Source organism: Lytechinus pictus, chromosome 7, assembly GCF_037042905.1.
Source record: "Lytechinus pictus isolate F3 Inbred chromosome 7, Lp3.0, whole genome shotgun sequence".
NCBI classification, from domain to species: domain Eukaryota; kingdom Metazoa; phylum Echinodermata; class Echinoidea; order Temnopleuroida; family Toxopneustidae; genus Lytechinus; species Lytechinus pictus.
Window position 1 is genome coordinate 29152295 of NC_087251.1, and position 72089 is coordinate 29224383.

A 72089-nucleotide genomic window follows, 5' to 3' on the forward strand; every position below is an offset into this window, starting at 1 on the left:
GCAAAATAATTTTTTTCCAAAAAAGCCCCCCTAAACCCCCCCAAACCAGCCGTCTTCGCTCCGAGGGGTCTTCTGGCATCCGAATGGGTCAATATACAAAGAATAAAGAAGATCGATTTCGAAAAGATTTTCGGGTCTCTCGCCCCATCCGCGACCTGGCCAAATTGTCAGAAATTGAGCAAAATAATTTTTTTTCCAAAAAAGCCCCCCTAAACACCCCCAAACCAGCCGTCTTCGCTCCGAGGGGTCTTCTGGCATCCGAATGGGTCAATATACAAAGAATAAAGAAGATCGATTTCGAAAAGATTTTCGGGTCTCTCGCCCCACCCGCGACCTGGCCAAATTGTCAGAAATTGGGCAAAATAATTTTTTTCCAAAAAAGCCCCCCTAAACCCCTCCAAACCAGCCGTCTTCGCTCCGAGGGGTCTTCTGGCATCCGAATGGGTCAATATACAAAGAATAAAGAAGATCGATTTCGAAAAGATTTTCGGGTCTCTCGCCCCTCCCGCGACCTGGCCAAATTGTCAGAAATTGAGCAAAATAATTTTTTTCCAAAAAAGCCCCCCTAAACCCCCCCCAAACCAGCCGTCTTCGCTCCGAGGGGTCTTCTGGCATCCGAATGGGTCAATATGCAAAGAATAAAGAAGATTGATTTCGAAAAGATTTTCGGGTCTCTCGCACTTCCCGCGACCTGGTCAAATTGTCAGAAATTGAGCAAAATAATTTTTTTCCAAAAAGGCCCCCCTAACCCCCCCCCAAACCAGCCGTCTTCGCTCCGAGGGGTCTTCTGGCATCCGAATGGGTCAATATACAAAGAATAAAGAAGATCGATTTCGAAAAGATTTTCGGGTCTCTCGCCCCACCCGCGACCTGGCCAAATTGTCAGAAATTGAGCAAAATAATTTTTTTTCCAAAAAAGCCCCCCTAAACACCCCCAAACCAGCCGTCTTCGCTCCGAGGGGTCTTCTGGCATCCGAATGGGTCAATATACAAAGAATAAAGAAGATCGATTTCGAAAAGATTTTCGGGTCTCTCGCCCCACCCGCGACCTGGCCAAATTGTCAGAAATTGAGCAAAATAATTTTTTTTCCAAAAAAGCCCCCCTAAACACCCCCAAACCAGCCGTCTTCGCTCCGAGGGGTCTTCTGGCATCCGAATGGGTCAATATACAAAGAATAAAGAAGATCGATTTCGAAAAGATTTTCGGGTCTCTCGCCCCACCCGCGACCTGGCCAAATTGTCAAAAATTGAGCAAAATAATTTTTTTTCCAAAAAAGCCCCCCTAAACCCCCCAAAACCAGCCGTCTTCGCTCCGAGGGGTCTTCTGGCATCCGAATGGGTCAATATACAAAGAATAAAGAAGATCGATTTCGAAAAGATTTTCGGGTCTCTCGCCCCATGCGCGACCTGGCCAAATTGTCAGAAATTGAGCAAAATAATTTTTTTTCCAAAAAAGCCCCCCTAAACACCCCCAAACCAGCCGTCTTCGCTCCGAGGGGTCTTCTGGCATCCGAATGGGTCAATATACAAAGAATAAAGAAGATCGATTTCGAAAAGATTTTCGGGTCTCTCGCCCCACCCACGACCTGGCCAAATTGTCAGAAATTGAGCAAAATAATTTTTTTCCAAAAAAGCCCCCCAAAACCCCCCCAAACCAGCCGTCTTCGCTCCGAGGGGTCTTCTGGCATCCGAATGGGTCAATATACAAAGAATAAAGAAGATCGATTTCGAAAAGATTTTCGGGTCTCTCGCCCCATCCGCGACCTGGCCAAATTGTCAGAAATTGAGCAAAATAATTTTTTTTCCAAAAAAGCCCCCCTAAACACCCCCAAACCAGCCGTCTTCGCTCCGAGGGGTCTTCTGGCATCCGAATGGGTCAATATACAAAGAATAAAGAAGATCGATTTCGAAAAGATTTTCGGGTCTCTCGCCCCACCCGCGACCTGGCCAAATTGTCAGAAATTGGGCAAAATAATTTTTTTCCAAAAAAGCCCCCCTAAACCCCTCCAAACCAGCCGTCTTCGCTCCGAGGGGTCTTCTGGCATCCGAATGGGTCAATATACAAAGAATAAAGAAGATCGATTTCGAAAAGATTTTCGGGTCTCTCGCCCCTCCCGCGACCTGGCCAAATTGTCAGAAATTGAGCAAAATAATTTTTTTCCAAAAAAGCCCCCCTAAACCCCCCCCAAACCAGCCGTCTTCGCTCCGAGGGGTCTTCTGGCATCCGAATGGGTCAATATGCAAAGAATAAAGAAGATTGATTTCGAAAAGATTTTCGGGTCTCTCGCACTTCCCGCGACCTGGTCAAATTGTCAGAAATTGAGCAAAATAATTTTTTTCCAAAAAGGCCCCCCTAACCCCCCCCCAAACCAGCCGTCTTCGCTCCGAGGGGTCTTCTGGCATCCGAATGGGTCAATATACAAAGAATAAAGAAGATCGATTTCGAAAAGATTTTCGGGTCTCTCGCCCCACCCGCGACCTGGCCAAATTGTCAGAAATTGAGCAAAATAATTTTTTTTCCAAAAAAGCCCCCCTAAACACCCCCAAACCAGCCGTCTTCGCTCCGAGGGGTCTTCTGGCATCCGAATGGGTCAATATACAAAGAATAAAGAAGATCGATTTCGAAAAGATTTTCGGGTCTCTCGCCCCACCCGCGACCTGGCCAAATTGTCAGAAATTGAGCAAAATAATTTTTTTTCCAAAAAAGCCCCCCTAAACACCCCCAAACCAGCCGTCTTCGCTCCGAGGGGTCTTCTGGCATCCGAATGGGTCAATATACAAAGAATAAAGAAGATCGATTTCGAAAAGATTTTCGGGTCTCTCGCCCCACCCGCGACCTGGCCAAATTGTCAAAAATTGAGCAAAATAATTTTTTTTCCAAAAAAGCCCCCCTAAACCCCCCAAAACCAGCCGTCTTCGCTCCGAGGGGTCTTCTGGCATCCGAATGGGTCAATATACAAAGAATAAAGAAGATCGATTTCGAAAAGATTTTCGGGTCTCTCGCCCCATGCGCGACCTGGCCAAATTGTCAGAAATTGAGCAAAATAATTTTTTTTCCAAAAAAGCCCCCCTAAACACCCCCAAACCAGCCGTCTTCGCTCCGAGGGGTCTTCTGGCATCCGAATGGGTCAATATACAAAGAATAAAGAAGATCGATTTCGAAAAGATTTTCGGGTCTCTCGCCCCACCCACGACCTGGCCAAATTGTCAGAAATTGAGCAAAATAATTTTTTTCCAAAAAAGCCCCCCAAAACCCCCCCAAACCAGCCGTCTTCGCTCCGAGGGGTCTTCTGGCATCCGAATGGGTCAATATACAAAGAATAAAGAAGATCGATTTCGAAAAGATTTTCGGGTCTCTCGCCCCATCCGCGACCTGGCCAAATTGTCAGAAATTGAGCAAAATAATTTTTTTTCCAAAAAAGCCCCCCTAAACACCCCCAAACCAGCCGTCTTCGCTCCGAGGGGTCTTCTGGCATCCGAATGGGTCAATATACAAAGAATAAAGAAGATCGATTTCGAAAAGATTTTCGGGTCTCTCGCCCCACCCGCGACCTGGCCAAATTGTCAGAAATTGGGCAAAATAATTTTTTTCCAAAAAAGCCCCCCTAAACCCCTCCAAACCAGCCGTCTTCGCTCCGAGGGGTCTTCTGGCATCCGAATGGGTCAATATACAAAGAATAAAGAAGATCGATTTCGAAAAGATTTTCGGGTCTCTCGCCCCTCCCGCGACCTGGCCAAATTGTCAGAAATTGAGCAAAATAATTTTTTTCCAAAAAAGCCCCCCTAAACCCCCCCCAAACCAGCCGTCTTCGCTCCGAGGGGTCTTCTGGCATCCGAATGGGTCAATATGCAAAGAATAAAGAAGATTGATTTCGAAAAGATTTTCGGGTCTCTCGCACTTCCCGCGACCTGGTCAAATTGTCAGAAATTGAGCAAAATAATTTTTTTCCAAAAAGGCCCCCCTAACCCCCCCCCAAACCAGCCGTCTTCGCTCCGAGGGGTCTTCTGGCATCCGAATGGGTCAATATACAAAGAATAAAGAAGATCGATTTCGAAAAGATTTTCGGGTCTCTCGCCCCACCCGCGACCTGGCCAAATTGTCAGAAATTGAGCAAAATAATTTTTTTTCCAAAAAAGCCCCCCTAAACACCCCCAAACCAGCCGTCTTCGCTCCGAGGGGTCTTCTGGCATCCGAATGGGTCAATATACAAAGAATAAAGAAGATCGATTTCGAAAAGATTTTCGGGTCTCTCGCCCCACCCGCGACCTGGCCAAATTGTCAGAAATTGAGCAAAATAATTTTTTTTCCAAAAAAGCCCCCCTAAACACCCCCAAACCAGCCGTCTTCGCTCCGAGGGGTCTTCTGGCATCCGAATGGGTCAATATACAAAGAATAAAGAAGATCGATTTCGAAAAGATTTTCGGGTCTCTCGCCCCACCCGCGACCTGGCCAAATTGTCAAAAATTGAGCAAAATAATTTTTTTTCCAAAAAAGCCCCCCTAAACCCCCCAAAACCAGCCGTCTTCGCTCCGAGGGGTCTTCTGGCATCCGAATGGGTCAATATACAAAGAATAAAGAAGATCGATTTCGAAAAGATTTTCGGGTCTCTCGCCCCATGCGCGACCTGGCCAAATTGTCAGAAATTGAGCAAAATAATTTTTTTTCCAAAAAAGCCCCCCTAAACACCCCCAAACCAGCCGTCTTCGCTCCGAGGGGTCTTCTGGCATCCGAATGGGTCAATATACAAAGAATAAAGAAGATCGATTTCGAAAAGATTTTCGGGTCTCTCGCCCCACCCACGACCTGGCCAAATTGTCAGAAATTGAGCAAAATAATTTTTTTCCAAAAAAGCCCCCCAAAACCCCCCCAAACCAGCCGTCTTCGCTCCGAGGGGTCTTCTGGCATCCGAATGGGTCAATATACAAAGAATAAAGAAGATCGATTTCGAAAAGATTTTCGGGTCTCTCGCCCCATCCGCGACCTGGCCAAATTGTCAGAAATTGAGCAAAATAATTTTTTTTCCAAAAAAGCCCCCCTAAACACCCCCAAACCAGCCGTCTTCGCTCCGAGGGGTCTTCTGGCATCCGAATGGGTCAATATACAAAGAATAAAGAAGATCGATTTCGAAAAGATTTTCGGGTCTCTCGCCCCACCCGCGACCTGGCCAAATTGTCAGAAATTGGGCAAAATAATTTTTTTCCAAAAAAGCCCCCCTAAACCCCTCCAAACCAGCCGTCTTCGCTCCGAGGGGTCTTCTGGCATCCGAATGGGTCAATATACAAAGAATAAAGAAGATCGATTTCGAAAAGATTTTCGGGTCTCTCGCCCCTCCCGCGACCTGGCCAAATTGTCAGAAATTGAGCAAAATAATTTTTTTCCAAAAAAGCCCCCCTAAACCCCCCCCAAACCAGCCGTCTTCGCTCCGAGGGGTCTTCTGGCATCCGAATGGGTCAATATGCAAAGAATAAAGAAGATTGATTTCGAAAAGATTTTCGGGTCTCTCGCACTTCCCGCGACCTGGTCAAATTGTCAGAAATTGAGCAAAATAATTTTTTTCCAAAAAGGCCCCCCTAACCCCCCCCCAAACCAGCCGTCTTCGCTCCGAGGGGTCTTCTGGCATCCGAATGGGTCAATATACAAAGAATAAAGAAGATCGATTTCGAAAAGATTTTCGGGTCTCTCGCCCCACCCGCGACCTGGCCAAATTGTCAGAAATTGAGCAAAATAATTTTTTTTCCAAAAAAGCCCCCCTAAACACCCCCAAACCAGCCGTCTTCGCTCCGAGGGGTCTTCTGGCATCCGAATGGGTCAATATACAAAGAATAAAGAAGATCGATTTCGAAAAGATTTTCGGGTCTCTCGCCCCACCCGCGACCTGGCCAAATTGTCAGAAATTGAGCAAAATAATTTTTTTTCCAAAAAAGCCCCCCTAAACACCCCCAAACCAGCCGTCTTCGCTCCGAGGGGTCTTCTGGCATCCGAATGGGTCAATATACAAAGAATAAAGAAGATCGATTTCGAAAAGATTTTCGGGTCTCTCGCCCCACCCGCGACCTGGCCAAATTGCATGGCAAATGATCCTGATCACCGCCCAAGGCTTGATACCATCCAAACTCAAATCGACAAACTCCAACGGCCAAGTAAATGGAGGCGTGTCAAGCGATGGTTCGCAAGGAAACTGCATCTAGGTGTCACGCGCGTAAAACATTCCCCATAGACTTGCGTGTTAACATGGCACTTAAGAAAAATTCATAAAAAATAAATGTGAAATTAGAGGGTCGAATGTTTTCTACCTTTGGATAGGATATATATCTGACATTCCATATCTGACCAGAGAAGGGTATCGTAGCCAGCTTATTTTAAAAATAAATCGCTATTTATGAAGATAACTATGATGGGATCAAATTCATCAACTGAAACAGTAAAATAGCCCCAATTCTTCCGCCAGTCAAAAAATAGTTCCAAATCATTGATATATCTTCTCAATTTGGGCAAAGGAAGTTCAGTTGTTACAATTTCTAGAATCAGTGTTAGATTTTGAATCATATTCATACACTTTTGTCAATCAGCAATATCAAATTGAAAAAATTCGAATGGGTTGGATCGAACGAATATCTTTAGCCCTCCTGATGTAATTAGGCTTATGGCACCTCTACGCAGAAAGTAGTCCCACTATGACTCATATTTTGGCACCATTTGATAATAAAATCACCATGAAAACATTCATTGTTCCTCATTGTTTTCTTTCGCTTACATTCTAGAAGAAAATGTTATCAAAGTTAAGATTTTCCATCTTCTAGATGTTTCTCTGGATAACCCTATCCACTTCATGAGATTTTATTCCATATTGAGGTTTACTGGTATTATTTTCAACTAGAAAACAAAATGAGCTCCAAATAAGCAATAACAGCAGCCGATGTAACGATGACGATGACGATTGTGAGGAAGAGGGGGAGTCGATCATAATATCAATGATATTAAGAATAATGACAAAATGATAAGGAGGATGTCTATTATCCTCACAAATATCACTCAAAACAATAGCAGAGATAGTATAAGAAGAGGGAGAGAGATAAAAAGAGACATCGAGGGAAAGCGGGTTTGCATTTTTGCGGAAGTGAGAGTAGAATAAAAGATAGAAAGAGAGAGGGAGGGGATAGGGTTGTGGTAGCTATGTTTGAAGATACATAATAGAACGTGACCTTGAGAGGGACACATTTAAGTTTTAAAGTGGTATCGTTATACCATGCTCTGTCTGCTGTCACTTCCTAGCAATTTACCATACTAATTTGTAGAAGTGATATTTGGCTGATAAGATTGTAATACAACTTCCTCTTCATTTACGCTTGAAATTGAAATTGTCAAAAATTAAAAGGAAATAATGATTTATTTACCAAGGGTAGCCACTTTAGTTATAAAACTGCTCTACCAGCAGTCCCTTCAAAACATAATACATTATTATTACCCTTCTCGCCTTGCAAAAAGGCAGAATGTCCCATTTATACATGTAAGTCTTTGGTATGACTCGTCCCGGGATCGAACCCACGACCTCCTGTTCATGAGGCAGGCGCTCTACCACTGAGCCACTATCAGTGGCGTAACAGGCGTGGGGGGGGGGCAAGCTGCCCCCCTCCCTGGCGGAGCTCACCCGGGAGAATAAAAAAAACGGGAAAAAGAAAAAAAAGGAGGAGGGAAGGGAAAGGGAAGAGAAAGGGAAAGGAAAACTAAGAAAAAACATAAAAAGGGAAAACGGAAAGATAACGGGAAAAGGAAAGAAAAAAGAACAAGTGAGAAAGAACAATTCGCCCCGATATACAAATACATTAGCATGATTAGTAAGACAGGGAAATAAATTAAAGATGACAAAAAGGCAAACAAAAGCGGGAAATAAAGGCAGAATGGAATTAGCCAAAATCTAAATTGGAAAATAAAAATAGGGACAAGATAACGTACACTACCGGGCTGCCGAGGATTGAGATAACGAGCGGGAAGAAAAATTGATGGTATATAGCATAATGTCGTATGAAAGTCTATCATAAACTTGCTAAATCTCCAAAGGCTCTGTCCAAGAGTCAAGACCCCGTGCAGTGGGGGCTCTTCATCTGTAACCTTTAATGGGTTCTATAACGGGCCCCTATATGGACCCTTCCTGCATTAAGCTTTACGTTGAAGCACTGGCGTACCGGGGGGGGGGTGGTTCCACAGCCAAGGGGAAATGAAAGAAAATAAAGGAGGCAGCGAAATGAGATGAATGAAAACAAATATATGACATGATATTTGCTATAATGATGTAAAAATCTATCACATAATTAGAATTTCATTTTAACATGCCATTTATTTTTCTGGCTCGCTTCGCTCGCTCGGGACCTATATTAAGCTACTTCTTGCCAGAAGCGCCATAGTCGGCCCCCTCGAGCATATAGAGCTTCGCCCTGATGCTCACAATCATAACAAAAATCCTGTTCACCGTGGCGTACAAAAAAAGAGAGAAAAAAGGAAAGAGAGGAGGGTGAAATATGATATCATATAACATTATGTCAAAATCTATCACAAAATTGGATTTTTGCAATAAAAATGTCAAAATTTTTTGTCGGATAAAACGTCCGACAAAACGCCCCCCCCCCCCGGTTTACTGTCCTTTTTTAGGACTACACTCAGTTCCGAAAAAGATCTACTAAATCTCCATTTTCTCGTCTGTCCATTTCACTTCTTTTTCTATCCACTTTCTCTTCGTCCTTTTCCAGGACTTTACACATGGTGTACCGTAAACCATTTTCGCGATTGTACGTACAAACTTTCAAACATCATGTAACATTTGCATTTCTTCCCCATCACATACCACATTTGCACCCAGCTTCTTCCAAACCAGGTTCTGGGGAGCGTTTCATGAAAGAACTTGTGAGACTTTTTATCCGAGTCCTGATTTATCCGATAATTACCATAGCAACAGTGCTTCTGAGCCAATCAAAATCAAAGAAAGTTGTCAGATCGGGGGACTGTTTCATAAAAGTTGTCAGCACTGACAAGATGTCTTTCTCCGACAGTTACCATAGTAACAGTCAGAGGCCATAGCTTTTCAGCCAATCAAAAGCAAGGAATTCACTGAAATAGTCAGCACTGACAATTTAGTCAGTGCTGGCAACTTTCATGAAACACAGCTGGTAACTTCTCGGACAAAAACGTTGATGAAAAGCTCCCTTGAAGTCTTCTCCCTCTGTCCATCAACTTCACAAGACTCACCCTCTCTCTCTGTCCTCCTCCAAGTCCCCATCTCACTTTCACTCAAAGACCATGTTTCACTCCCATACAGCATCCCTGATCGTAATACATACATATCTCATATTGCAATTTATTTGTGCCCTTTCTTAGGTACTGTTATTGCAGGTAACTGCTTAATTCAAAATTCTGGGAACACAGAAATTTGTTCGATCATATTCTGGTCTGAAATAATATTTCAAGTTTGCCGATAATTCATCTTATGCAGAGTCTTACTCTGCTCTTTTTTCTCTGTAGGGCCTGTTACTATGGTTTGCAAGTATTTATAAAAGTACACACACGAAGAAAATTCACGAAAGTGATGATTATAGACAAATTATGAAAATACTTACGTTTATTTTCTTATTTACGAGATAACTGGATATACTCATTTGATTTGCTTGTTCATTACGATGAACCAGCACGCCGAATATACAGTACACAATTTTCCTGCGCGCGCACTACATCTCCCTATGAACGCACTATCCCAAGATCATCGCGCAATTTGGCGTCCATTTCCTCTCATGAGCCTGCACGCAAGACATGTTGCCACGCAAGGCGAGGGGTAGGTGGGAGGGTTCAAATGAGTATATCCAGTTATCTCGTAAATAAGAAAATAAACGTAGGTATTTTCATAATTTACTATCAATAACTGGGATATACTCATTTGATTTGCTAGACCAACACGGATTCAACGTGAAGGGAGGCATGTCTAGACTAAGAAAGTGCGTACAAAAATAGGGAGATGAAGACACCAAAGGCCGCTGCCTTAAGGACAGAGGAGGCAAATAAGGCCTCATGTGAAGGTCCTTAAGAACAAGGAATTAGAAGAGCGCCAAAAAGGCGGTCCTCAAGATGTCGTATACGACGATTCCATAGAAAGAGCCCAAGAAGAAAGATACTATAGTATCATGGGCCCTCGGCCTAGTGTCAGAAGGAGAACATCATCACCAACTGACTTGATCGTTTCAACAATCCAGCGTGAAAGATGTCTCGAGAAGCTGCCGCACACGGCTTGCGCGACAAAACAACCAACTTCACAGAGTTGGGAATTGTCTGAAGAATGGAAAACAAAGACGAGGATTAGAAGTCACACCTAATCTAAGCCAATCCCGGCAACGGTCCGGGAGCGATGCATAAGTATGCAAAGCTTAGTACTGTAAATGGTTATAAATAAACAGATACGGGAGGGATCTCGACTGATAGACAGACAAAGGATACCCTGAATACCGATCCAAGAGGGAGTTAGTCAAGCGTCAAGAACGACCGACAGGTGCCATTACGGACTAAGCCATACAAGCTCAACGTTTGAGAAGAACTTAAGAGGTTGTAAGATTCGGATTGAAGGTATTAATCATCCGTAACCGGAGGGATGATAATTGCCGATGATCAAAAAACGATCCGATTTTGTTGAAAATTTCGACAAGAATCGTGATCGGAAGACTGAAACTTGTACGGTTCAGTAAGTGATCAATCAATCAAACTGAGAAGGCGACAGCAGGGCTAATAAAAGCCACGGTCAAGTCACCGGCTTAATAATTTAAGCCAAGCCGCAACCATGCAAACGTAAGGAATGCAAGATATCTCAGAAGCCCCCGCGTGGGAGAAGGCGCCCAGAATTCGATATCTGTCTCAAATGCGTGAGGGCAGAACATCTGCAGAATTCTGATAGAGAGCTGTGGCAGGACGTTTCCAGCGGTCCGATAAGGACATGGAACGACAGAGAGTAAGGTTGAAGTAAACCACTCGTAAGGCAGTCAATGTGTCGAGAAAAGCGACTGAGTGCCATCCTGTTAATAAGAAATTGCCACGGACCTGCTGTCTATGTAGGATAGAACAGTCTGGTCAAAGCAGCTCAAATGGGCGTGTCGGAGCAAAACGCTGCACGCATCACGACATAATAAGTGTGATAAGACAGCGGATCCCTTTTCTCCCGTACTAAATAAAACACCCGCCCGAGGGTGCAGTGCCCGCGGCGGGAGAGGTGGGCGGTGGTTTGGCTGAAGCCACCATCGCCGAGAGGGCCCGTAAGACTAGGCTACGATGGATGTCCGCTGAGCGGAGTAATCCCTAGTCGCAACAAGCGTACGCCAGAGACGAGCTGGCGAACAATGTCTCTGTCATGATCTTACGTGTAAACGATGATCAAGAGATGTCGGTCAAGATGTTCTGAACCAACAGACAACGCCAGACATGATACCTCAACAGTTACGTTCCCGACAGAATCGAGTGAGGCAACAACGGCCCTGTCCTATCAAGGCTAGGGACGGAAACTGGCTAAGAGTGTCTAAGTCCTCGCTTGACGAAACAAGTGGAGGAGAAAGGCGACTTGAGGAAAATAATCGCCAATATTTCCCTCAGTCTGCGATGAGAACCAGTTGTTTACGAAAACAGCCACAAGGCCTGGTTTCTCTGGTGATCGCAAGGGCAAGCACCGCCGGCGCCGGTTGCAACAGCATGGAACAGTCCGATATCGGTAAGATAAGGAGTTCCGAGAAGCTGCGGGGGGCGGCAAAAATTACGCCCTAAGCAGCGGGGGATGAGAATCTAAGCTTCTAAAAAGAAGAACTCCAGTGAAGAAAATCACTTTCATGGAGGGACTCATCCACAGTCGGCCCGAGAGAAAGCGGGTCGTGGTGATCGTGGTTAGACAGGCATAAGTATGCATACACACACGTATACATTTTATACATAAATGTATATCCACCACGATTACATCATCCTCGGTCACACAGTGACCATGGTCACATACATAGCATGGAAGGAGGATGAAAGCAGCCTGCGAGGCGACTCAAGTGTGCCGAATGAAAAAGCTTCTAAAAAGAAGACAACTCGACACACGGGCACGGTAAATGCATCGACCGATGGCCTGGTGGTGGACAGTTAGGTGTGAACTCGCCGACCCGGCACGGTGGGTGCGCCCAGGGAGTAGGCATAGAAATGCCGACAGAAAAAACCTGGGGCTTGAAACAAGCCTGAACGCACGCACACAGCCGACAATCTAAAGAGATATATGGCTGTTTCTTTCCACCGAGACGATGCTTACCCGACTGGGAAAGACTCGGGGAACAAGTTGTGAATGTCAACAGGACGGGTATCTGGCATATAAATAGCCGATTCCCTCCGGGCGTTCGGTGCGGGTGCTGCCGGCGGGGTCCGGGGGGACGACCGATGATGGCAGCTCGGGCAGGGCTCGCACGAGCCGCCTGAATACGAGACAAATAGGTTACAAAATAACCATGATGCACCGGGTGGTGAAGGCATAGCGATTATTAAGTATAGGAGAACTATTAATCGCCGTGACATTCAGATCCGATATTTATGCTCATAAGCTCGGCAGAGCTACGAGATAGTGAGACATACCGCTGAGCGGTGATGGTGCTAATATCGGAGTCGCCCTCACTACAGCGGCGATCGCTGGAGGACGGGTGTCTGTACTAGCCCTGACTCTAACCTTACAAGGAAGAGAAGGAGTTAAAAGTAAAGACAGGGCACCCTTACTTTCGTATAGAAAGTGAGGTTCAAGCCAAAAGCTGACGGTCCCGTCGCCTGGGCGGACGGTCCGCGGGCGTGATAGGTTTCCCTCTAAAAAACAGCCAAACATTCTCATGAGAGAAGGAAGGCATGTTAGAAATTCTTACCTCCAATCTAAAGGCCCGCCTAGGGGGTAGAATGGAGAGAGTTACCGCTAAAAGAGCCGTTGCAGTAAGCGATGCCCGGTCAAACTGTGAGGCTTGACGTAGAGGGCGAATTCGGGAGTACCTGCATATTAATGGGGGACACCCATGCAGGTGAACTCGCCGACGGCTCCCCGGAGTGCGGGCTGGCGGGAGAAACTCAATCCGCTCAATGCCCGTCACCGGCAATAAGACCGACAGAAAACAGCCAAGCGGCTACAGCGTCCAACCAGCGACATACGGGGGCTTGCCGACTTGCTGGGCGAGACCCATACGTCAGCAGCACCTGTGCAAATCATGAAAACACCAGTGCGGGTGAAAGGGCCGGTGCGTGGCTGTTGATAAGCCCGGCCGTCGCGTAGCGGCGGTCTGTAATGACGGAGAACACGAGGGTAAGAACCCGTAATGCTCGGGACGTGTTGATGCAACCTGTAAGGATGCAACGTCCAGCCGTCGGTCATCGAGAGCTTGCCGACATGTTGGCTTGAAAGCCGTATGTTGGAAGCACCTGCATGGAAACGGGGTCACCGTGTAGGTGAACAGCGTTTCAATAAAAGCCCGGCGTGAGAGGGCAGGTGACTGCTTGAACCGCACAGTGCTTAGCATGGCGGCTGAAGCTGACATGAAGCGGGAGTCTGGTGACATAATGGGGGGCGATGCCCGTATGTCGATAACACCTGTGTATTAGCGGGAATTTCCCTTGCAGGTGCGTGAGCCGGCGAATCATGAAATTGCCGGTGACTCTGCGAGGTGTGAGATGGCGAATGTCTGCTTGACCTGCCCGGTGCTTGACACGGCGGCTGAAGCTGACATGAAGCGTGGGGGAATTTACCCGCACTGCTCGTGGGCGTGTGAAGCAACATGAGAGCTGCGACGCGTGAACCACAATTATCGGGAGTCTGGTGACATAATGGGGGACGATGCCCGTATGTCGATAACACCTGTGTATTAGCGGGAATTTCCCTTGCAGGTGCGTGTGCCGGCGAATCATGAAATTGCCGGTGACTCTCCGAGGTGTGAGATGGCGAATGTCTGCTTGACCTGCCTGGTGTTTGACACGGCGGTTTTAGCTGACAGAGAGCATGAGGATAAAAATCCGTGATGCTCGAGGGCGTTCTGTTGTAACATGAAGTTACGACGCCTGACCATCGGCACAAGAATCAGAAAGAAAGGGTCTGCCCGCGAAGCGGGGTTAGCAACCTAGAATTTCTTCTTCTTCCTCTTCTATGCGGCCCCCGCCGGGGGGCAGAAGAGGGCACAAGAGACAGGGGGAACGTGATGTCTCGCGTGAGAAAAATCACCCAAATCTGATCAAGCCGTTTAGGCACATGAACGCTAATTCCACGGTTCCACCTTTAAGGGCACGTGGACGCGATTCCACGGTTCCACCCTGATCAGATAATCGTGAGATTGACGGAGTCGAGCTAACGTGTCTCTAGCGACTAGGGGCTGGTAGCCCTTTGCTAATGCTCCCTGAAGGAGACTGACAAAGCATCGAGCCTAGTCTGTGCCGGGAAAAGAGTCCCATGCTCTTAACCCGGACTTGTTGGACCCGATAGCCGGTGGGTAAAGCAGCCCTGGAGGAGTGAAGTTTTCTATACTAGTACAACACTCCCCAAAATAGGTTCAGGTCCCGTCGAGGGAGCCTTGGCTATCACCTTTCAGGCACGTGGCCGCTGCGCCACGGTTCCACCCTAAAACGCTCGGGCACGTGGGCGCGGTTCCACCCTCTTGGGCACGTGGACGCAACTCCACGGTTCCACCCTCCTTTTTCCAAGGCACGTGGACGCAACTCCACGGTTCCACCCTTTATAGAGCCCATCGCAAAGGGTCTCACTCTCTTGCCCTCATACTCACCGCCGCTGATCACGGGAACAATAATACCAGGTCTGGTTCTCTCCCAGCGGCAGGTTTGGAGTCATCAGGAGATGAGTCAAAAGAGCTCATCTACCTGGTAAGTTCTTAGCTGAAAGAACAAAAGGAGGGTCAAAAACAGAGAGGGGGCGGAGGGGTGGGTGGACAAGAAAGGTGACAAAGCAAGATCCTTATCAGAAATATTAATAATAAAATTAATAACTTCGGAAAGAACAGGACCGACTTCTTAAACATGAGATCAAACAAAGTTTTTTTTTTTTTTTTTTTTTTAAATCAATTACACGTATACATGACGTTAATTAATTAAAAACAGAACGTCTAAGTCCAAGGACGAAGAGCAGGATCAGCTAAGAAAAAAAAAAACAAGGTTTTTTTTTTTTTTTGACAATTAAGGGTCAAAAGAAATAAGGAGCTGATCTGAAAGGAAGAAGTAAAAACTTACTTCCCTTAAACTGGAAAGCCGAAAACTCATTAGCGAAAACTTTTTTAAAGGACGCTAAGAGATAAAGGGGGGCTTCCCAAAAATTTTAAGAGAAATTTTTTTTTAAAGACAATAAGTCTAAAAAAAAATTTTCAATACAAAAATAATTATTGCAATTCATTAATTAATCAATCAATCAATTAATCAAACAAAAACAAAAGATTTATTGAGACAATCAACCGACTCACAAAGGAACAAGTTGAAAACAAGTTTGAGAACAAACTGTCCCATAGTCTAAGCTGTGGGGAGGAAATAAAATCAATTTAATTCAAGACGAGGCAAAGGTGCAAGTCAAGAATAATAAAGAATTAAAAAGGATTTGGCGTCGTATCAATGCCTGCGACACGCAGGAAGAGTGCGCGGAGCTACGGGTAAGGGAAGCGGAAGCAACCCGTCTGTGAGAAAACGAAACTGACGGTTCGGAACTCACAAGTTTATTTAAAGAAAAACGTGAATAATAACACGAATGCTCCATGCACTATGATATAAATGAAATCAATCTAAAGCCGAAAGGCAAAGGATTGAAATAGGCTGTAAATACATAGATAAATATGTAAACAACGGACACTTTTATAGTAAAGTGGGAGTGTACTTAGCTAACGTCTGATCACGGCGGCAGGCGAAAGTAAAAGAGGAAATGGACGCCAAATTGCGCGATGATCTCTTGGGATAGTGCGTTCATAGGGAGATGTAGCGCGCGCGCAGGAAAATTGTGTATACCCAGTTGTTGTGTGTCCGGACAGGTTGTGTGTCCGGACGATCAATTTTAGAAAGTCATTTGGAAAATTTTACAAGCGAAGTTTCATCAATTTTTCGTACAAAATGTAAGGAAATATTATAGAGAACAAAATGGAAGATGATTACAACTATTGAAATCATATTTTTAGTGTAATCCATAGACAAAAAAGAAGGCTTCAAAAATATAAAGTGTCCGGACACCCGACCCCCCATCCTACTGTATATTCGCCGTGCTGGTTCATCGTAATGAACAAGCAAATCAAATGAGTATATCCCAGTTATTGATAGTAAATTATATATGGATGGAAAGGTCTTGTCTTTTTATACACAAATATGTCACTAAAAAGTCTTATAGATGTCGTGGAAATGCAAGAAATGAAATTATTAGAGACCCTTCTCAGCCCCCAGCCGACAATCGCGCACTAGAAAACAGTCGAGAATAATGACGTCACACAATCAACGAGCTCATCATCCCTCTGTGCTTCACCTTACTGACCTGTTCAATATCTTCCGAATTTACCGTTTTCTTCATGTAATGTGGTATCCGATTTCTGTTTTCGACAACTTCAGACCAAAAGTGAACCAGAACTGTGTTACTTTGCCCGTTTTCAATGAATTGGGAACTGTTAAGACCAATTTTGTCCACTGGACAGGCGTCGTTGTGTTGCTCCAGTCAGTCAGTGACTGAGTGAGTGAGTGAGTCAGTGTTTATTGAAAAACTCCAAGCTGACCGAAATTAGAGTCTGGTGTTTCTTTCAACAATGAAGATAAATGCACTCTTTGTAATGACCCAGAGAGCACAGCTCAAGTGATATTCGTGTAGGCTCCACTCCGCTACACCTATACCCGGGTAGCGTACGTGTAGTGTAGAGGTAGTGAAGTGGAGTGGAGCTTACACGAGCATCACTTGAGGTAGAGCACTGGTGCTCTGAGTGGAACTTTTCACAGTCTAAACCAGGCGCGTAGCCAGGGGGGGGGGGGGCGGTCGCCCCTCCAAAACGTCCCCAAAAAGAAAGAAAAAAGAAGAGAAAAAAAAGAGGAGAAAAGGAAAAGCGAAGGGAGGAAAGGGAAGAAGGGTAGCTTTGTGCCAGGTTTTTTTCTTTTTATTCTTTTTTTTCTCAAAAGAGAACTCCTTCACTCTTGCTCTAAATTTATATATAAATTTTGCTTCCGCGCTGTGCGCGGTTGAATTACAATATTGCAGTTCTCCATTGTTTCCCCCACCCTTTCTTTAACCATGTTTTTCAACCTCGGCTATATGTGTTTTTTGCCAGTTAAAGTTCAAATGTATACATTAGGACATGGAATTAGAGTAAGGTTAGGCCGAAGTATATGAAGTTATCTTTTTTTTTTATTGATCGCGCAATTTCTGATCGGGTCGGCTCCAGGCGGGTAAAATCTGAATTGGAGCTGATAAAGGTACTAGAGACAGGAGAGACGGCTCCTTTTCATTTTAATTTATGAAACACCGAAAGCTTCGCGCGCGAGAGGGAAACTCCCCCTCCCTGCACCCACCCCCTAGGGAGCGCGCTTCGCGCGCTCTGTAAGTGTTAGCACGCTTCGCGTGCATTTACCGCCCCCTCCAAAATGAAATCCTGGCTACGCGGTTGGTCTAAACCTACTATTATCGACCGGGAATTACATGCCACTGCACCGACTTATTCCTGTATCAGATGATGATGATAATCTGTGCACCAAAACTAGAATATAAACTGATTAATAAAGTCAAACTAAAAATGTCTGGTAGGCTTCCCTCCCGGGGGGGGGGGGGGGGGGGGGGGCACTCGACCAAAAAAGTGGTAGGGGTGTGCCGCGGGCGAGACAAAAAACGGGGGCCTTGGAGCGGGCTCATTGTAAAAAGGAGGGTCCTCGGAACGAGCTTCGGAACTACAAATGTTTGTGAAAACGGGGGTCCTTGGAACGGGTCTCCTGTGTGCGAGTGCGTATGCATCCCTATGGAACGTACATGCAGCTAGCCCGGCGGCACGACTGACGGGCGCGCTAGCGGAGAGGCGATGGTCGGACAGCGAACTGCGGCCGCTTTTCACCAAAATTGCGACCGGAACGGCGTAACGGAAAATATGCGAAGCCCTGGAGCGGATTTTTTTTCTTCTTTTTATCTCGAGAAGAAGAAAATACTATGCTCTGGAGCGGCTTTCTATGTTCTTTTTCTCAATAAGACAAAAATGCTATGCCTCGGAACGGAAATTTGAGTGTAAAAATGGGGGTCCCCTCCGCGGCACATACCCACTATGCATTATATACTGAGTGCCCCCCCGGGGCTTCCCTACTAGTGTACATACTTCCTACCGTAGCCTGAAGTACATTTATTAACCAATTTGTTCAAAAATATTGTGGCTGTTGCAGACAGTATTTCTTGTAGTCCTTCTTAATCATCAACGTAATAAAATTCATACTTTGATTTGATTATTTAGACTATTTCTCTTTTTTTCTCTCTCCTACATACAGATCTGCACACTTGCTGACTCTGGTCTCTGCTTACTACTTCAATCTGGGAGATTCTGATATGGACATGTGGCCATTTTTTCTTCACTCTTCTTTCCTGGAGGAGGAAATTTATCTACATTGATCTTGGAAACATCAACTTAGAGCAGTTTTGGAGAGGACTATAATATTGAATTGGACAGGAATACAGCTTGTCAAAAATAAGAACACACAATTTTAATGTAACTTGGGCATTGTGTGAGAAATTTTCTACTCAATCACACGTCCCAAATCAAGGGTAAGTCCTTTGATTAAACACAAACATTTACTTGAATTGCACGTACAACTCGACCTTATTACGCTTGAATTTGAATTTGAGACTTACGCTTTGAACACAAGTTTCTTGCAATGCCCCATAGTTATATTTTGTTAGCAACTCTGTATCAGTTCTATAACATGCTGATTGCTGAAAGTTAAGTGTCGTGTATATATCGTCACAATTTTTTCTCAAAAGGTATAATATATTTGTTCTTTTAAACAATATTTGAATATGGGTACGCCTTTTATTTGTTTTCCATGATATTCATTACATGTATGAACAAAAGTGAAATATTTATTGTGAAGCACTGTGAATGTTGTTTGCAGTTGTGTGATGGTTCATCATGTTTGTTATAAGACGGTAAGCCTGGTGGATGTGAGGAAGTGGCCTGGATGAAAGGAAAGTGAACATGTGTCCAATTACTGGTTTGCATATTTTAAGACAATTTTGTTTCTGGATAAATATCGCTATGCATTCCATGTGAAGAGTAAAGGAGAAGTCCACCCAACCAAAAATTCATTTGAATTTAAAGAAAAATTATAAAATATTGCAGAAAATTTCATAAAAACTTTGATTCAAATTTAAATAATAAAATGCCAAAAAAATTGAAATGAATGTGTTGTGACATAACTCTAAGTTGCATATCATTGTTTTGTGTATATCACTGTTTTGAGTAAAAAAACACAAAAAACAAGGGAAATTACTCTATTCAAATAATTTTTAGTTGATGTGGACTTGACTTTTAACTCATCCTCTACCCCTCCCATCCCTGCCCAAATAAGTGTAGAATCTAATCAAGAACTTGAAAATCAAAAGCAGCAATTAAGAAGTAAGATTTAATAAATGCAGGTCTGAATAGAATCTCACATGAAAATAAAAAGAGAAAAAAAAGCTGGGTAGGAATATAATAAAAAAATCCCAGAGTTAGAGGTTCGAACCAGGGTCCCCGCACTCATCAAAACAAAGGCCTTACAGGTTTGGCCACAGACCATTTGCTCCCATTTCCGGGTTTTTAATGGTATATGAAACAAATTCCGTTCGCCGCTGTTGCCTCATAATGCTTCGGAAATTCAACTGCAATTCCAATCATTTCGCGATGGATATTGCCATGTTTTTCGGGGTTCCTCGACTTTGCTACAAAATGAAATTTCATAGTTTTTGTTCAGTCGTGAAGAAGAATATCTATGCTTTTTATTGATTATAATATCAATGTGACGCAAGTGTGATTTCTAAGTGAAAATATGCTTTGTTTATTCACATATATTTCTTGAAAAAAATTATTTGTTTCTAAGCTAAATATCGGTTACCAAAATATGTTAAATGCGCATTTCATTTTACTGTTAAGAAAATTCAAACTTTTATCTATATACTAAGACCAATCTTGTGAGGAATAAACAATTCAAGAGCAAAAAACGCTGATTAGAAAGATCGTCTTCAATGGGCTGCTGTCAGCTCAGCTGCTCACTGCTCTTGGTGTGACGTCACTCAGCTGGAGCTCGGCAAAGGACCGTTGAAGGCAGAAATATGCCATGAAAATAAGTCATTTTTGAGAGCTGATTTCTGCAAACTCTAATCACTATTTTAAAAAGTGAAGTTATATATCTGATTAGTAATACTTCCCCTTTACAATGATGACCACAAAAGGCATTATGAAATACTTTTGATTACGTTAGAAAGCAATTTTCAAATTATGAAATTCTTCACAGACCTGTGGCCTCTTCACTTTCTCTGAATACATCTCTATCAATCAATACAGAGGGAAAAACATGACAAGAACAGAGATGAGGGGGACTGCAAGATGTTTTATTGTTCCCAAATTGCATAGGCTAAGAGGCTTGTCCACAAAAGAGACACCCATAGATCCATTTTCCCCATAAGAGTCATTGATATCATTACAAACCATTGGGTTACAGATCAAGGCAATTCTCTATGAAGCCAATCTCTCTCTTGAATGTCCCGTATAGCACTTAATACAGCTATGCACCAATATGTCAATGTTTGCAACTTTAAAAAAAAAAGTTATCTTGCTTGTCTTTAGGTAGATATGTTTCATAGAATGGTCCACAGACGTGGTTCGAGGCTAATTCATCTGATAGTTATCTTAGTTTAACATACAAAAAAGCTAACTATGGAGACATTGTACTATTTTGAAGTACATATATTTTTCATTCATTCTTTTACATAAACATGACAATTTAATTGAGGAGTGATTGTACCCATTGTGGGTACTTAATTTCATTATATTTATGAATCCAACACAAAAATATAATTTAAATAATTCTCATAAATTTCTAGCATTCGGTGTAGATTTCGATCAATCATTTGCAGAAAAAAAATGCAAAAGAAAAATGTTTAGCTACCAACATTATAAGCATCTATGCTTCTAAAATTTGTCTCCACACTAACATACATGTACAAATGCAAACAATATATAAAAGCGACAATTTATCTCTCATAATTCCATTATAAACCAAAGTAATAACCTCCACCTTTGCAAAGTACTTGGATAGTGGATTAGTGCATTATGTGGGTGATTACCGCTTACCCCTAAAAATACATCAACTCTGTTACATGAATAATGATTTGTATTATTATGTACACACAAACAGGTGGATAGGAAACAAAGTTATCTATCTAATGATACAAAATGAATAGAGAGATTTTGAGGGGAAAAATATTGATCATTAGTTTCTCTGAAATTTTAGGACAGTGGATGGTTAACTTTGATAAATTTTCAGAGATAATGACTCACAATCTTGAAACAATTCAATGTTTACATGTATTTTGATTAAAAAATTACAAACAAACACACACACAAATACATACATAGACTACCTATACCTCTAATTTAGGTGGTTATGCTGATGAATAGTGAGTTCCTCACATTCCAGCTTTTTATGAAATTATTTCAACATAATTAGAACTCAAAATGACTATAAATTCCCCATATCTTTGTAATAAAGATAATCATGCCCATTCTTGAAAAGCATGTGCTTCATTTGGGGCTTCTCAAAATCATGAAAGCATCGGGCAAAAAGAAAAGAAAAATCTTCAAAAGTTAACAAAGAAATGGAGAGGGGTGGTATAATCCACACTATTTTGTAGTTATTAACATTTAGAGGCGTGTTTTGAAATCAAATGACAACACAAGTACTACAAACAGAGTATCACAATAATTACTGTAGCGATTACAATCTTCCACATATTCCACAATGTTCAAACCATACATATATATACCCACAATCAAAATAAAGTCTGAAAAAAAGCAAAGACATTCACAAATTTGATGTTAAAGACTTGGAAGCATTAAATACAAATAGACATTATTAATTTTCTCTGTTAATACATGTATACCAATATCTGACTATACAATTAAAGGTCTGCATATTAAAGACATCTCCCACACCATAAAAAATGACTCGGGTTCAAATAATAACATTTGAAAGAAAACAGGTTTCAAGTTGCAAAGAACCGGATCTTAGCATTTTCTTTGACTAAAAGGCTGGATGATCTGATTGCAAAGGCAACCTTGAATTGATTAGATACATGTTTTGTACATAACTTTTTCTCCATGTCATAAGAAAATATGAAAATATACATAACAATATTAATGATAAGAACCAATGTATACTATAAGGTTATAAATGACACAGGCTTGGTAAGAATACAAGCCTAGGACAGTTATCAAACTAAAACTTGGTATATCATGAAGAATATATTCTGAGAACTCAACTAATGGTTATAAACATGACCCATGTCATTAATGAAACCAATAGGTGAAAGTGTGCAGGACTTATATTTGAAAAATGCACAATGCTTGACAAGTTTTAACGCATATAAAAACAGAAGAAATTATAGCATAATTAAGAAAGTAAAAGTTATAAAAAATTTGTATTCAAGCACTATTGCTCTATAATAGTGAAAATTAATTGGATTTCTTTTGCATAAAGAAAACAGACCTTTAATCACTTCATAAATTATTGCTTTCTACAACAAAGGTAAACTGTATGTTACATAAACAAACATCAACCATATCTTCTTACCCTTACAATAATTATGAAAATATTACTTAGAGTCACAGTGTACCTAACAATATCACAAGGCACAGAATTGGTTGGTGTTTGCTCTTTAATGTACCGATATTTACCTTAATCACCAGCACTTTATCAACAGTACAAATATCATTCCATCCAAAAACTTATCATATCAATGTTCATGAACACCATTTTGATTTTACGTGTCTCTTCCAAACTAATTGTAATAAATTGAATTAAATAAATTGTAATTGTACATTATTTGTAATTTACAATACTATGCCTCGACACTGAGGCAGTAAGAGCCTCTACATTTTTACTCAACAGTACACAGGACATACGAAATGAACTAGAATAAAAACATGACTATTTAGCTAAAGGAAATACTAATTTTGAATGATTCTTGGAATCATCACACATGCTTTATCTCACTTTCCTTTGTTCAATCTGGAAAGAAATAGCTGAATTTGCATTCAGCATAAATCCTCACAGACGACAGGCTTTTTCCTGGGAAACCAAAGAAAAAATGCACGGCAAAAACAACCCACAAGCTGAAAATGAGAGAGAACACGAGAGAGATAGACAGAAAAGTACCAAGAACTAATAATAAAATGGTGGCCAGCATCAATTGCTTTGCATTTTGACAACGGACAAGGGCTTATTGGTTCCAAAGGGGACCATGTATAAATTCCAAGATCTAGAAAAACATAAAATCATAAATGTAAAAAAAGATTACATGTGAACATACAGCATGGGACTAATAACAAAGGATGGGAAAAAAAGACAATAAAATAAATATCTACTTTCCTCGCTCATAACAAAACTGTTGCCATTCACATCAAATATTCCATGATGAAATTTTGCGTTTTTTTTTGTTGGTAGATGAAATATATATATTTTTTCTAATCTGTTCTTACATAAATCTCAAAATCACTAGATAAAATTCTATGGTGGATGGGGTGTGGTGTTGATGTTTAAAGTTCACTCTGGCCGTAGAGAGCCGATGAGAAGGACATATAGTCCAAGGCCCCTGGTGCGGCCCCAGTACCTACAAATGGTCTCATACGTTGAATGCAGTACTCGGCTTGCTCAGGAGGAAGTTCCATGCGGAGTTCATCAGGAAGAATAAAAGGCTGCAAAGACAAACAGAACGGCAAATACATGTATATTTTTTCAACTGGCACGTTACTTGATTATGATGTAATATCAATATCAGATCCCAGGTGACAATATACTGCGTGGGAGAAAATATAGTGGTATCATTTTATCCAAGGTTAGTCCTGACATTTTCGTTTTTTTCTGAGAAGTGAAGACCCAAGTGAATATAGCGCTATCATAACACACAACTACATGAATGCCAGACAACGAATATACTACACCCATAGCCTTCAAAAAATTTTAAATACAGTAATGAACTCTTTGAACTTGTAACCCCCAAATCTATTCAGATAATCCTCACTCAAATATATGTATACAAGAACCAAGTTTGAAATTTATCCCTGAAAAGGTCCCTGTGATTTTCGACCTCGTCAGATCAAGTCAGATCAGATCATTGTCCCTCAAATATGCTTAAATGTACTAAGATTAAAGGTGATCCCTTGAGTGGTTCCTAAGTTCTCATGAGAACAAGATATTTTGGGGTGTATAATTACTTCAGTGACCTTTGATCCCATCATTTTCACTAAATCTAATCAGATACATTGTTGCTCTTATCTGCATATATGAGAACAAGATACTTTCAAAAATATAATAACCGCTGTGACCTTTGACTGCGATACCTCAAAACTAATCGGATCACTGTCACTCCTCTATGCATACTTATGAAGTAAGAATGAAGGAAAGAGAAAATGAGGGGGGGGGGTTGATTATTACAAAAGGCAGATTAAAATAAATTAAACTTGTGCTTCTCACCTTGCCGTTAGCCAAGACCTTGAATGACTCGCGAACCTGCTCTACTGTGTCTGCATCACTCATTTCCCTAGTAATGAAGTCTAGGTAGGATTGGAAGGTTACTTTGCCAGTGGCATTAGGATCTACCAATGCCATGATACGCTGGAACTCGATGTCACTCTTCTTGTCATCAGTCAGGTCGTAGCCTAAACTCACAAGGCATGAACGGAATTCCTGTGGTTCTAAGCGTTGCGAGTGGTTCTGAAACATCAAACAGAGACAAACCGTTAGCTGCTACCTCAACTTAACTTTAAAGATGGAAAGGCATTCCTAAATAAAACATTAACAGGTTTTACAAGCTATGTTCATGGGTACAAAAAATGTTTGACTTCTAAACTTCTGCTCCATTTCTAGTCGACATGATCTGCCAGCAGATCTGTGGGGGCGTCGTGGTGTATTGATTATGACTCTTGTATTTTAATCTGAAGGACGCGTGTTCTAAGCCATGTTGTGTATTCCTTCAGCAAAAAATGTACCCACATTCAACCCAGGTGAGGAGAATGGGTATCTGGTAGTAAGAAATACCTTGAATGCTTGAGTGCCTAGGTATCCCAACTAAAGCTGTGGTAATAATAATAGCTCGGCCCGCTGGAGGAACAGTTTTCGTAAATACCCAGGGTAAAAATGCCATTATATTATTATTATTATCAACAGCTTTTGACTTAAAGCAGAAAGTGTGACTCACCTTATCAAAGTGATTGAAGGACATCCTGAATTCTTTAAGTTGTTCCTCTGTGATTCCCTTGGAATCCCTGGTAAGGATGTTATTCTCAATCTCATTGATGTACCTTTTAATGGCAGTAAGTAGCTGCTCCCATCCTACACGTATCGTCTAAGAAAAAAATCAATTAGAAAAATATATCACTAATCAAAGTACACAAAAATGCATCCCGCGAATAGAAATGTAGATAGAAAAGGATGCTAAACATTTGATTCTGAAGGTATTTCATTTTTCATTTCATTTTGGTTTATTGCAAAGATTTCATTGTAAAAAACAGAAGGAAGACTGATACAAATAAAAGTTATAAGTAAATATGAAATTGCACTTGACAAGTATAGCGAAATAAAGAAATGAGGGAGGTACTGAATCTGTTTTCAATGAGAGGTATACTAGTATCTTTTAGTTGGTGTATAATGGAAATACATGAAAGTTGAAGACAAAATGGAAGTCATCAACTGTCAAAAGGCGAGATATAATCTAGGGTATGTAAACATCGTGGCTAGGAGTATCTAGCAGGTAGACAGCATGGTTGGTCCAGGGCGGCATCACAAGGATACCGTGCCCATCACAAGAATTTGAATAACTGACCACCTGGCTTATGAAGTTGTATGATCTAAGGAATTGCAATCACAATTGAATGTGCAGCTGTATCTGATATTTTGAGTCTTGAATAAAGTTGTTGTTTATTTTCTAAGTACCGAAATGATTTTTTTTTTGCATTTTTTTTTCGCCTTCATTACCTCCATAGTGTACTGTGTGTGAGGGTTCTCAAAGATCAAGGCTTCTTGCACAGACTTGTTACAGGCCTCAAGTTCATCCACATTACTCTTATATTGCATCACAGTTTGGTCGTAGTCTTGGACCTTTTGAAGTTGGCTCTCGAGTGGCACGTTATGTCCGATGACGATGTTCATGGTCGCAGACATCTGTTTCTCGATCCATGGCCCGATTGTGTTGGCCAGGTGTGCAAACTGTACTCGCAGCTGTTCATTGGCTGAAAAAACACTAGTGTCAAGGAAAACTTCTTCATGTCTGGTAAGTAACTGAGATGCCTAGTCAGTATATTGTTGATTCTTACAAATGTATTACGTAATAATCTAAATTAACTAGTGAACACCTTTTTCCTAAACTATTCCCCCTTATAAGACAGGAACGTTGTGACCCAGTGGATAAGTCTTCGGACTTTGAAACAGAGGGTCGTGGGTTCAAATCCCAGCCATGGCGTAATTTCCTTCGGCGAGAAATTTATCCACATTGTGCTGCACTCGACCCAGGTGAGGTAAATGGGTACCTGGCAGGAATTTATTCCTTGAAATGCCACTGCGCTGTGAAAGGCTATGGGGCTAAAGCCTGGGTAATAATATCCAATTAAGCACATAGGGACGCATTTGGCAGTGAAATGCACTATATAAGCATGTTGGTATTATTATTATTAAGACTGGGTGTGGGGGGCTGATTTAGCCCCCCCCCCCGACATGTTTGTGATAAACTTGGCACTACACCATGCCATGACTTTTTCTTTCAAGTCTTGTGCAGCTTTTGCAATTTGCACCCCCAACCCCCCTGTATGCAGTTATGAAATTACAGAAAAACATAACAAATGTCAAATAATCATTTATCCCACAGAGATATACACACACACATCTGAGTAAAATTTATTGATAAAAAAGGATACATATTTGTCTCCTCATTTCGTCTGATAAAGCATCATCTCTCTTCGGCACAAGATCGCTTAGATCTCTCCACTTTTCAACAAGAATCTGATGAAGAAAATTGTGTTTTGTTTGACAATACAAACAAAAGATAATTCATGTTGAGCTATAAGACATTTGTCAGTTATAACAATTGTAAACAACTCTCAAATAAAGAAATAGTCTTCCTCTTCCTTATAACCACAATAATCATGATGCTGGTAATGATCAACATCATCACATCAGGAACACAAGTACCACCACCACCATTATCCCCATTACATCACCACCATTACACTAAGATCACCACCATAACACTAATATCATTATCACCATTATCACCACCATCATCATCATCATCATCACCATCATCATCATTTTGATCATCACAATCATAACATCACTCACTTGCATTGTGAGGGTTGTGTATTGGTTGTCATTTGAGCCGGATTGTATCATTTTGTTGATCTCATTCTCCAATGCATACAAAGCGTTAAACTCCTCCTCTGCTGCTGGAAGATTCTTCTTGAAGAGGTCATGAGCATCTACCAATTCCTAGAAATAAAACAAAGATGAAAAAGCATGATAATTTTTTTACATACATGGTGCTCAATGGTTAGTGAACCCCATCAGAAAATTAACATATTTAAAGTGTCCAAGTTCTGCCATATGTTTTAGATGTAATCGTTTTCGATATTTAATTGTGAAGTCGGGTGATAAAATATTTCATTCAATAAAGTTTGTTTCTCTGAGCTCGCTGAACATTGTAGTGTTGTTGTCTACATTCAACATTCAGCATGAAGGAGTGCATTTTGTGGTGGGGTGCACTAACTTTTAAGCACAACTGTATATGGTTGAAAGAAAAAATCAAAGAGGTAGAAAACAAAAAGAAACCTAAGTGGTAACCTTTCATATTCCTTAGGAACCATTCCACAGAAGAGAAACAAAGAAAAAAGTAATCTTTCACTCTCTTTGATCAGTTTCACAATTATCACACTACCCTATAGTCTAGAAATATGTAAATTTTTTCAAGAATTGTAGAAATCAATTGCAATTTGTATCTCATTGCATTTCTTATGACAATGAGCCCTGTCTTTTCATGAATTTTTACTGAACATAAACGCTAGTTGTGGTAAAGAATTTGAAAGGAGTTTGTACGGAATCCAATAAAATGACTATCCAGGTGTCTCTATGTATGAATAAAAAATATGTGACAAAGGATCTCGCAAGAATTTCTGTAAACTGCTGATAAATTAACAAAATAAGCATGACATTCAAGCTATTAGTCTGGTCTTTTTTTCCAAGCAATAATAATACACTGTCCTACATGTGGTTATCTGTGTTGGCAATCTTCAGTGTAATTGTTCATAGCTTAGATTTAAGGATTTCACAAAGTTAAGTTTATGTTAATCAGGGATGTGAGGTGTCACAAATAAAAAGATCTGAAAAAAGCTGAAGAGTGTTGAAAAAGTCTGAAATAGAAAGAGCTCCCATACTTTTTGTACAGAGGAAGGCCAAAAATAAGCTGAAATTAAGCTGAAAATCAGAACAAAAAATCTGAAATCAGATAAAAATCTGAACTCTCACACCCCTGGTTAATGTACCAGATCTAGATCTACGATGATATAATAGTGACAATCAACCTTTGTTTTACAGAATTTCTCATGAATTCAGTGCTTACTGCAACTTTCATTCATCTTTATATCAATTTCATACACAATTGTTTTTTCTTCTAATAACGAACCCAAGACCATTTATTTCAAGGATGAGAATCAGAACCACAAGAATGATATTCCAACAATGTGAAAGAGAGGAGAATATATATATTTTTTTTGGAAGGGGGGGGGGGGGGGAGGTTAACATCTAATGATAAAAAACTTACCCTAATTTCATCGACTGTATGGACAATGAACATATCCATTAGATCTTCCCTTGCTCCGTCCATCCAGTTGTTGAAGGGTGCTGCTCTCTTGGCAAATTCAAGCTGTTTGGAATCAATCATCTCAAGATACCTAACCAATTTCTGAAAGAAAAAAAATAAGGGTAGCAGTGTATAAGGGTGACAGTGAATCACAATGGATAATCATGAATTAAGAAGTGCAACAGTGAATTATAATAAGTTAGCAGTAAATTATAAAGGGCAACATAATGGTTAATTGCTGTAGGTTATTATATTTGATTAAGTGATAAATTTGTACAAATTAATCATAAGATTAAAAAAAAAAAGCTTTGTGTTGCAGGGACAGGGTCACAATGATATTCATAAATCAATTCAGAGTTAATGACAACGAAAATTCAATTGCTTTTCTTCTGACATGTCTGCACCCTGTAAAATTTGTTGTGTGTGTTCCTGCTAAAGGTTATTTGATATTATCCTGAATAGATTTTATGCATCCACCATTGCATACATAATTCTGATATTGAGAAAGCCACAAAATTAATGTTTAATATATTCTATATATTTTTGTATATTTAACATAAACCTTTCATAGATTTAACAGGAGCTGTCAGCTTGATGTTTAATCTTTACATCACAAACTAATTGTCACTCATTATGTTTAAGTAATTTAACCATGAAACTTTGCAGATTTCTAGCATTAGTATCAAGGTAAAAAGCTGATTCTAGAAAAAAAATCATTGTCATTGTCTATATTCTTGCATACATAAACCAAGTTAGAAGTCAGACCTCAGAACAGTTCTATAATTATTAAAAAAATGATAATTTCAAGATGCATGACCTCTGTGACCTTTAATTTCTGTTCCCCCCAAATAATCAAATCATTGTCACTCCTATGCATATATCACCCAAACGTGAAGTTGATCTGCCAATGTGTTCTTGAGTTATCTAAAAAATGTTGAACATTTAAGTGTCTGGTGACCTCTGTCACCTTGAACATTTGACTTTTGTTACCTTAAAAAAAGGTAATCAGGTCATAATCACTCACATATTTACATCATCTAAATATGAAGTTGATTGGTCAAAAAGTTCTTGAGTTCCTGCAACGGTGCGTTTTAAGGTGTATGATGACCTTGAATGTTTGACCTTCATACCCCAAAGTTATTGAGTTCATTGTCACTCCCATATGCATACATGATCAAAATATGAAGCCAAAAAAAATCCATCAAATGGTTCTTGAGTTATCGCGAGAAAAAAACAACAGAACAGACAGGCAATAGGATGGATAGACAGACAACCAAGAAACATAATGCCTCCAACGGAGGTATAACTTACATTGAGAGCGTCTGATCGTTGCATTGCAAGAGAGCCAAGAGAATCCCACTGGTCACAGATAGCTTGACATCGCCCATTGATAGGTTCAATTGGATGGTACTGCAAATCACTGAGAAAAAAAAATTGCCAAAGTGATGAAGAGCTGGGTTCAATATCATGTTTCTCATTGATTGATTTATAGCTGATGTGACGTAATTGTGTGTCGCGATGATTGTTAGACCATTATAATCATAATCATAGTTATCGCCATGATCAGCATGATCAACACAGTTCTAAACATAATAAGTATTACCATCAGAATCATAATGATTACAATCTTATCATTGACATATCATAGCAGCAGTGCTGTCTTTGAAAACAACCAAGATGACTAATTATTCACATAAAACACCATTCACATGACAATTAAATACTATGTTCATTGACTCTAAATAACCATTGACCTTAATCATGTGATCTGAAATTCAAGCAAGATGATGAATGATCTAGATCCTTATACTTTCAAAGTTATTATGACATTTCAAAAACTTAACCTTCATTAGGATTTCAATGTCGATGCCCCCAACTTAATCAAAATTCAATGACCTTTTACATGTGACCTAAAACTTATGCAAGATGATCAGTAATACTTCATGCCCTAATGTCCAAGTTTTATGAAATAATTCCATATATATATAGTTATGACATTTAAAAAACTTAACCTTGGTTAAGATTTCAATGTTGATGGCGCTGCTGCCCCCATCAGAAAAGCGGTGCCTGCTATGCAGGCGAGACCAAAAAAAATAATGAAAAGAAACTTACTTCATTTCCTGAGCGATGGCTGCAATCTGCTCGACTCGATCCTGGTGAGCTGCTAAGTCACTTTCAAATGCTTCGTGTTTCCTTACCAAAGCCTATCAAAAGAAATTGTCAAGAATAAAAACATCACCTAACCTATCATATCGATCATATAATGGGCCCGTATTCTGAAGTCTAAATTATCTTAGACCTTGGTCTAACTCTGTGCTAAAATAACGATGAGCCAAATATATCATAATGTTGTTTACAACAAACCTGTACTGTTAGAAATTTTGTAACAACTGGCTATCCATAATAAAACTACAACACAACTTGCGACCAGAGTTTGAATTACACCCAAAATAGGAAAACGGGCCTTCAATTTGGCTGTACAAAAGCTCAGTGCACAGCAAATCATTTACGGTGCTTCATTATTATCATTAATTTTTTTTTAAAGTGTACCAATCTAATATGACATTAACAATCTGACACTCCTGATCGGGAATAAAACCTTACGTACAAGCCACCATGAACCTATCACAGCATTTAAATAAACATAAAAAACATTGAAATTTCATCCAAATTAGGTCTGAGACACAATAACGTGAATGAAATCGATGAAAACACGCTTGCTAGATTCCTGCAGGAAAGACATGAATCTGAATGTAGTCTGCAGGCACAGACCTCTGGTTTCTGCAATTTGTGTTGTGCATAATATAGAGTCTGAAGTAGTGAGACTAGATGCGCATGCACTGTGGCTGCCTCTTATCTGACAGAGAGAGTTTGTTGTCTAGTCCACTCTAGACAAGGTATAAATGGTTTAAATTATCAAATACGAGTCTGTGCTTGCAGACTAATCTGAATGTTGGTTAGGTGCCTAATTGTTTTTTCTTAAACTGCCATTTTCATTTGTTGTTTACCTTCAAATCATTAAGTCTTAATCCTGAGAAGTCTTCCTTAAGGACGTCCTCTTTGCCTGCAGCCCAGGCCTCATGCATGTCACATTTGGTTTTGAACTTTTTGAGCAAATGATCCAGCCTCTCCAATCTATAAACATAAACAAATTTATCAATGGTTATCATGACTTGGTGGAGGAGTGTTGGCCTCATAAACTGAAAGTTACGGGTTAAAATCATGGTTGAGTCACACAATTGACTTGCATGATAGGTTCTTTTCTGCCTAGTATGTTTAAAAAAACCTGTATGAAAGCCTAACTTTGTGAAATTGAAATCATCAAATCTAACCTGAAAAGTGAGCGCAGTGAAATTCTTGAAAAAGACCCACCGCCCGACTGGAATGCTATGCTTAGTTTAATTCCTCAACTCATACACATTTTCTACCAAAATAATAATATAACATTATACACAGGCTTACAGAAAATAGGGTGGTCATTTTTTAAGGACTCTGTTCAAACTAATTTTCTTTACCACAACTGGCAATTACCTTTGACATACTTCCTATAGACCAGTTCGTAGTTTCTTCATGGACAATTTTGGTCAAATGACCTTTCATTTCTTTCATTATGATAGGCAGATTTCAAAGCAAGATATTACGTAAGCTTGCCTTACATAGCAGGATGAAGAAATTGAATAGACCAGGTGACAAGAATAGCACACCAATGAACACTTTATGAAGGTATTTGTTGCATTCCTACTTTGAATGCATATCATAGCATGTTGCACAATGTACTTGGCAAACTGTGAAATAGTTGTTCGTGGACGCATTGTTGTTTTTTGTGGATGTAAATGAAAACCACAATTCAAAAGAATATATGAATAATCAAGACATCAAAGTTGGTGCTTATCTCATTAGATTTTAAACCACCATGTCACTTTAGTACAAATGACCTTCCTCTGATCATGCGTAGAATCTCTTGATTAGGGAGCCAATTTAAGAACTCCTACCCAAATTAATTTAAACAAATTGAAATGGGTTCCCATCGAAGATAGATGGAAATATTTTAAATGTAAAATGATATTTTCTGTTTTTCTTAATCAAATCCAGCCTATTTGTTAAATATCTTTGAAAATGTACATAGTATTCGTACTCGTAGTGCACAAAGCACAGGTTTGATTTTGCCCAGAGTTCGAACAGAAATGGGCAAACAAAGTTTTTCTTTTGCTGGTGCATTCATTTGGAACAATCTACCTAATTTTTAAAGAAATCCTCAATCCGAATCCTCATTTAGTCTTTTATTTTGGCGTTATAATAGTCTTAATTTATAAACTGGCCCTTTGTGTTGTTCTTTTCTTTACAGTTTGTTCGTTTCAACTTACATTGTACACTTTTTATACCCATGTTTGTTATATGTTTGTATTTTTGTTGTAGGGCCTCCAAGGACAACAGTATATCAATTACTGATGGAGCCACCCTACTAAAAAAAGACTTATAAATAAATAAATAAATAAATGTGCAGAAAGGAACTACGAACTGGCTTATTGTCCTCACATTTCAGACATATAATCGGAGAATACTAAGAAAAATGGAAAAAAAGGTGTTGCCAATTTGAAAAAAAAGCATTCCTGATAGATCTGTGTTATACTCACCTCCTCATCTCAGCAAGGAGCCAATCTTCGAAACCTTTCTCTGAAATTTCCAGTCCCTTCCATGCTTTGGCGATGTCCTGAAATGAAAAAACACACTTCAATCACACTACTGTGTAAGTCAAAAGATTTTAACCTTTAAAAAAAGGTCTGATCACTTTAAAATAACTAAAAACTGAAATTAATAAGAAATCATAAAGAAAAAATGATTTTTCTCATGAATCAGTGTTCTAACTTCAGTGGTCAGCATTGACCGTAATCATAATAATGCATGAATGTGTCATGGTAAATTGTTCCATAGTTTCAATATCATGTATTCATACGCAAAAAAAAAGGGTATTCATAACAAGATCCATCAAAAATGATCAAAATGTATTTATCAAAAGAACATAAATGATCGGTGATAGAATTATACCATCTCCTATAATGGTAATAATCTCATAAACAGCAATCCTATGAGGAAGCAGTTTACAACGGAAAAAAATAATGCTTGAATTCTAGTAATATCTTATAAAAGCAACAACAAATCTCCATCATCAAAATAGTTAAGTTCATTCATTGATCTAGGCATGATCTTCACTTGGGCAGTAGTGTTTCCTTCATAATTAATCCTTACAATCTGAATCTCCTATTATAGGCCTATGTGCAGGAGATGAGTTTTGATACAACAACCTTAATCCACGACATTTGTTCTAGTGACAATTGCTCCGTAATGAATTTCACACACACTAGTCGAACTTCAACCCTGGATTTACCACTATACCCTGCCCTAAACCTCCTAACCCTAACATAAAACCTTTTTGCAACACTTCATACCCTAAATCTTTATCAAAATAAAGCACCGAACAATTGTCACAGGAGCACAAGTGGACATTATTGCGAGTTTGTTAAATTGTTATTTCTTATTGATAAGTAGAGGAATGCTTGGAATTACACTATAAACAGTTGATTTCTTTGCAAATATTGTAGTATAAATGTTATAAAGAGAAGCGTATTGTTTGCAACATTCTCTGGGTTACAAGATTATATATGATGGGTAAGACTTCAGAAACTACATGAGCAGGTTTGGTTTTGAACTCATGATGTAAAGTTAACGGGATATGTACAACATAATGTGTAAAACTTACGGACAAGACTTCGTTTTGGAGTTAGCATGAACGTAACAAACTAGAATAATTGCAACAATCATCCGACTGTTCAGAACCCACTTTTCACATTGTCTTGCCTGCATATTTCACGAAGATGAACTACCCCTAAGGTCAGTCGGAGCCAAATGACATGAAAATGTGCTTACCGAAACCAGTTTTCCATCCTGTGGAATATATGGTGGTCGGTTGGAGAGCTGAAGTTTGGTTTGAAGTGTGTTGAAGTTTGTCTCTAGGCGGGCTTTGTCTTCAGTCTTGGGGGGCTTTTCTGTGGTGCGGTATTGGCGGAACTCGTTAAGCTTTTTCTGTTAATCAAATCAAGATAGAAAAAAAACATTATCACATGGTTAAACATATGCAATAACTTGCAGCCATTTGAAACACAAAACCGATTTTGACACAAAACCAATTTCAAAGTGGAAAATAAACTAGGAAATCGACCATAAATCACAAGGTTAACAGTACCACAAAGATAAAACATTGTTTGCATTCACTGAAAAGAGATACAGGCCTAGATTTAGTTACATGACATTTTAGAATGCCAATATATGCAGTGATACCTTTTCAAGCATTCAGTACATGGAATGCCAATCATTATAAGTTATGGGTAAAAACAAAATATCTATTAACAAGTTCGTTCAAAATAGAATTTACCCATTCGCTGAAGAGAAGAGGTTAATTCAGGAAATGGAAAATTTGGAAGTGCCAAAAGGCAATGTTTAAATAATGTTATTTCTAAGGAAATCCTAGTATCTGATTGGCTGGGAGCAAATAAGATTTATGATAATCACTGGCAAAACTAATGCTACCATGATTGCAGGTTGAAAACCTTGCAAATACTTTAATTTTGGTTCAAATGAAAATCTACTTTTTACTTACTGAGTAAATTATGAACTCATGTGAGGTACTCTGAAGCCTCATTTAGATAAATGGTGAGACATAGTGCTCAGACATGGTCAGACAAATTGCCTCACTTACGCTAATAAACATGCATTATATGCTTCAAGTCCCCAGAAGAGTCTACAGCTGTGCGGAAAAACTCATGACATCACAATGATTTCATTATGATGTCATGAGTTTGAATTTGTACACGTTGCGAGTTTTCTTTGTAGGCTTTGTCACGCCATGGGCTAGTTTCAAGAAACTTGTCACAATAACAAATTTGCAATAACAATGTAAAGCACCTGAAATCATTCAAATTGACTGATAGTAAACTTGCTACAGAAGTTGTACATTTGTTATCATAACAAGTCTCATTCTGAATGAGGCTTCATCTTCATCATTTTGTTTTATCCTGAAGTGTTAATCTACTTTATAAAACACAAACCACGAATGATCAAAGTGACATTTTACTGAATCAAATACTGGTCTGGTTGGAATACTAAAGCTATGTTTAGGGGTAAATAACATGAATCAGACTTGAATATAATCAACATTACAATATTCAATATAAAAAAGTGTAGAGACCGTTAAAGTTTACAGCCATTGGTTTCTTTTGAAAATATTAATTTTCACTTCTTAGCTTTCTAGTCAATCCCTCTATGTAAAGAGGTATTTTTTCTTTTAAAATGACTGTTCGAACACTAATTTAACATTTAGTTAATGGTTGATAATCAGAAAGCTACTAAACATGTTCCTGTTAAATCATAAAACATAACCACTAGGACATGTTTTTATATCATATAATACCACAACTGAATAACGCACAACAAAAACAATTTTAATGATATTCTAGCATACCTTTCAAAAAAACATCACTGAAAAGTGCATTAAACAACCTTTACATTCTGCAAAATGCCAAATTCAGTGTCAAAATTTACATTTGGCATGATACAAAAACACAAACCCAGACATATCCTTATTATATTTACAATATGAACAAATTCGTTTGTAATCATACAGTAAATGTACACATAATTTTCATCATGGCATAGAATAGACTGGGGAAACAATAGGGGAGTACAAAGTTAACACTTACTTCCATCACTACTGTATGACATAATAGGATAACTTCAAACTGAACAATAAAAAAAAAGATATTTTCATACCCCATTGATATATTCAGAAAATAAAGGAAAATGGAAATAAAATGAAAAATTGTCATCATTATTTCCATTCTGCTGGTGCTTCACTTTGTAACAACAGTGTAATTAATTCAAACATAAAAACTCAACATGGGATCATAGTGAAAGAGGAAATTAGCGAAATACATCAGTTCACAAACTGAACGCTGAGCTGATTTAAAGGAATAACTTTGCTATCGATCATACAAAGTGTGTGCATGTTTGGGGGGTCTAAAATCCTGGTTTTCGTAGGCAACAGGTTAATAACCAGTTCAAAAGTACTTGTAACACAAAATTCAGCGATTCATCGTGTGATTGATTTTTACATTGAATTGCACCCAATAGTTAATGCAATTCATCCCAGGAAGCAACCTAATGATCGATCACTTTTTTTTACCAGCCTGGATGATTAATTGCCGACACCACTATCCAGCATCCTCTTGCTAATATTCTAGAAACATTTTTTTGAAGGGTCACTATTAAGATACCATCAATGCTCAATCATTCATGAGATGTGAATACAGAATGAGATTATCCCCTCCAGTCCCTGAGTGAGAAGTGTCAAAAAGGCAATAAATGCCTTGCAATCGACTGTCTATGTCAAGGGTGTGATCCGAAACCTCAACCACAATGCCACATTAAATGATGTTTGGTGCTATTTGAACATGACCAGGGGAGCATTTCACAAAAAAGTCAGTAATTTTCACTAGTCTGCTCTAAGCCAATCAGATGAAAGGATTTCAGTAGCTTACAACAAATAGTCGGTGAAAATCATAGTGAAAAGCAACGACTATCTGTTTTTATGCTTCCCGGTTTCATAAACTGATCATGAAATGTTTCTAATATCAAGAATGTAAAAAGAATCTTACCTGCATTGCAGGGAGAGCATTTTCTGAGAGAGTTCTATCCTCCAACCAAGGTTTTTTCCTCCTGATCCAGTCAAGCAACTGCATTGCAAATAAAATCAATCAAAATTTACTTTACATAATCAAGATACAATAGTTTCATTCATTCATAGAGTTATAGATTAAAAGCTATTTATTTTCTTGTAAGTTTAGGTAAGCTAGTAAAATTATATTCAGATCTAAATATTTTTCTTATTCTCAAGATCTTATGAACTAAGGATATTTTTCTTCTATTTGTTTCAAAATGCAAGCCCTCACAACTTTTATTGCAATATGCAAAACATCATCATCATCATCATCACCATCGCCATCATCACCATCATCATCACCATCATCATCATCATCACAACCATCATCATAATCACCACCACCACCATCATCACCACCACCACCACCACCACCATCAAACTCCACAATCCAAGGCTACCTAATCTCCATCTTCAACCCGTTTGTTGGTTCTGTTGTACTTACGTCACTTGCTAGCTTCTCGTACTCCTCCATGAGACGATCATTCTCCATGTTGAGACTAAGGACCTTGTTGATACGTGAAGCTGCAGTCTCCGCCTACAACAAAAACAGAAAAATATACTCTGCAAATAAATCATCTTCAGATTCACCAGAACTTAATAAGGGCTTTAACGCATTAAAAAAATATTTGCCCTTGAATAACCAAGCTTGATACCTTTTTCTTTGAATATATGGTACTAATATGACCATTTGAAATCTTGACATACTTACATTTGGAATATGAAATCAATTCAATAAATGAACACAAAATCATTTACGTTTCAACTGAACGCTGCAAATACCCCCTGTCAAGAGATTTGATGAAAATATTTGAAAGTTGTATCCAAATCTTTTTCAAATATTTCTCAGAAATGAAGCTTCAAACATCAGTTAATCCACTTCTCAAACGAGAGCAGCAGTGTACATGACAGAATGAACTACTTCTAGCAATCACTATACACTGTACTGAGGATGATTAAGATGCAGGGACTTATTAGTCTGTGATCAGCTGCAGCTCAGAGCATAAAGGTGTGAAAATCTAATCAAGAATTTTTCTGGACTGTTAAACATCACTATATTTATATGGAACGCTGAATATCACAACGTTCATCTAGGTGACAATTAAACGGGGAGACATGGCATCACTGTAAAACTATATGAAACCATGTTTAATTCCCATTCATATGAACAGGAACAAAATATCAAAAAGAATTCACTACCCCCCCCCCTCTAATTTGGTATTATTTTTTGCTCAAAATCGATATAAAGTGACTTAAAATGCTATAGGTTAACAAAATTATGACATCTTAATTTTTTTTTCATTTCAGATTTTTTATACCGTACCTCGGTGGGGCATGATGAAAATCACCCAAAAACCAAATTTTGTGGGAATGATCGGTTCATGGGGGCCAAAGTTATGACCTCATGAATACATAATTAGGCCCATTGAAATCCAGGCATAATTGGATGGTACATAACATTTAGAACCAGGCAAATAATACATAGATTTCAAATAAGCTAGTTATGTATTCATGTGGTCATATCTTAAGCCCCCCATGGACCGATTCCAATCAAATGGGCTTGTAGAGGTATTTTATCATGCTTTACTTAATTATGGCATCCTAAATGGTGAAATGCAAAAACGGAAAATTTATGACGTCACACTTTGGTACTCTATATACAAGATCATGAATGTATGAATTTTCATCTCCAGTGGTACAATTGCAAAATATTATGATAGTAAAGTATATAGTGTAACGAACTCACCTTCTGTGCGCCAGAGAAGGCATGGTAGTACGCAGAAACATATGTCATGATTGACTTATCATCAGGCCTTGCAGTGTTTACCAAGTCTGTACAAGAAAGAATAGTAAACTATTTCTTAAACATTTTCCAGGCCCGTTGGAGCGGTGCAATTAACTCAGCGAAAAAAAACCCCACGTTTTGAATGTCGAATGGACATCAACATACGTGGAGACAGAGCCCATTTTTCATGGAAAATTAACTTGCTGATATTTTTGCTGTATGTTGATGAAATTTTCTCAAATTTACAGGACTTATTCAAAATAATAGTATCAATTTATCTTGAAAAAAAAATCATATGAAACAAGTAGTTTTCTTTTTTTGCTAACTTTCTATCTACCCTCAAACTTTTTTTCATACATATCCAAATGTCCATGCATGTGCTGCAAAACTCCATTCGTGTCAAAAGCTTGGCCTAACTTACATATGAATGGGAGTTATGCATGCTACAGCGACTTCACTGCACTGGCACTGCCTATGTCTGTGCTTCAGAACAGACAAAAAAAAGTGAGTACATGGGAATGAATACGGTAAATGACGTCTCTTGTTCAGTGGGGTTTTTTGGGGGTTGAAATTGCGCAGAGTTGGATCATTTCCAGACATATCCGCATGCCTGGCTTCTCAGAAAGGATTTTTCATACAAATTTTCTTTGATTGTTAATTTCAAATATAATTCCGATTTTCTTCATGAACAGAAAATGTGAAAATTATGATTTTTTGGCTACCTTATTCCACTTTTTACTTGAAAATTCTGTGACATTTCATTCATATATTACTCAAAAACAATATAATGAATGACATGAACAGTCAAAGAAACTATTTCGATCAGATTTATCGTAATTTGCAAGTTAGGACAATTTCACTGCGACACGCATGATCCTCCATCTTCATCATTATCATTGCTATCATTTTCCATGGTGCAAAATATGTTAAATAGGTAGTAATTCCCTGTCTAAAGAATCCCTGATAAATGGAAGAGTAAGAGAGGACAGGACTCACCTTCTACATCCAACATCCTGGGGATGTCCAGGTGCTCCTCAGCCACGGAGAATGCAAGATTCAAATTATGGGCGGGGTCATCCTGTATGATGGGGAGAAAACAAGGTCAACACCACACTGCCCATGACGGGCCACATTACAGTGCCCACCCAAGGCCACATATAGCATTGATTTAAAAAATAAAAAGGGGCCCAAAAATATAGCCAACAAACGGACAAATAGAAAATATTTACCCAAAAGGTACAAAAACATCTCATCAGAGCAACAGGGCCATATACAACATAACCCACAAAAGGGCATCACATTTAACATTACTAAAGAAGGGCCACATGAAAAACAGCCCACAAAGGCTCATAGAAATCATTAAAAACAGAGAAATGTTGCAAATGTTTGCAATTTCATTTTTGCTACAATATCAATAGATCCAAGAAACTGAGGCATGAAAATGGAGTTTTTTTGCATAAGAAATTGAGAGCATAGCCATATCATTAGAACCCCTCCTAAATCTGGTGGCAATTTCAAGAGGCGTTTCTAATAGCAGGATTTTTGTTTTCGTGAGTTTCGTGCTATTTTTAATGATCTTTAGAATTATTTACCACATATCAAGTCAGTCAATCTGTCCAAACATTAAAATTGTCATAGCTTTTAAGATCGTTTGTATACGAATTGCCTTTCCTTATATCCCCCTCCCACCATGTATCATGTACCGTATTCAATTTCAAAATGTACTGTTACTATGCTTTACATACAGTATGAATGATATAACATATTTTCATAATGGTAAAATGCATTATTACTGAATTTACATTATTGTGCATTGTGGCAAAATAAAAAAATTTTGATAAAACTGTTTAGTCTGCACTCGGACCACAAATAATAAACCCGATGGATGAATGCAGAGGTACATGAAGGAAACCAAAAGAAAAGATATAGATGGCAGCTCCTCACTGCACGTCATAACCCAATGACACATACATGGAGAAGAACGTAAGGTATGGTAACAGAACCCTTGGGTCTTCAGACATTCCACACCCCATCACAATCTCAGCTATTATCAACTGTCATGTTCATTAATAGAAATATATGAATGTTTGTTCTGAAATACATAAGGTCTTGCTCCCAACGATATCCTAGTCCTGATAATACGCTAATGATTACTTACTTTGTGTAGAGCATATTTTAGCTACAACAATAAATGACCTGGTCATGACTTGTAGACAATGTACATAATAGCGTGTGCATGTATTAAGGTATGTACATGTTCCAAGGATTTGTTCATTAAAATTGAATGCTTGTAGGCTTTACACACACTACACAAATTCTGGTAAGTCTGTATAAAAGGGGGTTATTGGGGAATGGTTACACAAGAATGGTGTATTTGGACCATTATTACTTAACAGCTTATATATTTGAATATTATCAGAAGTCGCTGATCAAGGTAATGTTAACATGTATCACAAGAAAAGGAACTGAAAAAAAAAATGTTCAAAGTAATGATTAATTGGTTTCTCTTCTGGCTTCCAAATGTCTGCAATTTCAAAGACACTTTTTTCTTTAAAATTTTGCCAGGGCATGCATTTGTATACTTTACAAGAAGGACTACCTGGGCTATTCACCCTTCCCCTGCAAAATCTGACCAAACACAACAACCCTTAACTCTTAATAATTGGCTTTGTAAATAGACAGCGGTGATCAGAAGGTAACCTTCAATGTGCCAAGTGTATTCACACACAAGCAGCTGCCATCATCCTAAATCCATTCTGATGAATGATACCTGCTTTAACCTTCTCTTTAATTCAATCGATGCCCTGGCTATTCTGGGAAACCCTGGCACGCATCTCAAAGACCAATGTCATCCATTAATTCAATGATGACAAGGGCTTTTTTAATTCTACTCCTACATGTTCAGTTACAAGTGTGGCGGGACTGCCCATGGATTCATGCATTACTTTCTTCCTACGTACGTTCTATGGTTCATATTCTGAAGGCGGGCTTTACAGAAGCCACGGTCTAAAGTCGTTGCTGAAATCACGGGAAGCCAAATGTTTCAAAACTTTTTGTTTATACTGTATATTTCATATGTTGAGTTGGCTAAACCAAACCAAACGTCTTTAAATAACTTGTTTTTCCATCCATTCTGGATTTTTTTAAATGAACCTGTTTTATCAATGGGCTGCAAAGACTGATAAACATCAACGATCAAGCTATTCAACAGTAATGGTGCATAACCCTAAATGCCCATGTACAATGGTCGTAAAATAGTGAAAACCAGCAATTTCTTGTTACAGTCTCAAATACCTGAATTAGATGCTTGCAATCCCTTCCATTTATAAAACCATCCCTAGCAAATCAATACCGCTTGAAATTACCCATCGTTTCTCTTGATATTGTGCTCATAACAAGGAGGTTTAAAATATCCTTCCTTTTATGTTCTTAACTTAATATCAGAGCTTTCAAATAGTTTCCTCAACTTCATAAGGTGACTTACTCAAAAATCATTACCAGCTTGTGAAAATGCCCCCTTCCTGAAAAACCCCTTCACTGATTAATAGTGTCCTTATTCTTTGCAAAGTCATAAAATCACTGTTTAAAGCAATGAACCTCCCTATTCAAATATTCACTAAAACCAAAAAAATGTTCTATTCTTGGCCATTTGATCAAGTTTCACGTTAAGCCTTTTTTTTTTTTTAAAAGGTCTTTGAAACTAAAGCATCAGTGCTCAAACTACTTCCAATCTTCTTGAAATCATTCAAATAAAGTCAATGAGTGTTTATATTGCTCTTAACCCCTTTGAAGAACATACTTGAAACCATAACACCTGATACATGTAGCATTAAATATTTTTCATTTAAGAGGAAATCCATCCCAACAAAAAATCGAATTAATGAAGAGAAAAATGAAAAAAGCACAACAATGAAAATTTAATTTAAAATCAATAATAAAATATGAAATAATGTCCAAACTGTTGTAAATATTTGTATTCTTGATAATTTGTTGTAATAAAAACATGAATATACAAACACCTCAAGAACTTGACACCTTAGATTCAAAACCCTTCAACACTGGAGATTTTAAACCTTTGACGTTCTTTCCCTTGAACATCAGGGATAAAAAAGGGCATGTACACTTTAGATTAAAAAAGCTTATAACATTGGAGTTTCCCAAGGATAAAAAAGCCTCAACCCCTCGACCCATATGCTGAAGTCCAGTTTAATTTAAGCCATGGTCCTACTCTGTGCTGAAACTGTGGGAAGCCAAAAAAATAGATTAACGTTGTTTTTCTTGTGTTTTCCTGTATTCTTTCCCCATTCTTAAATATTGTGCTTCCAAACGACTTTGAATTAATTGAGTACCAAAAGAGCTGATAAATTGAAGCTCTACTGTCAGAGATTTGTGTCACAAATGGCTATCCATGTTTCAACAACTTTTGACTGAAGTTTGAATTGCAGAGTTCAGAGTAGTAAGAACCCTCAGATATAAAACCCTTTAACAGTTGACATTCTAAGCCCTCTAACACCCAGGTCTGTTATGCCAATAGACTGTCTCCCAATGGACAGGGAGGGTTAGATATAAAAATAGCTTTAGTATATCAATGGCAATCTCTAAACCTCTTACACTTCTACACATATGTTCCAATATTCACATAGAAGTGGGGGTAAGGCAGCGATCGTGTGCTAGGGTGTATGCACTGAGCAATGTTGAATTCCAGGCATACCAAACAGGCTCATAGACCATCGGCAGCAGGAGATCTGAACATGCTCTGGGTGGTGTTTCATTAAAATATTCTTAAAGTTACGCATGATTTTAAGTGTGACTGGAACATATTCTTAGGTGAAAAGTCAGCTACATAGGGATATATCATTCAGCACAATAAAGCGTCGTCATTCGTGCATAAAATCATGCATAACTTTCGAACAGCTTTATGGCCCCAGCTGGCATAAGTTCAACATGGGATAAGGAAAGTTATTAACGGGGAAGTTCACCCTGAAGAAAACTGAGTTGTAAAAATAGCAGAAAAAATAATAAAAAATATTGGTGAAGGTTTGAGGAAAATCCGTTAAAGATTAAGAAAGTTATTAGAGTTCAAAGTTCTGTATTTGTGACGTCATAAACGAGCAGCTGCCCCATATGTTATGTAATATAAAATGCATGAATTTCAAATTTTGTATGGTTCCTGATGACTTAATTTTGTTTTCTATTCATGATCGGGTGTGAAATGATTTGTCTATTGATATACAAAAGGTACAGTGAAAACCATTTTCAATTTTCTGAGAAAATACATTTCATTGATTTTTTACCATTCGCTATGTAGGAATGCGGCTCGCATATGATGTCACAAACAAGTAATTGAAATTCTAATAACTTTTTAATTCTTTGATAACTTTTTCTCAAACCTTCAGCAGTATTTTTAATTATTTTTTCTACTATTTTTACAATAAACTTTTTGTCAGGGTGAACTTCCCCTTTAAGACTTATTGAGAACAGGAACTGAGCACTCGGATCTATGGATATCTCAACTATAATTAAAAAACATATATTTATCTAATTTCTTTTTATTTCCTTCCTCATTTTCATGAGATGAAGTTAATTAAACAATAACACTAGACTAATACAAAAAATTAATGTTTTAATTGAATATATGGTAAAAGGTACCCATTCTTTATTTCATAAATAAGAGGCCAACGTTGCCCACATGCAGTTGAAATAATATTCAAAGACAAAAAAAAAAAACCTGAGCTTGTTACCTTAGTACTTGACGTTACCTTCATTCCAAGTTATCAGACTCAACATCCTAAAGATGACCAAGTAAGATGTCCATGCCTCATCATGCTTCATATAATACAGGCATAAACACACCTTATCTCTATAACATTATTGTTCTTACATACATGCAAACTCAGTGGTATCCCGGAAGTGATAATGAAAATGGAAATGAATGTTTTTTTGTTTGTGTATTGATGTTGCTGTAACCATGCACTTTCGTGACTTCTGCTAAAAATAAGAAACCAACAGACTATTTAAAGCTCGGGCAGGTAAACAATACATATCTTAATCATATTATTTTAATTCAGGCAACTTAAAATAGAAGCTGAACGTATATATATATATAAATATAGGCTATGGCATACATCCATGATACAATTACCATGCATTCTCATGCAAAGTTGTTGCTGTTTGAATTTTTCTTTGACTTGTGTACATTGCAAAATGTGGATGGTTTATTTTTCTTATAATAATTTCTCAATCAACTTTTCAAAACATTTTTCTGAGAATGATGTGTATTTATTCAACCTTTTTTCTACAGGTTTCAATAAAATTTGAATGAAACATTCTGGCTTAGAAAAAGTACCATCATAAACATTTTCAAAGGATTATCAAGTGTGCAGGAAAATGGGTTAGAATTTAATTGAAAATGAGGCAAACAATAAAGCAGCGCATGATATTCATTTATTCCCAGATAAAATGAAACTGATCATAAAGCTAATCCCAATATTTTGTAAAAAAGTTAAGTGACAAATGGCTACAAACATTCCTGCACGTTCATGTAAAAGAAAGATTTAAAAAGGTACCAAATGAATGCAATGAACTTTGGTGAAGTACATGGAAAGAAAAAGATGAAAATGATCTTATAAAATGAGGTGCATCATGCATTTTGAATGTCCCAGACAGCAAGGTGAACATACGGTTCCAAGTAACAGAAAATGTTGTTCACCATACTATTTTCGAAGATTTCTAATAAAATTGACATTTAAAACAAATGACCAATAGTTTGACATAATTTGTGTAACGCCACTATTGTACCTAACTTCAACCTCTGAAAGCTGGAAAATGATGGAAATGATGCAAGCATGAATGTGTGTAAGAGTGAGAACCGAGATACCAAAATGAGATTTACAGAGTTAGTGGCCTAGACAGAGTGCAACAAGGGAATTCCCCTAATATCAGGAGATCTTTACACAATTTCATAATTGTTTTCCTTTTTATTATTGCAAAAATGAAATTTTGAGGATTTAAAAAGCATAGATTTTTTTATTGTTTCAAGACAAAATGATCCATCATAAAGAATTTTTAGCTTTGTTTATGTATTAACATCCTACTGATATCCTTTAATGAAGAAAATCACTCAAGAAGCAAGAGACAGTGATGTTGATGGATCAAAAACCACTTCCCGCCCATAGAGATTACATGTGTGATGGAAAGGTTTTGATCTCCTCACTGTCTCAATAAAAACTTGATGTTGCACTCTGTCATTCCAACGCAATATAAACAATAGTGTGGTAGAGATAGGATGCGGATCAGCCAAATTTGAGCCCTCCTCCCCATCAACCCAAGTCAAACAACACTTCTCGTCTACTTCTCATGATATGCTCCAAATTGGCAACATCCAGGTTTGCATTTCATGAAGTCATTTGTCAGTGCGACTTTCTCAAAAATCTGCATAAGGTATCATAATCCTTGAATCTAATAGGCAGAGTGTAAAAGTATCCATGTAAAGCACTGACAAGATGATTCATGAAACACCCCCAGGAGAGACTGCGGAAGTGTTGCAGGACTTAGGGCTTCCAGGAGAGGAAAGCTGCAGGAAGAGACCAGCCAATGAGGTACAGATATCCTACATACCTTCTTTAGTTTGCTGTAGTCCAGGAGATCTGGGCGATGCCTGTGGATCAGGGCACAGAACCCAAGGCCATCCTTCCAGCTGGAGATGGTCAATCAGGGTGTGCAGTCAACGGTGTGGCAAGGTGGCCGGAGAGGGAAAGAGGGAGGGAGGGGGGTAAGAAAGGAGGATCAGGTAGTGGACAGGGGTGCAGTGGGCATTCATTGAGGGGAGGTGGTGGATATCAAGAAGCATGAAGGGGTAAGGGTGAGGCATAGGGTGGGGAAGGGTATGAGAAGCAACAGGTAAAGGAAAATAATTAAATGAGGAAAGTGAATAGCCAGAGGTAATTGTGATGATCAGTAACGGTTCAAAAATGAAAAACAAGTGAATAGTAAAAGGAAAGGAGATGGGTATCATGATTATTCCAAGAATGGAAGAAAAATGAAGGACAAAGAAATTAGATTTTGAATGTGAAGGAATGGGGGTGGTAAAGATGGCAATGGAATATTGAGATATGGATAAAATCCACACAAATGGGGTAATTGGAGAGAAAAGATAAAAAAGATAATTAGTACACTGAAAACGTTTCAATGTGACAAACTTTACAATTTTGTTCAGTTGTGTGTATATGTGACTTACTTGTTATTTCAACTTTAGATGAATGGCATTCTGCTGTTAAAATTTAGTTCTGTATTTGCATAAAAATTCATATGATACAAATATTTTCAAACAATATTTTTACTTGAAAATCAAGATAAGTTCCACTTTTTGACCACAAATGAAATCTAATCCAACATGCTACATTTCAATAATTACCGGTACCTAATATGGCAGATGACTATAAAGATATTACAGAGTAATTCCGACAAAAACAAGTACATAATTCTAATAAGATGATTTCAAATTTTCAGCAATGACTATTATCTAGTGGCCTGTATATTTTGAATAAGTTTAAGATTTCCTTTCAGTCCAGCAGTAGCTGAGCAGTGAGCATAATTTGAATTTTTGATTGAGACACCTACTGTACAAGTATGAAGACGACATGGAGAATTATCACATACATTGTTTGAAGTTTTGATGCTACTAACACTTAGATAAAGGGAGCAATCTGATTCCACAGCAGCTACACTAATAACACTTATCTGCAGACAAATATAAGTTTGAGCCATGAAGGATAGCACCTCAAGTTAAAGCCCATCTGCATCACATATCCATTTAGGGGCTGCTCAACTTACTGGCAAAGTCTAAAAAAGGCAGCTTCAAGACTGGTTGATCTCTACATGCCTTGCCCCAAATTTCAGGGTTTAGCAAACAGTTAACGGGGACAAAACTTGTCTCGGTGCAGAGTGTGTTTCTCTGGCACTCCCAGTATATTTGAAATTTGTGTGACTGTTTGAAAATACACAAATTCATTTGAAGTCTAATGGTTATATGATGCAGACTTACAAATTAATTCTTTGGGTTCCTACTGCCTGATAGATACATTTTTTTCTTTATTCTTTGATTTCTGAGCCCCCTCTTGTATAACATCCCAGGGCCCAGTCTTAAAAAGAGTTATGACTGATCCATTCAACCTCAACTATATGGAAATCCATCAATGTCATAATTTTTCTTACAGGAAAATTGCACAATGTCCTCTCGAAATCATACAGAGACATAATGAATTTTCAAGAAAACTATGAATGTAGGAATATATCTATGAAAAAAAGGATTTTGAACAAACATGCATTTTATATGTTAATGTTGCTGGCTTTCCATAGTTCTTGTTGATTGGATCAATCACAACTCTTGTAAGACAGGACCCAGATCTACCCTTCCCTGTGTGTGATAGCTCTATATAAATATGACTGATGGATACAGGATTCTTTATATACCAGTACCTGGGTATAGACTTTCCTCCCCTGTATTTAGTTCCTGCTCTTAGTAAGATAGTAACCTCTTCAATTAACCCTCAAAATATGATATGAACTTTACGGTATGGTTTTCATTTCCCTTTTCAATTCACATACAGTACTACAGTTCTAACAACTTGACTTTGTTTTACAAAATATACTAAGGAAAGTTTGCTTTTGAATCATCATATCTCTTGAGCAATGAATTGTTATCCCTTTATCAGATAATTCAATCAAAGGAATACCTAAATATAAATTTGTTTATAATGGTAAAAATAACAATAAAGTTTGAGTTAATTTTAAAGACATTTTGAGAATTGAAATAAGGAAGTTTGAAGTGTTTCCACATTCCAATAAATCAAACAAAAGTGACAACTTCAATCAACATCAGGTTGGTGTTTCATGAAGCTGTTCGTAAGATACGAATGACTTTACGCACGCCTGGTGACCCCTTCTTGGGCTAGATGATACATCCCTGTCATTCATTTAGGACATAGGAACACGTTCCAGTCGTTCGTAAAGTTGTGCGTAACTTTACGAGCAGCTTTATGAAACACCCACCTGGGCCCTGTACCATGAAACATAGCTAGTGATCATGTGGATGTTTCACTGATTGATAGCAGTGATTATTGTGTATGATCACATGTAAAGTCAGCCCTGTGATCGATTCCTAAGATTTATATTACAAGGCCCTGCTCTCTTTACACATTTCTTTATAGACTGGTCTTTTTTTTTCAATTGAATAAATATCCTTTCGCTCAAACTCTGTGCCAACTTTTTATTTTTGCACACTTCCTTCTTGCTTCAATACCGAGACAGTCCCTTCACTTAGAAATAATCTGTTCATAAGTTTGTTGGTAAAGTTACAGGGGCATGAGTTCACATACAAGTATATGAACTTATTAAAATGTGAATCTAAAGCCTTTTTGTTTTACAAGGTTTTTACTATTGCATGAAATGAAATGAAAAGGACCATTCAACTTGGATTATGGCATAAAATATTCTTAGCGGTAAAAATATTCAAAGTTTACCAAATCTGACTAAAAATATTGAGGAACAGGCATTCATGTTGCTGAGGGGCTTGTACACCATCTAGATGTACCTCAGTGTCACATAAAGACAACTTTCTGAGGTATATGAACTTGGAGTGACACCCTTCAAACTCTCAGCTTTCAATTGATGGAAGTAACAACATTTCTGAACAATGCATTAGAAATTACCAAAGAAATCAATCTTCCATATGTTATGCCTTGTCTGAGCTAGATCTTCTGACAAGAATTTTACCTTTTGCTTGTCTTCTGCATTGTAAATGTGTTTACATAAAGTAGATACACATGTAGTAGTGCATGAGAAAAACTTTTGAGGTATTTTAGATTTGGTGGATAATGTACAATTTTCATCTGGGGCATACATGTATTTTACTTCAGATATACTTCCTTTTCATGCCCATATGATAGCATATCGCAAGAAATCCTTTTTGTTTCACAGGTATTTCCTCTTCAGTACTCAGAAGGTAATGATATATATATTTTTTTAGTTCTGAAGGGATTAATGCCTCCTTCAGACTGGCTTGAAATGCCTCCAGCCTAATAAACCTAGATTTTATTCCCCCAATTACATCCCATTTGCATGATCGTTAAGTTATTTATGGGTACTTAAAGGAATCCTGCATAAAGAATGAACTATTATTCAGGCTTGTTAAGACCCCCTAACAGTTCATAGGGAAAGGCAGCATATCCTTAGCATTTTGCTTCTCACCAGTACACAACATTGTTTTCTTGTCATTAATTAATTCAAGAATCATCTGCCAACTGATATTGTCCAAGTTTACGGATATTTCAAATAAAATTACTGACTTCATCAATTTTTGAAGTTCTGTGTATATATTTTGGCTGATCAGTTCATTTGCAGGTTTATCATCAAATTTTACTTTTAAAATTTTTCATCAAAAACAAAGCCTTATCAAAGTAATGAACAGTTTAATGTACTGCTAACATTACATCATGCTGACTAAGGTGTTTCGTTGATTCATCTCAAACATAAATTTGCAAGGAATGTTGTACACCTGAAACCTGCTACATCATAACGCACCTGGGGGCCGTTTCATAAAGCTGTTCGTAAGTTAAGAGCGACTTTAAGAACGACTGGTGATTCTTTCTTGTGGTCAATGGTATACACCAAAATGTTCATTAACGATGATTTAGCGCATAAGAAAGGATCACCAGTCGTTCATAAAGTCGCTCTTAACTTACGAACAACTTTATGACACACCCACCTGGAGACCGTTTCATAAAGCTGTTCGTAAGTTAAGAGCGACTTTAAGAACGACTGGTGAACCTTTCTTACGCGCTAAGTAATCACCAATGAACATCATTTACCACAAGAAAGGATCACCAGTCGTTCTTAAAGTCGCTCTTAACTTACGAACAGCTTTATGACACACCCACCAGTAATGGTAACTTTTCAGGCCAATGGACATTTATCACTACCATATTAACAAAGCCAAGAAAAGTTTCAATGGTAGTACCCATTGATAGAAACAATGAAAATGTATACAGTGAATAAATTGCAAAAGACCCAAAGAATATCAGATTTTAGCATTTTTTGCATTTGTATTTGGTCCCATTTCCTTTGTAGTTTGATGAAAATAAAAGATTTTAGTAATGTTTCCTTTAACTTAACAAGAAATAATCAATGGCTTAAAGGTGTACTTAAACAGATAATCTGACTTCCATAAATAGTTGTTGATTAATGACTGGCTGTTAGTACATAAAAATAGCATATAAACTTGATAGTAATCAGAAAAACAATTCTCATGTCTTTATCAAAGACTGATTTTCTTTTCTTATGATGCCATAATCTTTTCTGGCTAGACTCTGGGAGAAAAGACTAGTGGAGACCTAGGCCCGGATAAATTGTTTTACTTAACCATACAAAGATTTATGACTTACAGGACCAGGTTCACAGCCCAGAATTAATTTCAAACTTAAATATTTCATGGGAAAGGGGTTCTGCATGTAAACAATCATTTTTATTTTTTATTCATTATTATTATTTTCCTTTAATCTTACTTCATTTTTTCATCTTATTTCCTTGTTTAATTTTCTTTATTTTTTCATTTTATTTATTCATTTATTTTTTATTTATTTATTTTATTATTATATATATATTTTTTTTTTGAGGGGGGGATATGCTGTGCGGCGAAACAGAGCAATGTGCATGTTTAGATGCAAAGCTCTGCCGCACTTGTGTCTACAGTGAGGAAAGGCCAAACCAAGCTTTTCTTTTGCTGCGGCCGACACTTGCCTTCAGAGGTGGGCCAAATCATCAGCAATTTTTTGTTTTGATTACATAAATTGAATTTGGCAGAAGCTTTTTCCCTCTGTAAACAGGGTCCCAGTCTTCAACCACTCCCAAACTAGTCTCCAGAGCACTACCTTCACCGGTGAAGACTTAATTTTCTGTCAATTTAGTAAAACATCTTCCTGATCATCCTGGTATGAAAAAGTCCGCCAGAAAGAGAATTCCTTTGAGTTCATCCAACCAATTTTTTTTCCCATTTCACCTGCTTATTTTCAACAAGTCGTGGTAACTTGAGGGCATTGCATCCTCCCACGACACACTGAATTAGATGAATCATTTCAGGATGGTCCGGCTATCAGAGTTCATGTACAATAGTTTATGGTTACACCCTGAAGTACTCTTTGATTGTTACGGGTTAAGCATGAAAAATATAATTTACTCTGAGAAACGTGAAATTCACAATTCATGCACGATACAGGTCCCCATAAATATGCATAATTTGATGAATTTTCAGCAGAATTTTGTTTAGAAATACTTTCTATTGACAAACAGACATGCCATGAAATTTAAATGAGTACAAATGACAGCATATTTGACATCTTAAATCCACACACAGATCATTCTGTTAGTCATACTGATATTGATTGCATATTGAATGTGTGTGTGTGTGCCTGGACCATCACGAGCCTCATGCATTCAAGGAAACTCCAAACCACCTTTCACTTCATCATGCATTACAGAATTAATGCACACTGCTGGAAGAGAGGTATCAACAAACAAACACATCTGACATTTTCTTTCTAATTAAGATCTTTCAATGCATTGTAGGATATTTTAGTAGTTGAGGAAAATATAAATGTTCCTACAAACTTATACCTCAGTCACATTTGCTCTATGGCGGCCGTAAGGCAAGTCGAAAACAGCCGTTTTAACAACTACATATAGGTGGTTTGAATAAACATGAATAAAAATGAATAAAGCAGCTGTTTTCGACTCGCCATAGAGCAAATGTGACTGAGGTATTATTCTGAGTGAAAGATATTTAGCAATACCCTTGGACGTCCAAACTGGTCTTTTATCAGACTCACACTCCTCACATAATACAAGATTCTTATTACAGGTACAACATATTACATACAGGAATCATGATACATGTTTCTGCGGTCCCTATTTGACTACTGTGGTCTACATGTATATTAGTATATATTCTAATCTTAATAATTCTACCAGCTCCAACTATCGTACATGACAAATCAAATATGACAAAAACCTGTTGCTTGTATCTGCATCTTCGTTCAGTGTTTAACTTCACTTTTTGTGGCACCTTATGCAAACAGGCATGGAGGTAGAAATGAAATGTAGGAAGCATGAGAGAGAGCGCAAGTCCTGCATATATTTCACTATTTTCTGATCGAGATTTGTTCAAAAGTTGTGTTAACAGCATAATTTTGCCAATTCTTCTTAAAATATGTGTGTTTTTTTAAGTTGAATTACTCAAGAGGAGAAGAAAGTAAGAATTCCTAAAACTCAAATTTTGTTTTCTTTTAAACCCTGAATTGCTGGAAAAGGGTTGAGAAAGAAGAATTTTGTGGGAGTCTTTTAAGATTTTGTTTCAGTCACCTCATATGAAAGTCCTTGATGGCTACGTTCTTGTAGGGCGCGGTTTTACGCTGACACCATAGTAAGAGGCCGTCTCTGGCGGTAGTATCTGTGCATGAGATAACACAAACTTGAAAATCCAACATGAGGGGAACAAACAAACGAGCCATGCCATGCGTTAAATCTAGCACTTTCCTATTTGAATCTGCATACTAAAAGGTAGGAAAATGCTGTATGAAAAATAGGTTTGGGGTTAGATGACGAGTTAGACATACATTGTAATTGCAAAGATGTAGGAAAGAAAACATGCAGAAGAGACGATGACCCAGTGTGATGCATACACAGTAAAAACGCTGTTTAAACATTTATACAATTACTCTACGAACCTCACAGAAGTTGTTTAAAGAACAATGCTTGATTAATCAAGAATTGAATATTAAATTTAATATTTTTTGCTTAAGATTTTAAACACTTGTTAAATATGTTTAAACCACTACTGTAATGTTCATATAGCAAATTGCATTAAAAAAAATTTAAACAGCAATTTTACTGTGTATTGTATGTTCAAATGGAAGTAACCTGGGGGGAAAAAAATGTTTAGGTTAGTGACACAGCAGTATCGTTTACCTCACGCAAATGTTTCCTTGTTGTTTTACAACAACAATTTGTTTACCTATTGTGGAAGTTCTGGATGTTGACGTTTCTGTAGGGGGCAGTCTTGCGCTTACACCACAGCAAAAGGCCATCCTTGGCAGAGTGATCTACATTGCAGGAGCGGCATACAGGGTTAAGAGTGAGCAAGGGTGGTGTGTGTGATAGAGAAGAGACAAGTGTTCAAGAAAAGATGATCTGACTAAGATAGACTAGTCGGATCAATGGAAGATTATCCCGGTTGAGATGAGTTTAGATGGTAAGTTACAAACACTTGCTTACCTTGGTATTAACTTAATTAATATAAAAAAATAATCCGTATCTTTTAAACAATGTACAACAAAACTTGGCTATGTTAAGATATTTTTGCACAACAGTTGTTCTTCTTTTCATCAGGGCCTATAGATACAAGGCATTGTGCTTTAAGTCTAAAAAGAATGTCAAAAGTATGAAGACAAGCTAATGACATCATAATGACTTAATTGTTAGGTCAAGAGTTGGTGAGTTCAACTCTGTACAAAATTTAATTATCACTAATATCTTTTGATAAAAATATATGATTTGTTGAGTATAAAGTACAGTAGTATGGCAAACTGACAATAACAAGTTTTCCTGCCTCTCACATTTTTGACACCTCATATCTTATAGGCTTTGTACACTGAAATTACAGGGTTTTTTTAAACGGAGAGGCATTTACACACTCAAAATCATCTGTTTTTGGGCAGAAAAAGAATCTGAACAAAGTGACTAAATAAGAAAAGTAGAAAGTTGGTCAGAAAGAAGGTCTTGACGGGTGAAATGTATCCTCAGAAAAATGGTTACACAAGCCACTATAATCAAAGATGGAAGGTGACCATTTGTAGGAGAAATCAACTTGTATTAGGCTGACATTAAGAGACATAGACAGATTATCAAGGAGTGACTATACAGGTTATACCTCATTCACATTTGGTTTACGTCTACGGCGGCCTATATGTAGCTATTGCAAAAAATGTTAAAATGTCTGTTTTTGACTCGCCGTACGGCCGCCGTAGATCAAATGTGACTGAGGCATTAGTCACTACATAAGTTAGTCAGAGAAAGTGAGAACATAGAGATTAGTATCACACAATACCTCATCAGTTTTACTGACAATTAGTGATGACATCCATGAATCATATGATTTAGGGTTGAAATCCAAAATCTCCACATTGTATTTCCATGTTGTATGTTTATTAGTGTGTACGTTCTTTGGATACATACTCACGTCTACAATATGTACAGTATTGCACAATCATATTATGAAAAAAATCTACCCAATCCTGTGGCTCTTTCAATTATTAGCTCTCCTCAATTTTTCATCTACAATATTAAATAAATATAGGATGTGGACTACAGATAATGGTGAAGATGACATAAAATAATACAAAATGAAATTAATGCACATAACATAGATAATAAAAATGCAAAAACAATAACTGACAAATTACCCTCCCCCAACACCCTAGCTGCATTTCATATAAAATCCAAATGAACTCCTAGATGATCTGAAATATTCAAGTAGATTTATTTTGAGAATTTCAAAATGAGTTGATCCATGTAAGTTCTTCCTTTCATACAGTCCAAATCACAAAAACTGCAAATAACAAACAAACAAAAAATTGAAAAAAATGTGCCATTTCATACTTATTTAAATACTTTTCTGTTGGTCTATCCTTTGTTATGTGAAACTAATAGGAGATCAAAGTCACTGTGATTGTAACAGGGCAACTCCTCCAGGACAATGCCCCACATCCTGACATATCACACTTCGTCAGAGATTACCTCACCCAAAAATGCAACTCATCTGAAGACAATCTGTAAGTCACCAGGGGGGGGGGGGAGTGACAATTGCTCCGGGCTTCATTTTGTCTAAGCTGTAGGGTTAGGGTTGGGTTGCATTCGGGTTTTATGTTAGGCTGAGGGTTAGGTTTAAGGTAGGGTAGCATTTAGTCTAAGGGTTGGAGTTAATAATTCGAATAGTGTGTGGAATTCAGAGCAGAGCAATTATCCCCCAAAGCAAATGTCATGTAACTCGAGGGGCTTTCTCCTGAGGGGGGGGGGGGGGGGGTCAATGGCATGGGTTATCGATGGCATGTCAGCAAACTTGCCATTTATAAGGTTTTATCAATTTTGTGAAAGACGGGCTGGGTGTTAATCTTGTTCATTTGATAATGGTTTTGGCTTTTGAAAAGGAAGATATCAAGGTCAAAGGTCAATTAGTGCTTCTCTAAGTTGATTGACCTTTCAGATATTTCTACAAAGCAAGGAAAGGAGCAATAGTAAATTATTAACACAATCACGAAAATACATTCAAAATATTCATCACAGCGTTATGACAATCACCATGCAACTGATTGACATACATGTATCTTTATTCTTTCTATTTACCGGTAAAAGAATAAAAAAATCAAAGAAAACTTTTCTTTTCTTTGACATTGTGAAACCAAGTTCAGCTCACACGACTGACAAAAGAGTTTCCATTATGTTGCTTCAATGAAACTAAAAGGTAATGTATGTCATAGAGGAGCTACAATATGAACTTCCTTTTGAAAATGTGTTCTGCAATAATCTGTGGTTTTAAGTATGCAATCATTGTATGTATTTTTCAAGCCTTTTTTAATTTTTTACATTAGATAATGTTTAATGGAAACTGAAACTCATTGTCATCTTCAAGAAGTTTCAATTTGTTATTAATTGTATAATTTATGACATGCAAGCAATTTTGCAGTATATAAATCATGCTTAATTTGGAAGAAACCATGCAATGACATGCATTAAGACAAATTGATTTCTCCTTCATCTCATAAAACCAAAAGGTAGTTAAGAGACAATTTTTTTAAAGCAATAGTAAAAGTCAAATATAAATGATCGAATTTTTCTTCCCAATGATTAATTTGGGTCTTTGGGATAAATTGAACACTGTATGAGGATAGAGCTTATTTCCAATATCTAAGTAATGGAAATACAGCACTTCCAAGCAGGGTGTGTACAATACAAAGATTTAATTTCAATAAATTCATATTTTGTAATGTTCACGACCCTGCAATCCAGGTAAAGGTACTAAATAGTCAGTAGAAGAATTTCCTTCATCATAATAAACTTCTTTGACCGATTCCCAATCTCATGCTTATGAAACAGATGCTTCCATCCATACAGGGCCCCAATCGCACGGAACTAAGTTACTTTTATGGGAACTTTGCTATCAAACTACCATGGTAACAATGCCAAGCAGCCAATCAGAATCAAGGATTTCAAAGAAGTTACCATTGGAAGACAAAGTTACCACAACAGTAATTTTGATGCAATGTGGTCCTGATTTGGACTTGAAATGGAATGCATGTCACATATTGTCACCCAGTGATATTTCATAAGATCCATTGTTTGCTATAGATCTATAAGCTTCTTTGACCTTTGACCCCAATTTTTAATGTGCATACATAGATGCATTTCCCCCACCTTCTATTGAGATGTCCTGGATAGCAAATCGTAGGATGATGGTCCAGATCATACCCAAGATCATCTTTAGATTCTGATCCACAATTTCTGGTAGTGGGAAGAAAAAAAAAATTTGATATACACACAAAGAATTACAAACTAGCACAATAATACAGCATAAAATGGTATTTATAGGGGTGTGAATGGTCTGCAATTTCTCAGAATAAAAAAAAATTAAAGTACCAGAATGTTTAATAATATTTTCTTTTCCATAGCATAGACATCTGTACATATAATATCTCTAAAGGGGGTGTTGTAAGAAAATATTTGCAATCAATCGCAAATATTCTGTTGCAATTTTACAATTGATTGATCACTTTTAACTGTAGTAAATCAGATTATACTCCTTGTTTCATGGAGCAGATTAGCAATCAATCGCAAATTTGCAATTAATTGCATGGCATATGCTTGATTTCGGGAATGAAAAATAGACTTGCAATTGATCGCAAGTTTCTTGCAATGCCCCATAAGTGTATTTTACCTCAGTGGTGAATTGCTTCTCTGATCCCAGGTGCTTAAGATTCCATTTATTTATTACAAATCAAATTAACATACCCTGAAACCTGAGCCGACAACTTTGCAAATGTAAATTTTGGTTATTAATTGATAATTTAATCAATTATAGGACTGATGATGCTAGTATGTGGTATAGCGCCCTCTATCATTCATACCGATATAATTTTTCATTATCTGCTTATCCATTCATCCAAAGCTTTGGTAATTATGGGTCATTAAAGCTTCACTTTAGTTTTCATAAATTCCCCAATAACTGTATGTCATTGTTCCAATTCATTAATAGATGAATATACACGCTCTAGATGATAAGGACATAAAAAATTTGGTAAATTTGATAAATTTGGTGGTTTAATACAAAAATCTAATATGATTGGGTCCCCAATGCCTCAATCAAAATATAATAACTGCATATTGTTGTCTTTATTATGTAAAACCACTTCTCCAGCATAGAATGAACTGAATATTTCTGTAAATAATCTTTGTAACTTTCTGTTATTCTATACTAAAACTGAAAGATATATCAAAGTTAAGAATCATACCTTCTGCACCAATGGATACAAGCTTCACTCCTTTTGAACTGATGTAGTCAAGAGCCTTGTTCACGTTTGCAATCTTGTGGACGCGCATCTTTCCGCGGTCTGGTTTCGGAAGTTTTTCACTTGAAATCACTTCAAGGAGGGTCAGAAGTTTGAGACCATTGCAAAAGTCTTCTGAGATCTCTTTGATCTCGGCGTTGGCCTTCCTCAAGTGGGAGTTGCACCATGCTGTAAATGTCTGTATTCAGAGAGAATAAGAAATGCCCTGTTAGAGGTCACATCAGATTGAATAAGACCAAGATGATCAAAAGTTGAACATTTACATTTGATCATATATTTTATATTGATACAAGCTACGCAAGCACCAAATCAGTGAGTCTACGTACTTGCATTGGCTGACCATTTTGAATTGATGAGTCTATACTGTTAATGTTAATTAATTTACATAAGGCTCATTAGTATAGTAACCTCAATTACAGGTATGAATTTAGTGCCATTACTTATGAAAGTCCACATTCATCATTGGACATTTTCTCAGTATACTTGCTCAAGATACACAAAATCTGCAGAAACCATGGTTTAAAACCAGATTTAATACCACCTTTTTGAATTTGGGCCATCATGTTTCATCACTTCGAATAGATTTAATTGTTCGAGTACCAAAATGATAAATTGTACATCTATTTTTTACAGACACATGTACGTATTATATGCATCTCATTTTAATAGTTATACACCGTTAAGACCGCTGATTTGTGCTACTGCTTTCATTATGGGCTTACACTGACATGGAATGATCTCTTCCTGCATGAAGCCATTAGAACATGTACATGTACACTTGACTCGCTTTTCATATTCACTCCCATTTCACGCTGTGTTTCACCCAACAGTGTCAGACCTTGACATTCCATACTTTACAAATATAGAAATGGCTTTTAACCCTCAGCAGTTTCAGCATTTGAACTGGAAAAAAAACAAAGAGGGAGTGATTCATGCTCTACCCCCCCCCCCCCCCCGCCAAGAAAAAGAGAATGCGGAAACATATGAATCATTTGTTCTTTTAAATGAAAGTAAACATTACAATAATTACAATAATCATGGATCTTCTTTCATACTTATTTTCCGGAAATATTCATTTCCATAATGAAAGTCAAGGCTGAAAATAACCTATTGAATATCAAATATATGTACTATGGACAATACATGTTTAGTATGTGTATGTGAGTTATCCTGTTCTGAACATTATCTTACATGTATGTCTTTCTAACACATCTGATACAAATTTTCGGCTCCACAATCACAAAAGCTTTCTTTTTTCTTTTTAAATAACACACCTTTCCGCTTAAATTTACAGTCAATGTTTATACAAATACCAAATGAATGCTAGCATTTTGTGCTGAATGTGATTCAAAACACGTAACCGCCCCCCTAACCCTCCTTCCTCCCTCTCCATTCGAGTATGAACACATCTGACATCACTGTAAGAAACCCCAATGATTAACTATGTCACTCCTCCTGGTCAATGACAAGGTTTGCGATCCTGATAATCATAATCATGGCATCCTTCACTGTCTTATCTTCTGACTTACAAAGTGCAGGATGTATTGGCTTAGCTTCACTGTCACTGACATCCGGTCACAATAGAGTGACTTCATGCATTGTTAGCAAGTATTGTTCTTTGATACCACACAACACAAGGGTGAGGAATGTCATTCATTGTCTTTTCCAAGAAGAATTGTTGGTTGAAAAAGAAATATGCTTTGTCTTGATTGAAGGGTTGGACATGCACATGTTTCTCTTGGTGGTGATACATGTACGTTAAAAGTGGACTAAGGCCAGTGTCGGAAGCGGTTCGACTTATGTGTAACACCCCCTTTATTAACCCATTGCCTACTGGAACCGGGTGATCCCTGTAAAAAGCCTATGGGAATGACAGAATTCAGTAGTCAACTGGTTAAAGTCGGACGGACACTGGCTCAGACTGAGACCACTTCTGGATGTGGTTTGAAGCCCGCGTGGCGCCGCCCTCAGTCCTGCAATGAACACCCCCAAGTGAACTCTGGCCAGCTTGACCACTGAACTAGAATTAGCTAACAATAGTTATAGCTAACGAACTGTGCAAGAACAATAACAATGTTTACAAAGTCAGGTGACTTGTGTCACGTGTATAGGCAAGTATAGATACACAATTGCAGGCACAGGACCTGTGTAATGGGGTGTAATGATCTCGAGGCAGCTTCAGATTGCAAGCATAACGGCAGTTCTAAAACCGGCATCGGAGCCAGCTTCAAACCTGACGCGTGCATATCAGGGGCCTAACAGAAAGATTCAATAGCATTTTTTAGACACATAAATGTACAAAGTGCATTGCATTACTATAATGTCCGTGTTTAGCTTTTCTAAAGATAAAATATAGGCCTAGGTATATGCTACTTTTATACCTACTAGTAATAGGCCTCCATTTATCAAAATCAGTAACACAATATGGCTGGGAAATCAACTAATTCCTCTTTCCAAAGATCTCATTCATTATTCAATCAAGACTGGAAAGGATATTAGCTGAATAAATGAATACCTAATCATCACAGCCTTCAACATAAGGCCTATACAGTATGTAGGCCCTATACTATGCTAATGTGCTCCTATTAATATTGAATTTATAAGCAGCTTAAACACTGATCTACTCCTACCATCTGTGATTAATGGTCATTAAAGTGATACCAATCATTCACAGCCTGCTTTGATTAGAAGCGAACACAGACAGGCTACTGCAATCTGGAAACCCTACAGAAATAATTGCTTTTGCAAATGCAACTTTATCAAAACATTTGCAAGTACCAAATGCACATGTACATGTACTGTATGACCCTGTTCTCATCTACTTGCTTAAACCAGTTTAATGGAAACTACTTTAACGTGCAATGGGAACACTCAAGGCATTCGTGGAATCAATCTTATGTGGTTTTCAAGACTGTTTTGCCTCATTAAGCTCATTTTAAACATAGGTGAGGACACAAACAATATTTTGGAAGCGATCTCTGCACTGTAGTAAGAGCGTGTGTGCATGTTGGACACGCTACTCTGTACACACTGTGTGTAGCATGCCTACGCTTCGGTTTCAAATTCCGCACAAAACATCATAATCCCACTGAGAGCATTCCCATAGCAACAAGATCGCTTTACATGAAGTGGTTCTGGAAACCAGTTCAGGAGATAGTGATGAGAATGCTAGCAAATCGATCGTCTAAACAGGTTGCTTGAAGTGGTTCAACGGAAACCAGTTCAAGAAAGTAGATGAAAACGGGGTCTATGATTGGTTGCAGCTTGAAGATCAGGTTGCCTTTGATTCTATTGAATTTAAAATTGATTGTAATGATCACAATATAAAAACAAGCTCATCTGCCAATTCACACCGGATGGGCTAATTATGAACTGCATGCACCAAGCCACCAAATGGTCATATTACATTTTTTTCCCATTACCTGGATTTCCAATTCTAAGAAAATAACTGCAAAATGAGTAACATCTTTGATGTATTCTTTCACACATATTTTACCTATACCTCTGGGCATTGGTTATTGTTATTCATACTCCCTGCCATGTCAGTTCTGATTCACCTCTCATTCAATTATGCTGTAGCATAAAAAACTTATTGAATGAACACCAATCATACAATTTATGAATGTGAGCGTCTCTTTTCATTTAGGCCACACTGCCTTCAATACCATTTTCTCACGTTTTCTAAACCCTGGACTATCGTAACCCCAGACTATAGGTGGGGCTAACTTGCCATTTAGCCCTGCCTTTACTACAGGGTTAAAGAAAATTTTGCCTGTGAGAAAAGGTTTAATATGCCTGCATTTTATACCCCTTTCATAAACCCAATAAAACACAATTATGCGGCTAATAGCAGCATAATTTGGTCATAAAATCAGAGGAGGACAAGAGTTATCCGCATTATTCTGATGCTGCTATTATCCGCATAATAGCGGCATCGGGACAAGATTTTGAGTTTATGAACGTATTTCCAAATAATGCGGATAATTGCCATGGTGCGGTCACAAGGTCACCCTTTTCCAACACAACCGCATTGGAGGGGGCGTGTCCAGTTGTCATGACGATTATCCGCCTTTTTCAGGAAGGGCACTCGTAAAAATAATTTATGGAGTTTGTGAACGCAATTTTTATTGAATTATCCGCATTACTCTTAGGCGGCTAATTGGAGGATATGTTTTATTGGGTTTATGAAAGGGGTATAACAAGCTTTCTGTAGTTTTGGGGGAAAAAAGGCTAGGTAAATTGACATTTTGCCTTGTAAATATATGCTGGTAAGATACTATCAGATTTTTTTTTTCATAAACATCCTTCCCTTTAGCCTTGGCACAATGTAAAGTAATACAAATGTTTAGCACAACATCATTCTACCACTTTTGCCAAATCCCAAAGGAAACAAGGTTAACAGCAATAGCAATATTTCAGTTTATTTTTTTTCCTGGTTCATCACATGAGAGGGGCGGGGCAGGGAAGAGGGGTGGAAAGGGGAAGGGGGGAGTGGCAAGGAGATGCAACCAAAACCAAACTCCTCAGAAGGTTATCACTGAAGTGAATCCATAAACAACGGAGTCATATGGCTATTTGTAGCAGCAGGAGGTTTCAACAACCAGTTTACCTTGCCTGTTTTCTCATACCATACTTTTAAAGGGGAGGTAGTAACTGAATTTTGGGGTTGATGATACTATCACCATATATTGCATCCAAAGAAAGGATAAGAGTCTTGAAGATTTTATCTGTTTTTACAACTATCCGCCTGTCTCTGCATCTTGGATATACTCCAGAGCTTTGGAAAAAAACATTGACTGTCCACACATTTTAGCATTTAGGAAATTAGAAAAGACATGAACAAAACAAGCACATATTCCAAAGGGTGATGGTACTGCAGTCCCATCAACTTGACCAACTCCAAACCGATTGATAGTAATTGAAAATAATGCAAAAAGATTTGGTTGGTATAGACTCAGTAGACAATTTCAGACTGACTCGATTACCAGAGTACCCGTTCAATTATGAGAATATGTCCAGGCCCTGAAATATCTGATAATTACTTTCTGCATTCACACCGAGCAGAAGCAGACATTTCGGTATAAGTTCTAAAAGTAACAAGCACGCGCAGTATGGTCTCATTAGCAGACGAGGCCAAAGTGCTTGCTGAGTTGAGAAAGTTCCTGTACTTTGCTTTCACACTGCCAAAATACCAAGACCTTGAAAAATCCCAGCGAATGTTCTTGCAACCAAATACAAACTATTTAGCACATACATGTATTTTCTTTCACACTGGCAAAAACACCTGGTATTTTCTGATCAGGGTAACTATCTCAGAGCAGAAAATACCTGGTATTCTTAAACTTTGAGGTGGTCTGAACACTCCTATTTACGATAGTGTGACTGCGGCATACAGAGAGACAGGAAATCCTGTTACACTTCAATGGCATAAAAGCTTTTAAACTTGGAAATAAGCAAAGTAGAAAATCCAATTGATTACGTACACTCGGACTGACAGACGGGTTAAATGGGTTGTATGGGATAATGAATAAATAAGATAAGAAAATTTCATTTGATTACTATCAAGTGAGTTAAAAAAAACCTTTACACTTCATAAATTTTCTGATTTAACAAAGGGTCCTTATAAAAAACACATAACTATTTTTCATGTTCTGCAAGAGCATTTTCACCAAAATTATTTTATATCATTCTTAATGTGGTATATATCATGCATAATCAGGAGGGATTTTTTTTAACGTAAACTTAGATTTGTGCTAAAGTAAACTATGACTGCAATGAATGAATCCTGATGCCATTGAATTTATAATCCAACATGAGTTGCAGTAAACTTCATAGCAGAATATCTTTTCCATGAATGAATCCAAGAAAAGTTATCAAAAGGTATTTTGCGGTGAAATTTTACTTACCTAATATTACTATTATAGCATTATAAATTCATGGACATCTGGAATGTACACTACTTTGGCATGAACAGAATTTTCATTGGTGCAAGAATGCCTCCTGAATACCAAAATGTAAAAATTCAATTATATTATTTGGAAGAAAATAATGTTCCCTTCAGGACATTATGTAATATTTAGTGTTGTGTTAATAATGAGGTTTTCCCTTAAATTGGCAATTTTTAGGGGTTAACTTTCTTTCTTTTCAAACTCACATAGTAGAGTTTTACCTAATCATTTTAGACCTCAAAAGGGCCTCAAAACAAATGAATAGTCAATTGATTCTTGACCTAATTTCATGGACTCTGCATGCATGAGTGCATGACCGTCACCAATCATGGTTGTGTCATTCTTGAGATTAAAACAAATGAAATTATGATTTCTAACACTGACCGACCAGGGGCAAATTTCCATAGGCCAGGTCATTGGCCCAGTTTCAGCAATTGACTGAAATTCACAGGGAATGAGTTAAATCAGATGACCTATTTACTCAAGACAAAATAATTTGACACTATGGTATATTCGACTTTCACATATTCTTCATCAAATATTCTTCGTCTTGTGCATAAAAAATTACCTGTTATAAACAAAAACTGAGAGAAAGTTATATGCTGAGTGAGATTGATTCAATGATCCCTTGTAGATTATCATTATCCATAAATAGGCCAGAAACTGATCCCAAGTTAAATATAAAAAAAGGCTTAATGAACTCTTCAAAAGTACTCATGATCCTACCAGAGTAATGAGACCGTGTTGAGTACATGTTAATTTTCAGTTTGTCCTTAGTCATTAATCATTGTTTATTATGCTAATGAGGGTGCCTAAACAGGACCATATAAGGGCACAAAGGATTCATTCATGGATGAGCAGTGCGCGAAGGAATTGTACAAGAGGATGGTTTCGTAAACACCTATGTGACTATACATATGACCCATAAAAATTGACACACCTATCATAATACCACACTTCATGGTACTTTGGTGCCGGATCCTAAGGTACTTGATATGTGCACTGAAGTCATGAAATACATGAATATTGTTTTTTAGAAACAGAGATATTGAGTCAAAGTTAACTACACTAAATATCATGAAATTATGACAGCATATCTGGTTATGTCAACCAACCATCCCTTGAATTTGGAAGGCGACCAAATAAAGAAAAAAATAATGCAAGATTTTTGGAGAGATGCAATCAAGTTCTTACGCATGTATGAAACATACATTAGACACGTAATTGATATAATTCTATAACTTCCAAAGGGTATCTAACCCTGCAGAATCGAGTCAGGCATGAATAATATTTTCATTCATTCTGATTCATTCGTCCCAAAATGGAACTGAGTCGTACATCAGACTATGCTCGAGCAGACAGCATGAATGCTGAATTCTATCAGTATTGAAAGCAGAATATAACTATTGCCATTATCCCTGAATTAAAAACAGCGTCTGGTGGGAAACCATAACTGTAGAATAGAGAGTCTGAGTTGAGGTTGCTGGCTGTTGTTCTCCAGTGCATGTACAGACTACAGAATCAATGTCGGTTTTCAATCTTTAGTTGGTGCTCTTTATTGACAGGAATACTACAAGCCCCTGTTGCATCATTTTATAAAATCAAGGCTCACTCTTACCAATGATAATGTAGTCTCAAATAAAAATGAAATTTAAGAATCAAGTTATGATAGTAGTCTTCACATGTCCCCACATGTCCCCACTGGTGTTATCATACAGCCATATATCCATAGAATATGTATACCCTCATCTCATTTAAAGTGGGAGGGGCACATTCTTGGATTTGTTTACAAACCACTTACAGGATAGGGCCTACAGGTATCTTTGTTATGCTAAATCTCTCTGACTTTGACAATAAACATATTTTGACTTTAAACAAGCATAAATGACTAGAGACAATCAATGTTATGATTGATTATCAAATTGCAAGTCTTACAGCAAGGTTTATCAGCAATGGTGCAAAGTTTGAATGAGGGCAATTAAATTTGACAATGGAAGGTCACTTATGAAGAAGTTTCATAATAAATAGGCTACATATATGCCTATGTCCATGTAGCCTGTGTCATATGGGGAGGGTACGATTTATATTCCCCCCTCCCTTGATTCGAAGAAGCAGTGTATAGCTTGACAGTAGATCTTGACGACATTCCATGACTCATCCTGCACATTGTCAAGCTTGAAATAGATGGCACATGATGAGGAAACCTTTCACTTCCTGTTGATGGTGGGTAATCCTATAACTCGGTTAGACTGCAGTGTGCTACCACCGTCTACAAGTGATGAGAAATGACAACATTCTACCTTGTACTGAATCACAATGAAGGACTTCATGTCTCTTTTGACTGCACATTACAGACCTACATATAATGAACAAGTAGGCTAATGCATACTGTAGTGATGGAGTCCTGGGAACCTGTGTCCCGCCCAAAAACTTTGGGACCTGGATGCAAACAAAAAATAATGGCTGATGCCTGAAACAACTTTCTCCAGAGAGCTACATGTAATTGTGTGACATTCTGTATTCTATTCATTCCTAATGCCTATCTAGCCACTCCTTCAAAATGAATGAAAAAGACATTACAGTGCTTGTCCTGCATAAAAGAATATGCACACCTAGAAATCCTTCAAATGAAATATTGGTAAGCAATCTCCAAAATATATTTGGTACTGTGTAAATGACTTTCAGAGAATATTTCGCTCTCTCTAATAGGCATATTCAGACCGCCTCAAAAACAGGTACTCTGGTGATCAAGGTGGTCTGAATACACCTTATGAAGAAACAACTGATCAGCAAAGTAAATTGATATCCATCAAAGGATCATGTCAATATAGCAGTCTAAAGATTATGACCCAGATTATTAATGCAAACAAATGAACATCAAACATCATGATGGGGCAGTCCCTCAAAAGCTCAATACTCCAGGAAGAAATTCCATTATGCCGTCAACAAAAGAAGTTTTTTCTTCATATTTTTCTAGCTCTCACCATGGCTAATTCAATATGAATTGCAGTATTGAATGTGTGAAGACATTGGAATGTACAAACAACTATTTTACACTCGACAATTAGGCCTTCATTTGACTCCACAACCATTTTGGTCTACATGTACACCTATAAAAGCCTTTGGATTGTGATTTTTATGCTATTAATAGGGCCGTCTGCACCAGCCCGACTTTTCAAATTAGCGCGCTTTTTCTGATCCGGCAAATTATCCCGATCTGAACATTCTCAAGATTATTTGTAGTGGAGACGCAATTATTGCGCTAGTTCGCTAGATTAATCTTGAGTCAACTAGGGATTATTTGCAAAATAGCGCGCTATTTTTTTATAAATCATCCCGCTAATTTGCAGGTGCAGAAGCACTCGGGATTATTTATTCACGGCGTCAGACCATAATGCATCGATGCCATGCTCCAGCAGGAATCACTCTTCTTGTGATAATGGAGACAGGGTTTCTTGAATATCAAGATTAATCGCGAGGAGAGCCGATAAGGCTAAAATCTCGATATTGAGCAAACTCAGGCTGGTGCAGCACCGCCTAATGAGAAGGCCTAATGACTAGGTCTTATGACTAGACCTAATGATTTGAAATTTATTAATTCAATTTCAATTATAATATACACCGTAAATATTCAGACATGAATAGTCACTTCTAGCAAATGTTGAGCATTGCAATCGTGTAGCTATTATTCATGATCACATAATTTTGAACTGGTGGGTGTTTCATAAAACTGATCGTAAGTTAAGAGCGACTTTAAGAACGACTCGTGATCCCGTCTTGTTGTAAATGGTATATTGGCGATGGTTTAGCGCATAAGAAAGGATCACCAGTCGTTCTTAAAGTCGCTCATAACTTACGAACAGCTTTATGAAACGGCCCCCTGGAAATAAGGGCCTTTAGTCTACTACAGCCTATTATGATTTTTCTCTAACATGTAGGCCTTACATGTACATGCATCTGTATTTTAGATTTTCCCATTTCCAATGAATAGCTTCAGATGTCAACTTATTTCTTTAACTCCTCAACACACTGGCAAAATCGAATAAAAGAAAATAATTACCAACCAACCTACAACTACAGGTAATACATGAAAGTTTCTTTTCCATCTCAAAATATGCTCTCATAAAATAGATCAACCAAAGAATAATAAATTGTGCAATTCAGGATATTCATGATATCAATGTGTACAATGTAGGCCTACATTATCTGAAATAATATAATTTGGTGCAATAATTCTCATTATAATACATTTTAAATCAATATTTGTGAGGGTTTCCATGTATATGCACAATACTGTACCATGAAGGCCCCTACATGCTAAACAAGGGTAAAATTGTGCAATGAACAAATGGTATAGTGTGTAGCAATGGTGATAAGTGATGGTTCATAATCTGTCTACCTGTTCAGACAAGTAAAAGTTTATTGAAAAATTAAACATCATGTACATAGAGAAAGTAGAATGAATAGCCTGAACATTTAACACAATACAAAATTGTGTATCTAACCATCAGTTCATTAGGTAGCATTGCAATGAAGGCAGGGATTGCTTGATATGCATGTCCATGTATGCATTATCATCATTACTACTGACCAATCGGATGTTCATGTTTTGTGTTCATTAACGCATCAAATATACATGTACTCTACATGCCCATGGCTAGAGAAGATTTTTGTTTCGTACAAAATGATGTTAAATACGATTGATCATGGAGAGTTCACACACTGGAAATGAAATATTGTCAAACACTAGACGTGTACAGTACAATATACCATGGACCTAGTAGGTCCATGGATATACATGCATTGTAACATATTAATAGTGTGAATGAAGGGCAGGTGAATACCAGGGATGTCACACAGCAAATAACCTTTGAGCATCACAAAGAATTCCTTCTATCTGCAGAGCAAATAGGAGAGAGAGCATGGTGATCACAGGTTAGCTTCTCTAATGGCAGTCAATCTCTTCTCTATCATGTATCTGTTCACATGAATCACACCATGGTTTTATTTATAGCATGATACCATACACACGAGTGCAAAACCCATCCCCATTTTTCACATCTATAATCACTGTCGGTAATTAAAAAAGGTCTATTTAAGAAAAATACAAGCTACAGTGGTATTAAATAGTTGAACCCCACCAGAAAATAAACATATTTCAAAAGTTTGGCAATGTTTTAGATATTTACATTCAATAGTTTCTTTCTCTGGACTTACAGAGCATTGTAGTGTTGTTGTCTGCATTCAACGCTCAGCATGAATGAGTGCATTTTCTGGTGGGGTTCACAAACTTTTTAGCACCACTATATATTAATGACAAGAAGGTAACTATTGCTGAACATCTTTATTGGAATGACAAGGTAGAGGAGCTGTTTCATAAAGCTTTGTAAGTTAGTTACACACAATCTTATGCTCAAATTTACTCGCAACTGGTGACCCTTCCAAGGTTGCGCTAAATGATACTCCCAAATTTCCCTTTTTAACATTTTCGGAGAGCATTTCCTTACCATACCCTCATCAAACTAAGATACTTTTCACAAATTAGTATAATAATCTATAATAATCTCCTTCCCCAGTACCATCGCTGCATGGGGGGGGGGGTGTATTACAGAACACCACTATTTAATGGCATTTAAATGGCACTTCGCTGTAGTGAGTGTATTTCCTCAAATTCAAGCTACAACGTAGAACATATCAGCCATTAAAGTAAACAAGGCATCCCACAAATGTTTATTTTGTTTTGCTCATAAAGCCCCGAAATAATACAAGCCCACCATGCTTCATGTATTTTATTTTCAATCAATATCTTTTCAGTAACAACTATGCAATCCATGCCACGCAGAGAGAAAATGTTCATTTTGAAGGAAGTACAAAAGCTTGATTATTGCTCTGTGACTGTGGGTAAAACATACCACCCTACTTCAGAAAACCATCTCCTAAAATGGAAGCATCCATGACCATACATCTCTGTGTCATCTGAATTTCGGGGAGGGATGTACATGTAATAAAAAACAATTTTGAAACTTTGTTTTTCACCAACAGGTCTATTAAAATAAAAAATATTCAGCTGAAATCACATTTTAAATCTTGAAAAAAATAAACACCCTAAAGCACAGACTTGTCTCTAGGTATCATGGGTATTGTCACAAACATCAATGATCCATCTAGTCTGATAGTGTCGATGTCATTATTATACTCTCTATTTTGTATAGGAACCGCAAGTATTACAATACTGCATGCATTTTCTCCACAAGTTTTCAACATTCGATAAAGCCTTATAATAATATATTATAGACAGTGATATCTCTTTGGTAAACCATTCTCTGGAGCCAAATACAGCTTGTTATACAACATGTAGTCTGCTTTTCAGACAGTTGTGCCTACTTTTTTTTTTACTGTGCAGGCCTAGAAACTAACTCCACAGAGGCCTGTACACAGTCAGTGTGTTTCTCAACCAAGCTTTCATCATGTTCTTCAACTTGACTTATTAGATGCCCCCATTATTGAATTAGCACCAAGTCTGTGTCGCCCTCTCTTATTAGGTGATGAGAAAATCATATTGCTTGTCAAAATGCAGATGATAATGCACTACCGCTTCAATTCAATACAAAGTATGTCGCCTCCTACTCCATGGGCCTACGTGTAAAAACAGACTGGATCCAGTTCAAGACTAGAAGGATTATCTTCAAACATGAAACATGATTACTATCTGCTTGAATCTTGTCACCAGCCCAGGTGTACAAAATAAACAAGATGGCAAGATAGGATCTTTATTCATCACTGTTTAGTAGGAAATCTAGTATTTAC

At 37.9% G+C, this 72089-nt stretch overlaps 1 protein-coding gene across 2 annotated transcripts; it reads right to left on the reverse strand.

Annotated features, from left to right (window-relative positions):
* Positions 1–20573: 20573 nt before the first annotated feature.
* Positions 20574–60149, reverse strand: LOC129264609 (alpha-actinin-like). 2 transcript variants are annotated; one of them, XM_054902513.2, is made up of 20 exons: positions 59278–60149; positions 58184–58270; positions 54077–54164; positions 47282–47360; positions 40661–40742; positions 39626–39711; positions 38324–38416; positions 37817–37894; positions 35034–35189; positions 33743–33819; positions 32117–32243; positions 31221–31312; positions 30420–30528; positions 29070–29210; positions 27596–27742; positions 27172–27256; positions 26237–26490; positions 25461–25607; positions 24737–24976; positions 20574–23958 (listed from the first exon to the last, which is right to left on the reverse strand). In XM_054902513.2, the coding sequence occupies exons 1-20, from the start codon at positions 59363–59365 to the stop codon at positions 23800–23802; spliced, it is 2415 nt and encodes an 804-aa protein (XP_054758488.1). In that variant the 5' UTR covers positions 59366–60149; the 3' UTR covers positions 20574–23799. The 2 variants fall into 2 exon arrangements, with proteins under 2 accessions (XP_054758488.1, XP_054758487.1); XM_054902512.2 differs by lacking the exon at positions 54077–54164 and adding an exon at positions 54729–54816.
* Between the last annotated feature and the right edge of the window lie 11940 nt (positions 60150–72089).

What these genes read in the sequence shown, in the direction of transcription:
- LOC129264609 (XM_054902513.2), bottom strand. Translation starts at nt 59,365, where the DNA reads ATGCGCGTCCACAAGATTGCAAACGTGAACAAGGCTCTTGACTACATC. An exon ending in ATACAGTCGATGAAATTAGG is followed by an intron (nt 27,743 to 29,069) that starts GTAAGTTTTTTA and finishes TTTTATTTCTAG; the next exon opens with GAATTGGTAGATGCTCATGA. An exon ending in ACACAACCCTCACAATGCAA is followed by an intron (nt 27,257 to 27,595) that starts GTGAGTGATGTT and finishes TTTCTTCATCAG; the next exon opens with ATTCTTGTTGAAAAGTGGAG.